The following is a 72,089-nucleotide window of genomic DNA, read 5'->3' as shown; positions in this document are numbered from 1 at the left end:
CTCTACATGGCCATAAGTATGTGGACCCCTGATTGTTGAACATCTCATTCCAATATCATGGGCATTAATACGGAGTTGGTCACCCCTTTGCTGCAATAACAGTCTCCACTCATCTAGGAAGGCTTTCCACTAGATGTTGGAACATTGCTGTGGGGACTCTCTTCCATTCAGCCACAGGAGCATTAGTGAGGTCGGGCGCTGATGTTGGACGATTAGGCCTGGCTCGCAGTCGGTGTTGCAATTCATCCCAAAGGTGTTCGAAGGGGTTGAGGTCAAGGCTCTGAGCAGGCCAGTCAAGTTCTTCCACACCGATCTCGACAAACCATTTCTGTATGGACCTTGCTTTGTGCACGGGGGCATTGTCATGCTGAAACCGTAAAGGGCCTTCCCCAAACTTTTGCCAGAAAGTTGGAAGCACAGAATCGTCTAGAATGTAATTGTATGCTGTAGCTTCTCAATTTCCCTTCATTGGAATTAAGGGGCCTAGGCCAAACCATGAAAAACAGCCCCAGACCATTATTCCTCCTCCACCAAACTTTACAGTTGGCACTAATTTGAAGGGGTATCCACATCCTTTTGGCCATGTAGTGGGCCTAAATCAATCATTTTGCAGGGCATGTCTATCCTTTTCTGACATGACTGGTTTATTCCCACTATATAACAAATGTTCGGCTGCCATTTGTCCATCGCTCATCCAATAGTCAACCATGCTCAAAAGTAAATAGACCGGTAGCCTATGTCAGTATGGTTAGGCTACAGTATTGCTGAAAGATAGGAGCGAGACATAATAGCCTGTGTAGGGAGTATTTTTTACAAGCATTTCGCTACCATTTATAGAGTGTTGAAAGTTTTCAAGAGCACACTGGTCTCCATCATTGGGAAATGTAAAAAAATATGGAACTACCCAGACTCTGCCTAGAGCTGTCAGTCATGCCAAACTGAGCAACCGGGCAAGAAGGACCTTGGTCAGGGAGGTGACCAAGAACCCAATGACTACACTGACAGTACTACAGATTTCCTTAGCTGAGATGGGAGAACCTTCCAGAAGGACAACCGTCTCTACAGCACTTCACCAATATGGGCTTTATGGGAGAGTCGCCAGATGGAAGCCACTCCTGAAAAAAAAGCCACATCACAGCACACCTGGAGTTTGCAAAATGTCACTTGTAAGACTCTGAAAGCATAGGGCAAAATATGCTGTGGTCTGATGAGACAAAAATCGTACTCTTTGGCCTGAATGCGAAGCGCAATGTCTGGAGAAAATCAGGTACAGCTCATCACCCGTCCCCACTGTGAAGCAAAGTGGTGGCAGTATCATGCTATGGGGATGCTTTTCAGTGGCAGGGACTGGAAGACTGGTAAGGGTAGAGGGGGAAAATGAATGAAGTCAAATACAGGCAAATCCTTGATGAGAACCTGCTTCAGAGTGCAAACAACCTTAGACGGTGGTATAAGTAGGAAAATGGCAGACAGATAGGGCTGCCGTGCTTCTAGCTCTTAGGAAACTTTGCGGTATTTTTGTTTTTTTCTATGTTATTTCTTACATTATTAGCCAAGAAATGTTTTTGTGTTAGTACGTACAGCCAGGAAGAAATATTGGATATCAGAGCGGCAGTAACTCACCAGCACTACCAGCATTACGACCAGGAGTATGACTTTCCCTAATCGGATCCTTTGTTCGTACCCCCCAGGGCAATTGAACTGATTCCAGAGGCCGAACCAAAATAACGCTGGCGGAAGAGAGGTACTTGGAGTGGTCTTCTAGTACGATTTAGGAGGCGCGCACACCACCCACCGCTTCCGAGTATATTACTTGCTAAATGTTCAGTCTCTGGATAATAAAGTTGACAAGCTCAGGGCAAGGATTTCTTTCCAGAAAGACACCAGGGATTGTAACATACTCTGTTTCACGGAAACATGGCTCTCTCGGGATGTACTGTCAGTGACCGTCCAGCCAGTTGGGATCTCAGTTCATCGCTCATACATGAATAAATATTTTTCCGGGAACAAGGGCCCGGGGATGTATGTTTCATGATTATTGACTCATGGTGTGATTGTGATAACATACAGGAACTCAAGTCCTTTTGTTAACCTTTTACAAGCATTTCGCTACACCCGCAATAACATCTGCTAAGCACGTGTATGTGGCAAATAACGATTTGATTTGATTTTAAGATTTACATTCCAACAGGACAATGACCTCAAGCATACAGCCAAAGCAACACTGGAATGGCTTGAAAACAAGAACGTGAAAGTCCTTGAGTGGCCCAGCCAAAGCCCAGACTTGAATCCCATTGAAAATCTGTGAAAAGACTTGAAGATTGCTGTTCACCACTGCTCCCCATCTAACTTAACAGAACTTGCGAAAATCTGCATGGAGGAATGGGAGAAAATCCCTAAATCCAGATGTGCAAAGCTGATACAGACATACCCAAGACGACTCAAAGTTGTAATCAAAGTGCTTCTACAAAGTTTTGACTCAGGGATATGGAAATGAGATATTTCTGTATTTCATTTTCAATAAATTTGCAAGTATTTCTAAAAACACATTTTCACTTTGTCATTACGGGGTATTGTGAGTAGATGGTTGAGAAAAAAATATATTTGATCCATTTTGAATTCAGGGTGTATCAACAACATGTAGAATAAGTAGGTCACTGCAAAATATTAAAACCTTGTGTCCACACCACTATGGAAATGTGCTAAAAATTTTGATTTTTTAACATATATTAACATAAAAAGTCAATGGAGGCCTTTTTCCAGGCGTTCACAAACCCACAAATATAGTATGACTCTGATTGATCAATGAACACATGTGTATATTGCGTGCGACAGTTTGAACACCAACAATTTGTTGTGCATGCAAATCCTAGAATCTCCACGTACGCCAAAATTTTGAAAGAGATATACGCACGGTTGATAAATGAGGCCCCTGGAGAGGTGGTTGACTGACATTGTTTGTTCTCAGACAGAAGCACCCCTGGGATGGACTTTGGTCCTACCTTAAAAAAAACATGCTTTGGTACTTTGGCGACTAGTAAGTATTTTTGCTTTGGGCTGGATGTGTAAATGTGTAGTACATACATGCAGAATCTATGAGCAGAATTACTGTCTTACCTAAATTAGCCACGAAATCCCTAGTTTGAAAGTGATTGTTTTCTGGAAGCTGTGCTGCGCATTTTGCCTACATTTCCCCCCACGTGGGTCAGCCCCCAAGCAATTTGAGTTCCAGCCAATGAGATTCAGCCCCTCGCCATTTAAACTACAGCTACAAAGAATCACACACAGCAGAGCGAGAGAGAAAGCAATGATGTTGTGCAACTTACAAACAGTCAAAACCATTCGATTTTGAGATGGAGTGAAACCCAAAGTTGTGGCTATGTCATAGCTCATTTGCGATACATATTGATATATTACTAGCTAAAACACTTAATCGGCAAAAATGACAAGTTAATTAGTGGGTGGTGGTGATTTCAGAACCAAAAAACGTAGGCTACATTGCCCTCCCTAATCTGATAGTGGTAGTGGGGTGGAAGATTCCAAGTCCCCTTATGGCTGAGATCAGGTGCCTACATAGTACATAGTACTGTACATACACCATAGACAAACATCATTTATACCCACCTACACATACGTCACCTCAGACAGATCAAGTGATTTTTTATTTTAGAATGGAATATGAATGTTTATGCAACAAATGTTAGAGCATCGTATCTAATTGAACAGAATAACAGAATCTTTCTCTAATCGAACTGAATCGCACCCAATCGTTTCAAACAAAAACGTATCATTCTTGTATAGTTCCGGAGCAAATGTATCTAGCTGCGTATCGAATTGTATTGAAAGGGGAAGATGCACATCCCTACTGAAAAGTATTACAAAAGGTCTAGCAAAGAAAGTTTTTGTCTCTTTCAGTTGCATTCTATTTGTATAGCATATCACTGTTCAAAAGTTATCCGTTACTACAGTGGACATTTCAGCAGATCGATCAATCACTTTATGCCTAGATTCCTTGACACTAAACAAGCCGCCTATGAAGCATTTTTTGAGCCACAAAAGGCACGATATACCTCCTCAAGGACGAAACTTGCCAGCTATCGTAAAGACAAATACCTATTAATAATGGAAAGATATGAATTATTTAGACAGAATTTGCAACTCAGAGAAAGTTGTTTGGCATGCGCCCGTCCGTGGCTTATGATGTTCTGATTCTTGTCTTACGTTGTATTGATTTGTGTTTTTGAGAGGGAGAGAGAGAGAGAGAGATTTACTTTATTCCAAAAATATTGTGTTACTGCTTGAATTTAAAATGGATTAAATTGAGATTTTGTGGCACAATATCCCATAATGTCAAAGTAGATTTTTGGGGGAAATTGATTAAAAATGAACAGCTGAAATGTCTTGAGTCAATAAGTATTCAACCCCTTTGTTATGGCAAGCCTAAATAAGTTCAGGAGTAAATATTTGCTTAACAACTCAAATAATAAGTTGCATGGACTCACTTTGTGTGCAATAATAGTGTTTAACTTCCTCATCTCTGTACCCCACACATACAATTATCTGTAAGGTCCCTCAGTCAAGCAGAGAATTTCAAACACAGATTCAACCATAAAGATCACGGCGGTTGTCCAATGCCTCGCAAAGAAGGGCACATATTGGTAGATGAGTGTGAATACAAAAAGCAGACATTGAATATCCCTTTGAGCATGGTGAAGTTATTAATTACACTTTGGATGGTGTGTGATAACTAACTCAGTTGCCGGAGAGGAAGGAAACCGCCCAGGGATTTCACCATGAGGCCAATGGTGACTTTAAAACAGTTACAGAGTTTAATGGCTGTGAAGGTGTATAAAATGTGTGTAGAATGTACATGTAACAACAAATTAAAAAGCTGTAAAAACAACATTTATTTTTGTCCTCCGAAGAGGGAGGGTGGTGGATGGGCCCCCAAAAATAAATAAATAAACAATTGGCAAATAAATTAACTTTATGTCCTGAATACACACTTTCTGTTTGGGGCAAATCCAACAACACATCATTGAGTACAACTATTTTCAAGCATGGTGGTGGCTGCATCATGTTATGTGTATGCTTGTCATTGGCAAGGACTAGGGTTTTTTTTTATATAAAAAGAAACTGAATATTGGTAAGTGCAGACACTGGGAGACAAATTCACCTTTCAGCAGAACAATAACCTAAAACACAAGGCCAAATATACACTAGAGTTGCTTACAAAGATGACGTTGAATGTTCCTGAGTGGCCTAGTTATAGTTCTGACTTAAATCGGCATGAAAATCTATGGCAAGACTTGAAAATGGCTGTCTAGCAATGATCAACAACCCCCTTAATAGAGTTTGAATATTTTTTTAAATAATAATATTGTACAATCCAGGTGTGCAAAGCTCTTAAGCCTTGCTCACACTGCAGGCCGTAATGCTCAAATCAGTTTTGTTTTTCAAATCCGTGTTGGACTACTGACTGTCCAATCAGCAAGTTACAAGTGACCCAAATTGATTTGTGTGTGAAATATCTGATTCCATATGCTTTTTGGCTGTTCAGACAGCAGGAAAAAGAAAAGATTAGAATCGGATATGCAGATAAATAGGATTTGAGTCACTTCACACTGCCAGTGTGAACACAGTTTTAGAGACTTACTCAGAAAGACTCACAGCTGTAATCGCTGCCAAAGGTGATTGTAACATGTATTAGCTCAGAGGTGTGAATACTTATGTAAATTAGATATTTCTGTGTTAAATTTTCAATACATTTGCAAACATTTCTAAAAACATGCTTTTGAATTCAGGCTGTAACCAGGGGTGAAAGTAAATGTAATTTCTTACAAGTACGGGACACCCAAGTGCGCATTTTATTTATTTATTATTCTACAAAAATTATAGGGTAGCCTGCTCTGCTAAGACTGACAAACAGATCAACAAAAACGATGTTGTCTGATCCAAATAATCTGGGAGGCGGCGACTCAAGTACAATTTGACGTCCATCTAACCTGGAGGAGGAAACTATTGTCCAAAAACAAACAAAAGTGGCACTGACCCAATAATAAAGACCGTGAATATGCACACATCCACTGTTGTCCACGGGCGCCTCGGTCTCGGCCACTCATCCTCCGCGGTCCTCAATCGTCTCCGCCACGACAAAATGTAAGTGTTCTCCTCAAACGACAATTACATTTGGAGCGTATACCACTCGGTTTCCAGTCAATTCACTATTTTGTCAAGCGGCTGATATGCAGTAATGTAAAATAGTGGTGTAAAAGCCTATGGTTTTTTGGGGGCATGTTGTATGAATTGTGATAGGCTGCCGTTTTACCGGACCGTACCGCCTTACTTTCACCCCTGGCTGAAACATAATTAAATGTGGAATAAGTCAAGGGGTATGAATACTTTCTGGAGGCTACAACTACAGAAACCGCAGTTCTCTCTAAAGTGTAAATGACCTTTACATTCCAATAGAACAACCCGCTGTACCAAAGCCACATGGTGCCACAAGGTGAGGTAGATAATGATTTCTTCCAGATTACCTTGCTGTGTCCTGTCCAGCATTGATTGGCTGTGGGTCCATTGAGGTCAGGGATGGGGAAGGGGACTACCTGGGTGCAATCCTCAGGGAGATCTATTTGGATGATTGACCTATAATCATCTGGTAGATATTGTACTATTGCCACCCTCCCCAAGGCCAGGCTGCCTTTATAACTGTTCATAAAGATTCCACGTGTTGGTCACAAATTAACTTCTGCTGTTGTGTGTTCAAGAAGTGTCTTATTGATTGTCCTTTCCTAAACATGGAGGTAGAGAACATGAGTCAGATTCAAATCTGTTTCGATTGGACGTTCTGTGTGGAAATCCACGTGGGTGTGAGTGTGTATCAAACAGATTTTTCTGAACACGATCCTGGAAGTAGCAAGTCTAATAATCATGTTGTCTGACAGGAGCTCCACAGAGGTAAAAAAAATATATATATAAAGTAGTAAAAGACTGCAACAATGACCATGATCCTTGGTGTTTGTGTTCCTGGAACTAAAGTGTTGTTCTTGTGTGTCTGATTACACATGTTCTCTCTCAGCACTCTCCCATTATGAGATAAACTCTGACCCAACCTGTTCTCTTTTTTCGATACTGTATGGCTGTTCTAACAGCCACATTATCACAGCTTTATTCACCGCCTATTTGTCCTGTCTGCGGCAAACCTGAGGAGAAAAAGTTATTTTAGGTATCAGAAAAGACATGGGAAACAGAGAGGAAGTGAAAAGAACTGTCTAAAGTGCTTAAAAGAGAAATGTATGTGACTTTCACTTCAGAGTAGTTCCCTCCCCTTGTTTGTTTGGCATTGCGGAGTGCTCCCCCCCGCAATGTCTCTGTCTACTGTAGCTTTTACAGGTAGACTTATAGGTCGTTATCAAATAAACGTCACAATAAGATGCGCATCGTTCTATTTGGCTGCTAGGGGACAAGGAGACCCCCAGCTCCGCTAAACCATTGACAACTATGTGCAGTTTTTCAAAGGATTTGGTTTTAATATAATCACCTCTTAAATAGCATAGTTAGAACTACGCATAACGATTACTCCACATTTAGCTCTATCATCAGAAATGTACATCAAGTAACTACTTGCTTTTCATGATCAGTAAACATAAATTGATCATGTCATTTCAGATATGTGAGAGTAGCCTATTCACTTGGAATGTAGCTAGCTAGCTAGCTGTGTCATTAATCATCAGAGATGAGGCTTTTGGAAAGAGCTTGAAATCGGCAAGTCCTCGTCCTAGTAAAGTTGTCAGCTGGACTACTGTCATCAACACTAAAGAGGACAAGCAAATCAAACAATATATGGATATAGTCATCTAGTTTATCCCCTGAAAGTTAGCTTGTTAACTAGCCATATTGACGTGATCTGTTGTTAGCTAGCCTGCCATATTGACATGATATGTTATTAGTTGGCTAGCCATATTGATGTGATCTGTTGTTAGCTAGCATGCCATATTGACGTGATCTGTTGTTAGCTAGCAAGCCATATTGACGTGATCTGTTGTTAGCTAGCAAGCCATATTGACGTGATCTGTTGTTAGCTAGCAAGCCATATTGACGTGATCTGTTGTTAGCTAGCAAGCCATATTGACATGATCTGTTGTTAGCTAGCAAGCCATATTGACGTGATCTGTTGTTAGCTAGCAAGCCATATCGTCGTGATCTGTTAGTAGCTAGCAAGCCATATCGACGTGATCTGTTGTTAGCTAGCAAGCCATATTGACGTGATCTGTTGTTAGCTAGCAAGCCATATTGACGTGATCTGTTGTTAGCTAGCAAGCCATATTGACGTGATCTGTTGTTAGCTAGCAAGCCATATTGTCGTGATCTGTTGTTAGCTAGCAAGCCATATTGTCGTGATCTGTTGTTAGCTAGCAAGCCATATTGTCGTGATCTGTTAGTAGCTAGCAAGCCATATCAACGTGATCTGTTGTTAGCTAGCAAGCCATATCGACGTGATCTGTTGTTAGCTAGCAAGCCATATCGATGTGATCTGTTGTTAGCTAGCCAGCCATATTGACATGATCTGTTGTTAGCTAGCAAGCCATATTGACGTGATCTGTTGTTAGCTAGCAAGCCATATTGACGTGATCTGTTGTTAGCTAGCAAGCCATATTGACATGATCTGTTGTTAGCTAGCAAGCCATATTGACGTGATCTGTTGATAGCTAGCAAGCCATATTGACGTGATCTGTTGTTAGTTAGCTAGCCATTTCGACGTGATCTGTTGTTAGCTAGCAAGCCATTTCGACGTGATCTGTTGTTAGCTAGCAAGCCATATCGACGTGATCTGTTGTTAGCTAGCAAGCCATTTCGACGTGATCTGTTGTTAGCTAGCAAGCCATATTGACGTGATCTGTTGTTTGTTAGCTAGCCATATCGACGTGATCTGTTGTTAGCTAACAAGCCATATTGACGTGTCTGTTATTAGCTAGCAAGCCGTGGTCCATCAATCAATGTCTGTCAGCAGCAATCGTGATTAAACACTCTTAAAAACAATGTTGAAACAAGTACATTAGGTCTACTTACCACTGCATGTTTAGCTGTACAAAGTTTCTACCGGTAGAAACTATTATCAGCTGACAGTACATTGGCAAATGCAACCTTCTGCTGCTTGACAGGCAGAGCCCACAAAGGATGGGAAATTAACCTAAAGCACTCATACTTGTCAGGTATAGTTCACGTTAATTTTATATCACTCAAAAATCCAATTAATGGCGGCCAATAACAATATTGAGAGATATGGTGAGGCTACCCTCATGTATCTGAAACTACATGACTGATGTTTACTGATCATGAAAAGCATGTTGCTGTATAATTCTGATGATAGAGCTGAATGTGAGCAATTGTTTTGTATGGAATAATCTGAAATGTGTAGTCTACAGAGGTGACGATATTACAACCAAACAGCTAACATTTATTTGACAATTCCTTGAAAACAGCATGCAGTTGTCATTGGTTTTAGTGGGCCAACCCTCTTCTGTTAGTTTGACCATTATCCTTTTTTATTGGTAATGTCCACGTACCACCCTGTTTACCTGTTAAAGTCTTCCCTCTGTCCCCTCTCTCTCTTGGGGGATAACTCTGGGGCTACTCCTGGATGCTCCTAAATCTTTGGGGAGACTGTGACCAGCCCTGATCCTGCTCTATTCCAGTGGATTAGGTACCATCCCCCCGGAGGGGGGATGTGTGTGTGCGTGTGTGTGCGTCAGAGATTTAGCAAGTCACTGTCTGGTGTGTTGGGTCCTGGCGGTGTCATGTTAGCCCGTGCTGTGACTGGCTCTTAGGGGCTTTATGGGGTGTCTAACTGTCTAAGGCTTTCCACAGCTCCGCTGATCTCTGAACTCTTAAATCTCCTGTGCGCTACACCTTAACCTGAAGACACCTCAGTATAAATTTGATATCTATGGTGACAGACACCAGGTGTGTGGGTGGGTCTCTCTCTCTCTCTCTCTGAAGTCCCTGGTCGGAATCACAGAGAACACTCAGCACTCTTAACAGAGAACAATCTCTGCGCTCTACCACAAACACCCACGACACTTAAATAGCTAGCACTAACACACACGCTGTTCCTCTGTTCTTCAGCCTAGCTGAACACAGGTCTACTCTCCTTTCATCTGCTAGTGTCACTACACACACACACACACATCTGTTCCTTGTGGCCCTCTCATCCGGGGCCAGCTTGGCCCACAGCCAGACACACACACATGGACCTTCTCCAAAAGGAGACCTCAGAGATCACAGGCGTGGCTGGACCACAGGGTGACACCCAGATACACACACACACTGACACACTAACAAACAAACACACTGACACACACACTGACACACTGACACACACACACACACACACACACACACACACACACACACACACACACACACACACACACACACACACATACATACATACATACATACATACATACATACATACATACATACATACACATACACACACATACATACATACATACATACATACATACATACATACATACATACATACATACATACATACATCATCCAACTCCACCTGTCCCCGTTATACTTTACCACTATTCCCAACCCAATGAACAAGCTAGTAGTTACCTGAGAGAGGGTGCCAGCTCTATGACCCCCAGACAAAGACATTGCCCTAAGCTATAGAGTTAAGTCAGCCACCAATCCTTGTTACTGACACCAAGTACTGTGCTGACTAATAGCTTCTGATTCCCAGAACTGTTATATGACTGAATGAAAAATAAAGCAGGTCACATTCTATTATACTCCCAGACATCAATCACTGAAGCAGCATGCATTGCTTACGTCAGATATGAATGGAGGAAAGAGAGAGGTTGTACGCATGGCGCTGGTACAAACTGTACAGTGTGAACTGTCACCCATCTCTTCCTGTTCATATTACACTGAACAACAACGTTTTGCTGAGAATCTGGCACCGGAACATGCTGAACTGTATACCATGAACACAACATTTTGTCGTTAGGATGTCCCCGGACCGTCACAAAATGGTCGCCTGGAGTTGTAAGGTCGTTCTGTCATGGTTCCTTCTAGTTTTTGTCTAGTTCCCGGTTTGTCCCAGGGCAGTTTCTAAGACCTTCTTCGGACGTTGTGTTATGGTCCCTGGGCGGTTTTGCCTAGACCCCGGGTTGTACCGGAGAAGTTTTTAAGACGCTCTTGGGACGTTGCATCATGGTCCCTTGGAGGTTTTATCGTCTACTACTCAGCTTGTTCCTGAGCATGAAAAGTCCCAGGGCAACCTAATTTCATTACACGTCCCCCTTGTTACTGTTGTCAAGTCCATTAAAGCTCTGATTGGTGCACCGTTGATCCATTCACAGCGCTTTGTCTTTTGGCAATGTCAGGGACACCCACACAAACAGTACTTTAAACAGTGTTTTCAACATACATATTTGACACACTGTGACATTCTGTACATGATTATATTGTGTATATTTATTCATCCAGTAATTATTATTCACTTGGGATTCCCATTTTCCTGCTATGCCACCATGTCTGTGTCAATGACTGATGTCACCTCTATTCCTTCACTTTGCATTTCCAATTAAATCTCGGCTCTGTTAATTAAAAATACACTCCCGAAAAACTATTATGACAATAAAACGTATTTTTTTATATACAGTACCAGGCAACAGTTTGGACACACCTACTCATTCAAGGGTGTTTCTTTATTTTTACTATGTTCTACATTGTAGAATAATATTGAAGACATCAAAACTATTAAATAACACATATGGAATCATGTAGTAACCAAAACAGTGTTAAGGCTGCAAGGGGCAGTATTGAGTAGCCAGTTAAATCGTGCCCATTTCAAACGGCCTCGTACTCAATTCTTGCTCGTACAATATGCATATTATTATTACTATTGGATAGAAAACACTCTCTAGTTTCTAAAACCGTTTGAATTATTTCTCTGAGTGAAACAGAACTCATTCTGCAGCACATTTCCTGACCAGGAAGTGGAATGTCAGAAATCGATGCTCTGTTCAACTTCCTGCCTATACATGGGCATGATACGTAAGAGTCTACGTACACTTCATACACCTTCCCCTGGTTGTCAAGAGGCGGTGAGAGAAGAAATTTCGTGTTTATCTTGGTCTGAGGTGGAATTAAAGGTCTTTGTATGACGTGACCGTCCATTTCCTGTTTCTGGAGCGCGCGAAAGGGGACATGGATTTGCCTTCTGTTTAGCTGCCGTTATGGACGACAACTATCTCCGGCTCGGATTTTATTTGATACATGTGACCATATCATCGTAATGTATGTTTTTTCAATATAGTTTAATCAGATTATTGAAATTTTTTCGGGAGTTTTGCCGTGTTCCGTTCTCTGACTTTGTTGACGTTGGAGTGATCCGTGCCACTTGGCAAGTGCCCATGCTAAATGAAGAGGGATATTTGCCGTTCCAGATCAAAACAACGACTGTTCTGGACAAAGGACACCTTGTCCAACATTCTGACGGAAGATCACCAAAAGTAAGAAACATTTTATGATGCTATTTCTTATATCTGTCGTGCATGTGAACTGGTCGTGGCCGCCCAAGTGTTTCTGGCTATTGTGGCTACGCTAATATAACGCTACATTTTGTTTTCGCTATAAAACATTTAATAAATCGGAAATATTGTCTGGAATCACAAGATGCCTGTCTTTCAATTGCTGTACACTATGTATTTTTCAGAAATGTTTTATGATGAGTAATTAGGTATTTGACGTTGGTGTCTGTAAATATTATGGCTGCTTTCGGTGCAATTTCTGATTGTAGCTGAAATGTAAACTATGATTTATACCTGAAATATGCAAATTTTTCGAACAAAACATATGCTATACAATAAATATGTTATCAGACTGTCATCTGATGAAGTTGTTTCTTGGTTAGTGGCTATTTATATCTTTATTTGGTCGAATTTGTGATAGCTACTGATGGAGTAAAAAACTGATGGAGTAAGAAAAGTGGTGTCTTTTGCTAACGTGGTTAGCTAATAGATTTACATATTGTGTCTTCCCTGTAAAACATTTTAAAAATCGGACATGTTGGCTTGATTCACAAGATGTGTACCTTTCATATGCTGTATTGGACTTGTTAATGTGTGAAAGTTAAATATTTAAAAAAAATATCTTTTGAATTTCGCGCCCTGCACTTGAGATGGATGTTGTCATAAGTGTACCGGTGTCGGGCTGCACCCCAAACAGGTTAAACAAATCAAAATACATGTTATATTTTAGATTCTTCAAAGTACCACCCTTTGCCTTGATGACAGCTTTGCACAGTCTTGGCATTCTCTCAACCAGCTTCACCTAGAATGCTTTTCCAACAGTCTTGAAGAGTTCCCACATATGCCGAGCACTTGTTGGCTGCTTTTCCTTCACTCTGCGGTCTAACTCATCCCAAACCATCTCAATTGGGTTGAGGTCGAATGATTGTGGAGGCCTGGTCATCTGATGCAGCACTCCATCACTCTCCTTCTTGGTCAAATAGCCCTTACACAGCCTGGAGGTGTGTTGGGTCTATTGTCCTGTTGAAAAACAAATGATAGTCCCACTAAGGGAAAACCAGTTGGGATGGCGTATCACTGCAGAATGCTGTGGTACACATGCTGGTTAAGTGTGCCTTGAATTCCAAATAAATCACAGTGTGACCAGCAAAGCACCCCCACACCATCACACTTCTTCCTCCATGCTTCACGGTGGGAACCACACATGCGGACATCATCCGTTCACCTACTCTGCGTCTCACAAAGACACGACGGTTGGAACCAAAAATCTCTAATTTGGACTCGTCAGACCGAAGGACAGATTTCCACTGGTCAAATGTTCATCGCTTGTCTTTCTTGGCCCAAGCATTATTGATGTGGTTTCTTTGCAGCAATTTGACCATGAAGGCCTGATTCATGCAGTCTCCTCTGAACAGTTGATGTTGAAAATGTGTCTGTTACTTGAACTCTGTGAAGCATTAACTCTGAGGTGCAGTTAATTCTACTGAACTTATCCTCTGCAGCAGAGGTAACTCTGGGTCTTCCTTTCCTGTGGCGGTCCTCATGAGAGCCAGTTTCATCATAGTGCTTGATGGTTTTTGAGACTGCACTTTAAGAAACTTTCAAAGTTCATGAAATGTTCCGTATTGACTAACCTTCATGTCTTAAAGTAATGATGGACTGTCGTTTCTCTTTGCTTATTCGAGCTGTTCTTGACATAATATGGACTGGCTACTTTGAAGAATCTCAAATATAATATATATTTTGATTTGTTTAACACTTTTTGGGTTACTACATGATTCATAGTGTTATTTCATACTTTTGATGTTGTCACTATTATTCTACAATCAAACTTTTGACTGGTACTGTACATATTTATCATAGAGTAACATTAAAAGAGTGCCATTCAAACAGAATAATATGCCCTACCAACATTAGACAACTATACTGAAAACCCAAACTAAAATAGATGAAATAGTAAATGAACTCAATGATAACTGATAAATAAAATAGCAGTGCACAAAATGTATTATAGGTAATGAATCTGTTGGGGACTTCTGAATTTCTACAGACTTTGTGGGGCAGCAGAAAGAATACCACAAATCCAGAGGTTGTGAGTTCAAATCCCAGGTGGGGTCATGTTGAAAAGTCAGTACTAGGTGATCATATCAAATTTTCATTGATTAAATATTTTACACCATATTAGCTGAACAGGGTAACACTTACCCTAAAATCGCCTGCATTACTTTACTTAAAATGGTTTGGGACCATCTGACAAAAACCTCCAGGGGACCATGACACAACGTCTCAAGAACATCCCAAAAAGGTCCTGACATGGTCCTCAGTGACGTCCTGGGAACGTACAGGGAACAAGACAAAGGTCCCTCAGAGAACATTCCCTTGGGGCCATCATGCCAAGTCACCTTGACCACCATGAAACGTTCCCTTGTGGGTCACTGAATGTTCCACGGATAACTTCTCACCGAAATCCTTTTAAGGGACCTAATAGGAACGTTGTGAATGTCCTTAGGACATCCCCTGTTTGGGGGGTATTACCAGCAGTAGTGGACAGTGTTGAACTCTCACCCAGCTACTCCTATCACCTTTGATCCAGGTCCGGATTCAGGGTCGGCATTAACAAAAGTCTGTACTATCTTTAAAATGTCACCTTTATCGCCCTCTCTCCACTTTCTCTTTCGCTCTCTCAATCTCTATCAGTGGAGGCTGCTGAGGGGAGGATAGCTCATAGTAATGGCCGGAATGGCTCTAATGGAATGGCATCAAACACATGGAAACCACGTGTTTGATGTATGTGATACCCTTCCACTAATTCCACACCAGCCTTTACCATGTGTGTGTCCTCCCCAATTAAGGTGACACCAACCTCCTGTGGTCTCTATCTGTATCTTACACTTCCTCTCGCTTTCTCTCCTCCCCCCCCCCGCCCCCTCTCTCTCTCTCTCTCTATTGTCTCAACTCTAAAGCAAAGTCCCTTCTCTGATCTCAGCTCCATGGCAACCAGAGTCCCTCTGGTTCTGTTAGTCACCTCGACAGACAGACAGACAGACAGACAGACAGACAGACAGAGAGACAGAGAGACAGACGAATATGAGATTCCAGGACAATACAACAGGTATTTGTGTATGCCTAAATACATGCACCCCATCCACTAACACACACATGTAGGTATGCTATAGTATGCGGTATGATAGTGTGTGTGTGTGTGTGTGTGTGTGAGGACCTGCTCTCTTTTCATGAATCTTTGAGTTTTCTCTGACCTGTGCGTGTGTTCTCCTCTCACCTCGTGTGGGATTGGATAACACAGCAGGTCCACTAAGAGGCTGCTTAGGGCTCCTCTCCTCTCGTTCCTTTCCTCTCATCCTCCAAGGAGAGTGGTTATGGCTTTTGTTGTTGTTTGCTGCTGACACCTCTCCTTGACCTGTGTTGATCTCTAGGTGGCTTGGTGTAGATCAATGTGGTGTGGTGTATAGTGGTGTGTGTTGGTGTGGTGCAGAGTGATGTGGGTTGGTCTGGTCTGGTGTGGTGTGGTTTGTTATGGTGTGGTGTGGGTTGGTGTAGTGTAGAATGGTGTGGTGTGGTATAGAGTGGTGTGGGTTGGTGTGGTATAGAGTGGTGTGGGTTGGTGTGGTGTGGAGTTGTGTGGGTTAGTGTGGTGTGGGTTGGTGTGGTGTGGGTTAGTGTGGTGTGGGTTGGTGTGGAGTGAAAGTGGTGTGGATTGGTGTGGTGTGGGTTGGTGTGGTGTAGAGTGGTGTGGGTTGGTGTGGTGTAGAGTGGTGTGGGTTGGTGTGGTGTGGGTTAGTGTGGTGTGGGTTGGTGTGGAGTGAAAGTGGTGTGGATTGGTGTGGTGTGGGTTGGTGTGGTGTAGAGTGGTGTGGATTAGTGTGGTGTAGAGTGGTGGGGGTTAGTGTGGGTTGGTGTGGTGTAGGTTGGTATAGTGTAGAATGGTATGGGTTGGTGTGGTGTGGTATAGAGTGGTGTGGGTTGGTGTGGTGTGGTATAGAGTGGTGTGGGTTAGTGTGGTGTGGGTTGGTATAGTGTAGAATGGTGTGGGTTGGTGTGGTGTGGTAAAGAGTGGTGTGGGTTGGTGTGGTGTAGAGTGGTGTGGGTTGGTGTGGTGTAGAGCGGTGTGGGTTGGTGTGGTGTGGGTTAGTGTGGTGTGGGTTGGTGTGGAGTGAAAGTGGTGTGGATTGGTGTGGTGTGGGTTGGTGTGGTGTAGAGTGGTGTGGGTTGGTGTGGTGTAGAGTGGTGTGGATTAGTGTGGTGTAGAGTGGTGGGGGTTAGTGTGGGTTGGTGTGGTGTAGGTTGGTATAGTGTAGAATGGTATGGGTTGGTGTGGTGTGGTATAGAGTGGTGTGGGTTGGTGTGGTGTGGTATAGAGTGGTGTGGGTTAGTGTGGTGTGGGTTGGTATAGTGTAGAATGGTGTGGGTTGGTGTGGTGTGGGTTGGTGTGGTGTGGTGTGGGTTGGTGTGGTAAAGAGTGGTGTGGGTTGGTGTGGTGTAGAGCGGTGTGGGTTGGTGTGGTGTAGAGCGGTGTGGGTTGGTGTGGTGTAGAGCGGTGTGGGTTGGTGTGGTGTAGAGCGGTGTGGGTTGGTGTGGTGTAGAGCGGTGTGGGTTGGTGTGGTGTAGAGCGGTGTGGGTTGGTGTGGTGTAGAGCGGTGTGGGTTGGTGTGGTGTAGAGCGGTGTGGGTTGGTGTGGTGTAGAGCGGTGTGGGTTGGTGTGGTATAGAGCGGTGTGGGTTGGTGTGGTGTAGAGCGGTGTGGGTTGGTGTGGTGTAGAGCGGTGTGGGTTGGTGTGGTGTAGAGCGGTGTGGGTTGGTGTGGTGTAGAGCGGTGTGGGTTGGTGTGGTGTAGAGCGGTGTGGGTTGGTGTGGTGTAGAGCGGTGTGGGTTGGTGTGGTGTAGAGCGGTGTGGGTTGGTGTGGTGTAGAGCGGTGTGGGTTGGTGTGGTGTAGAGCGGTGTGGGTTGGTGTGGTGTAGAGCGGTGTGGGTTGGTGTGGTGTAGAGCGGTGTGGGTTGGTGTTGTGTGGTGTAGAGCGGTGTGGGTTGGTGTGGTGTAGAGCGGTGTGGGTTGGTGTGGTGTAGAGCGGTGTGGGTTGGTGTTGTGTGGTGTAGAGCAGACTGGGATGAATTCACAGGAGAGCACTGGGAAGTGGGGCTAACATCAGAAGAAAGAATGAAGTGGGGCTCACATCAGAAGAAAGAATGAAGAGGGGCTCACATCAGAAGAAAGAATGAAGAGGGGCTCACATCAGAAGAAAGGATGAAGAGGGGCTCACATCACAAGAAAGGATGGAGAAACATGCACATTCTTAGTTTATAATTTTTTGTACTGTATTGAGAGAAAAATAGATTGTTTCAGTGTAACACCAGGGTAAAATAATGAGGCAAAGCCTGATTCCTATCTCATTTAATCAGCAACTGGAAGGTGTGAATTTAACTACGCTCTATAAACAGCAGCACATACAGAGCGTTTCATTACAGTTTTGAAGCCTGAGTATATGGGCAAAAGGAGTATTTGTTCTAATATATAATCCTGTTTCACTGAAGAAGGTTTTAGAACGTAGAAATTTTGGAAATAATTGAGATTCTGAAGCAAGAGAGTAAAAGAGGGAAAGAGGGAGAAAGGTGGAGAGAGAGATAATTACAGAGCCAAATTGATCATCTGTATTACGGTGCCACTGAGTTGTGTAGCAGGCAGTCAGGCGGAGAGACAGGCAGGCAAATAGGCGGGCAGGCAGGCAGGCAGGCAGACAGGCTAGTGGGCTGGGAGATGAGTTTGGAGTGACACTGGTCCAACTGATTTGCTGCTTGCCTTCAGTGCCCAATGCCCTATCTATCTTTCTTTCTCTCCCACTCTATATATCTCTCTCTCCCACTCTCTATATATATCCCATTATCTATATCTCTCTATGTATATATATCTCTCTCTATATATATATCTCTCTCTCTATATCTCTCTTTAAATATCTCTCTCCCTCTATATATATACAGTATATATCTCCCTATATCCCACTCTCTCTCTCTCTCCCTCTATATCTCTTCTCCCTCGCTCTCTCTATATCCCACTCTCTATATCAATTCAATTTAAGGGGCTTTATTGGCATGGGAAACATATCTTAATATTGCCAAAGCAAGTGAGGTAGATAATATACAAAAGTGAAATAAACAGTAAAATTAACAGTAAACATTACACTCACAGCAGTTCCAAAAGAATAAAGACATTACAAATGTCAAATTGTGTATATATACAGTGTTGTAACAATGTACAAATATATCTGTCTAATACCTTGACTTTGTTGTCCTTAAGCCATTTTGCCACAACTTTGGAAGTATGCTTGGGGTCATTGTCCATTTCGAAGACCCATTTGTGACCAAGCTTTAACTTCCTGACTGATGTGATGAGATGCTGATTCAATATATCCACATAATTTTGCTTCCTCATGTAGCCATCAATTTTGAGAAGTGCACCAGTCCCTCCTGCAACAAAGCACCCCCACAACATGATGCTGCCACCCCCATGCTTCCCGGTTGGGATGGTGTTCTTCAGCTTGTAAGCCTCCCCCTTTTTCCTCCAAACATAACGATGGTCATTATGGCCAAACAGTTCTATTTTTGTTTCATCAGACCAGAGGACATTTCTCCAAAAAGTATGATCTTTGCCCCCATGTGCTGTTGCAAACCGTAGTCTGGCTTTTTTATGTCGGTATTGGAGCAGTGGCTTCTTCCTTGCTGAGCGCCCTTTCAGGTTATGTCGATATAGGACTTGTTTTACTGTGGATATAGATACTTTTGTACCTATTTCCTCCAGCATCTTCACAAGGTCCTTTGCTGTTGTTCTGGGATTGATTTGCACTTTTCGCATCAATGTACGTTCATCTCTAGGAGACAGAACGTTTCCTTCCTGAGCGGTATGACGGCTTTGTGGTCCCATGGTGGTTATACTTTCGTACTATTGTTTGTACAGATGATCGTGGTACCTTCAGGCATTTGGAAATTGCTCCCATGGATGAACCAGACTTGTGGAGGTCTACAATTATTTTTTGGAGGTCTTGGCTGATTTCTTTTGATTTTCCCATAATGTCAACCAAAGAGGTACTGAGTTTGAAGGTAGGCCTTGAAATACATCCACAGCCTATCAGAAGCTTCTAAAGCCATGACATAATTTTCTGGAATTTTCCAAGCTATTTAAAGGCACTGTCAACTTAGTGTATGTAAACTTCTGACCCACTGGAAATGTGATACAGTGAATTATAAGTGAAATAATCTGTCTGTAAACTATTGTTGAAAAAATGACTTGTGTCATGCACAAAGTAGATCAGTCCTAACTGACTATAGTTTGTTTACAAGAAATTTGTGGAGTGGTTGAAAAATGAGTTTTAATGACTCCAACCTAAGTGTATGTAAACTTCTGACTTCGACTGTACTAATTGAGTGTATGTAAACTTCTGACCCACTGGGAATGTGATGAAAGAAATAAAAGCTGAAATAAATCATTCTCTCTATTATTGTGAAAAACGTTAAATGTATTTGGATAGTTTAAACGTATTTGGATAAGGTGTATGTAAACTTCCGACTTCAACTGTATATATCTCTATATCTCTCTCTCTATATCCCACTCTCTCTATATATCGCACTCTGTATCTCTCTCGCTCACTCTATATCCCTCTCTCTATATATCCCACTCTCTATATCCCATTATCTACGTCCCACTCTCTCCCTCTCTCTATATCTCTATATATATTCCACTTTCTTCCTTTCCCTCGCTCCCTCTTTCCGCCTCCTTCTTTAGAAATGGATTCTACTGAATGGACACAATTCTGAGAATGTTGTGGCAATTTGCATAGTATTCCTGAAATGCCAGTGCTTTTGGAACGATCCTTGTTTGATACTAAACCTACAGAAGACTGAGTAGGGCAGTAATAATGTACATAACAACCCACTGAAAACAGAGAGAGAAAACCTAAAAAGACAGACGAACAGGGAGGGGCACAGAGAATGATAGGCAGTGACAGAATAGGAGAGAGTGATAGAGAGACAGGGAGAGAGACAGAGAGAGAAAGAGTGCCTTGTATTTAGCTCCCTGACTGATCAGTGAGGTGGACCCTGTACCCATGGTGCCTCAGTCCTGCTACAGGTCCATTACCCATCATCCTTATCTCCCAGGGATCATCTGCACCCCTCACACCTGCCCCTTCCCTCTTCCACAGGTTCAAATTAATTTCCTATGATGGAGCGGCTGATAAGGCCATATTGTGATAGGGACGAAACTGAAGTGGGCACCACATCTCCCACAGACATGCCTACTGCCACCCATAGCTACAAGCGGTTAACACTAAAAGAACAGTTCAGAGCCTCGCTACTAGGGACACGAGAACATTCAGATAAAGAGAGACAGAGAGACAGAGACAGACAGAGACAGTTCCCCTAACATGTTAAGGCGGGCAGTATTCCATTAATTCAGGCTGTGGCTCTGGAAACATAAGGTGGACCGTTGATCCGTGGAACACATATTGTTGATGCTCTCACACACTGGGGTGGCTACTGACCGTGCAGATGGGTGAGCGTTCATAGTCGCCGAGTGTGGTGACCGTGGAGATGAATGTTCACGGTCTGTGAACGCGTTCCCTCTTTAAGGGTCTCGTTTCCCTCCCCGGCTGCCAAGCTGTGATCAGTGTCACTAAGATCAGTGACTACAGTAACAAAGTGTTCCGCCCCACATCATCACACAAAACGCTGCAGGACACACAACCACCACACAACCACCACACAACCACCACACAACCATCGACCATTGCTTCCTAAGATTTGACCAAACAGAAAGAAGAGAAGCAATGAGATTTTTCCCGCTCGAGGCCTTTTCAGATCTCATTTAACATGCAGTGCCATAATCAATGTGCTCCGTCACCTCAATAACAGAATGGGAGCAGAAAGGCATTCATTCCTGCACTTAGGTTTTGCTGTTTGAGGCAAATGTGTTTCATAATGCACTGCCCATTACGATGCATACGTTTCATCCAACCATCCCGTTCTCCATCACGCAGACATAGTGGTTTCCCCGAGTGAAGGATATGAGACGGCGTGAGGTCACATCCTGTTAGCGATGCATCTTCCGGGAAACGGCACCGTGTGTAGATTGTGCTGTTAGCGCGTGTTTAAAGGGACTCATGAACACACCGACTACAGTAATCAGACTATGTTGAGAAGTAACATTGGATCACATTAATTGGACTATGACAAAGGCATGTTGTCCAAGGGCATGTAAGCAGTGCACTTCAGCTTGGACTCTGTCCAACGAGATGTGAAGACATTTCACTCACAACCGATTCAACATCCAGACAAAATCACTGAGAATTATACTGTACATGATTAGCTTCAATGGTCTAGTGTCCACATAAGGCTGAAGAGTCCTAATCAGATCAGTTAGACAGGACTAAGTAGGTGTTAGATTCATGCTACTAGTGTGTTCTGTGCTATGTGTGTGGAGGGTCTTGCCTTTAACTTGATTTGTTGCTGTGTGCTGACGATTTGCTACAGACTGAGATGGCTTTGACTAAATTCAACTCCTAGAGAGTGGAGGGCTGACGCATTTGGCAGGGACATTTAATTTAGCAGCTCCGACGGTTAACGGAGGACACACATATGCATGCATGCCAACACAGACACATAAATAAATGGCAGTGGTCCCTCTCTCCTTTCCTCGGTCCTCGTCCCTTGCTTTCTTCATTCCTCTTCTCCCCCTCTTCCTCTTATGTTTTCGTCAGATTGTGTCTTCTCTCCTCCCCTTGTTTGTCCAATGCTCCTTGAGAGAAAGATAGTTAGAGAAAGAAAGAGCATAGAACCATGAAGGAAGGAAAATCACAATATTCTATCCCACCCTGGGGTTCCTGCTTCAGCCCCTTTGCCCCCCCCCCCCCCTCCCTAAATGCCCCTCACTGTCCCCCAGCCCCTGCGTTTCCTGCTTCGGCCCCCTAGCCCCCCAACTGCCTGGTTAAGTCTATCTTCCCTAAGCCCTCTTCATTAGTGAGTGTCCAGGGGGGAGGTAGTGTAAGAGTAACAACAGGACATGTAAATAACAGATTTTAACACTGCAATTTCTTCTCCTCTGATGGATGAACAGGCACAAAGGGAGGAGTCTCTCCCTCTGTCGTTCTTCATCTCCTCCTTTCATCTTTCCTTCTCATCTCTCCACATTTAAGCAAAAGGGCTTTGATTTGCTTTAAGGAGGGATTTTTTCTGTCTGTTTTGTGTTTTTGGCACCACAGTTGTGCTGGCACTGTGTGGATAGGGGCTCATTAGTTGCATGAAGTATACATATGTGGTAGTCTAGGTCTAGAGTACACCTATGGCACTGTTGATGGTTAAAACGACAAATACACTGAGTCAGCATGATTTAAAGTGATGAAAGTAAGAGTTTTTAATATGCTAATTTCCGCCATTCAGAACACACTCACACAAAGGCTTCATGCCCATAAGGGGTACAGGGCACATGCCGCCTCAGATTTGTCCAGTTTACAAAAATAAATAAAATACAAAATTGTTGTTGTTTCTCTGTAGTACTATTAGCCATCTAGAAATTGAATGAAGTTGGCTTTAGCTAGCCCAGATGGGTTCCCAATCTCCCAACATCACAACTAGCAACCAAGGATCCATTCTCCTTCTTGGTCAAATAGCCCTTTAATCAAATAAAATCGTATTGGTCGCATACACATATTTAGCAGATGTTATTGCGGGTGTAGCGAAATGCTTGTGTTCCTAACTCCAACAGTGCAGTAAAATCTAACAATCCGCAACAATAGACACAAATCTAAAAGTAAAAGAATGTAACTGATTGCCTCAATTGCATTAAGGAAGGAAAGAAATTCCACAAATTAACATTTAACACCTGTTAATTGAAATGCATTTGAGGTGACTACCTCATGAAGCTGGTTGAGAGAATGCCAATATTGTGCAAAGCTGTCATCAAGGCAAAGGGAGGCTACTTTGAATAATCACAAATATAAAATATATTTTGATTTGTTTATCACTGTTTTGGATACTACATGATTCTATGTGTTATTTCATAGTGTTGATGTCTTCAACAATGTACAAAATAGTAAAAAATAAATGAGTAGGTGTGTCCAAACTTTTAACTGGTACTGTATGTACATATGTATGTGTGATAAGATGTATAGACATTATGGACAGTACGTGGGTAGTATTTACAGTGCATTTGGAAAGAATTAAGACCCCTTGACATTTTCCACATTTTGTTACGTTACAGCCTTATTCTAAAGGGATTGAATCAAATGTTTCCTCATCAATCTACACACAATAATGACAAAGCGTAAACAGTTTTTTTGACATTTTTGCAAAAGTATAAAATAAAAAAAGAGAAATATTACATTTACATAAGTATTCAGACCCTTTACTATGAGACGCACATATCTGGGGAAGGGTACCAAAACATTTCTGCAGCATTGAAGGTCTGCCAGAACACAGTGGCCTCCATCATTCTTAAATGGAAGTAGTTTGGAACCACCAAGACTCTTCTTAGAGCTGGCCGCCCGGCCAAACTCAACAATTGAGGAAGAAGGGCCTTGGTCAGGGAGGTGACCAAGAATCTGATGGTCACTCTGAAAGAGCTACAGAGTTCCTCTGTGGGGATGGGAGAACCTTCCAGAAGGACAACCACCTCTGCAGCACTCCACCAATCAGGCCTTTATGGTAGAGTGGCCAGACGGAAGCCACTCCTCGGTAAAAGGAACATGACAAACTGCTTGGAGTTTGCCAAAAGGCCCCTAAAGGACTCTCAGACCATGATAAACACGATTCTCTGGTCTGATGAAACCAAGATTGAACTCTTTGGCCTGAATGCCAAGCGTCACATCTAGAGGAAACCTGGCACCATCCCTACGGTGAAGCATGGTGGTGGCAGCATTACGCGGTAGGGATGTTTTTCAAAGACTGGGAGACTAGTCAGGACTGAGGGAAAGATGAACGGTGGAAAGTACAGAGAGATCCTTGATGAAAACCTGCTCCAGAGCTCTCAGGACCTCACACTGGGGTGAAGGTTCACCTTCCATCAGGACAACAACCCTAAGCACACAGCCAAGACAACTCAGGAGTGGCTTCGGAACAAGTCTCTGAATCTGAATGTCCTTGAGTGGCCAAGCCAAAGCCTAGAGTTCGAACATCTATAGAGAGATCTGCTAATAGCTGTGCAGAGACGCTCTCCATCCAACCTGACAGAGCTTGAGAGGATCTGCAGAGAAGAATGTGAGAAAGTCCCCAAATAGGTGTGCCAAGCTTGTAGTATCATACCCCAAAAAAGACTTGAGGCTGTATTCGCTGCCAAAGGTGCTTCAACAAAGTACTGAGTAAAGGGTCTGAATACTTATGAAAATGTGATATTTCCATTTTTAAGACATTTGCTAAATAAAAAAATAAAAACTGTTTTTGCTTTGTCATTATGGGGTATTGTGTATTGATTGATGACGGGGGGAAAACATTTAATACATTTTAGAATAAGGTTGTAATGTAACAAAATGTGGAAAAAGTCAAGGGGTCTGAATAGTTTCCGAATGTACTGTATCTGAAAACGACATAGGATAGAATAGTATATGTACAGCAATAGTTGAATGGGATCGCCTTGACTAGAATAAAGTTCAGATTTGAGTTTCGATTTTGATTTGGTCGAGTTGCCAACTAACGTGAATTCAATGTGAAATCAACAAAACATTTCACCGTGTCATTGGATTTAGGTTAAAAGTTGGGTGGAAAAAAGGCTAAATTCCCTGACGTTAATAATCTTTTTAAAAAATCCAATTAGTTTTCCACGTTGATTCATTGTCATCACATTCAACTTGTTGGTTGAAGTGACATGGAAACAACGCTGATTCAACCGGTTTTTACCCAGTGGGGAGTCAGAGTAGCTAGCTTGTCTAACTAGCTTAGCTGGCATTCCTGCTGGCAAAGTTGGTAGACTTTAAAAAAGAAAGCACTAAGTAAATGTACTGAATAAGATTTACATTCCTTTCAATCTTTTATCCAGATTTTTGCATAGATACAGAGAAGTATATTTAGCTTCTTTAAAAAAATAACCACGTGTCAGGAGGGGGGGTCCAACTCAAGGTGTCATTCAAAACAAATACACCCCCCAAGGGCTTGGTTTGACAATCTGCTAATGTCATTAAACGTTTTTGGTGTTTTGTTACAGATCTCTCTTTCCTCTTTCATCAAATGGCCCCGGCACAATTTGGATTGATTGATTGATTGAATTTGTCAGCTAAAAAAAAATACAGACAGTACAAAGATTTTTAAAAGTCAGGGACTAATTTCCATTGTGGTCCCTATTTTTTCTTTACATAAATACATATACACTTTCAGAGATAAAGACACATTGCAGAGATACAGACAAAAAAAAGGTTGTACTGTTCACACGTTAGCCAGCTTTTGACATTCTTTTAAAAGTGGATATGGTTGGTACAGCTTTGAGTTGCTGTGGTACTTTGTTCCACTCAACAGCACCGGTAGACTATAGAAAAATTTGTTATTTTCAGATAGAATATACAGAGATTGGAGTCTCAGGCTCTGGTACTATGCTGGTGGACATCTCTAACAAATGACAAATATCTGCATAGGTACCTGAGGTTTGAGTGTGATAATTCTATGGACCAGACCAAGTTGAATTAATAGTAGTCTTTTTTTCCACAGATGCTCAACCTCCAGATGAGTATGAGGGGGGAGTTTAAGTACAAGCTTGTTTTGCCTTTTTTTTAGCTCATTCTTTAGATGCTTGGGTCTGCTGGTGAACCATGATGTAAAGGCATGATCAAAGTGACACTGGACTAGCGCACTTGCCAGTCTTTAGGGCGTCTATAGCTAGCTTTTCATCCAATTGGCGAAAGATTTATTCTAAAAATCGGCCTACTGATGGTTTTGTCACAAAAAATGTTGAGAAGGTATAGCGAATGTGCCCACTCTGGTTTTGGCACATGTACTCTAGCCAACAGCTTGCAGTTACAGTGCAGTATGGCCTACATGATGAGATTATTATGCACAAAAGTGCAAGATTATCTTAATCTGTCAAACGGCAGCCAAGCATCGATCATCACGTCACCAGAATCAGACCTCAGTGTATATTGAAAGGCGCATCAAGCTTACCAACGTGCAGTTTCACCACTCTGTAAAGTTCCTCGTAACTTATTTCATCTGTCGCCTACTAAACTGCATGCTTTCCCATGATGCCGCCATTCTTTTATCCAACATGTACTCTACCCGCATCAAAAGGTTTGATGGAAAACCTGGTTAATGTCAAGCCATTTTGAGGAAGCTAGAATTATATTTCAAACAAACGTGCACATGCCTACAGGAGACTTTTGAAGTAGCCTAATCAGATTCAAACACTGTGACTGGTTGTTTTTATGCCGCATATAAAAGGCAACACATTTTAATATTTCAATGACAAATAATGAAGCTATATTGAAGCTACTGCTACCGTGCCTTTCTAGACCTTATAAACCGTCGAGAGGAGACCCACAACTGATCCAAATGAAATTAAACATTCAAATCACAGGGCTTTTGCTCCGTTATTCAAATGACATTTTAATTGCAGCCTAGAGTAGAATTCTGTCCTCACTTGATAACAACAATACAATTATTCATTGCATCGTGGTGTTGTAGTCCGGGTAGGATAATTGTATCGTCCCTAAACAAGATCAACAGGGGAGCTTTCTTAGATGTGTGTCTCATGTCTTCACTGTTCTTTCATGTGTAATGATGCACCTGGCCTCTCCGCTGTCTATCAGCTCTTCCTATGTGTTCTTGTGGATTCATATTTAACATCGACGCAGCTTTGAATGCTTTTATATGTGGTATAATTGCTAGTTAGCCTGTTGCAGATCTGAACAAACGATCCACCTACCACTAATGTCACTATAAATGGTGGATAGAGGGCAGGATAGACCGTTAGACTATATTGACCTGTGGAACAGTAAAAGTTAGCACATGGAAAAGCGTAGTCCATAAAGGAAGTAACATAACACCTTGATATAGGGGTGCATGCAAGCGGATGAGGACATTTGGCTAGAATGGAAGACAGTAAAACCTGTAAAAGAGCAAAAGTTAACCAGGAGAAAAATTCACTACCTTCCCCTGTGCCGGGTTGGCAGGTAGTCTAGCTGTTAAGAACGTTAGGTTTGAATCCCTGAGCCAGCAAGGTGGGAAAATCTGCTGTTCTGCCCTTGAGCAAGGCAGTTAACCCCCAAGAACAACTGCTCCTCGGGCGCCGTGGATGTTGATTAAGGCAGCCTGCACCTCTCTCATTCAGAGGGGTTGGGTTAAATGTGGAAGACACATTTCGGTTGAATGCATTCAGTTGTGCAACTAACTAGCTTTTCCCTTCCAAATAAAAACAACACACAACCCTCCCCAAAATAAAACATTTTGATCTGTCCCTTAGAGAAAAACAGACATATTATTGACATAGAATTAAGCTTAATGATTATGGCTCTAGGTTGCAGGTAAAAGCAACTTCCGGACAGGGGTTATGCCCCCAGCCACCCTCACGTACTTTGTGCCCCCTCAGATGTTTATGGGTGAATGACGCCCCTGCACGCACGTACACACAAACCAGATCACAAGCACTCCTCACCAGAATGAAGTGGACCATAACACGACGGTGCTGAAGGCTGATTAGACTGTATCGTATCGGGAAGCCAGAAATATCTCTCTTTCTTTTTTCTCTTTCATTTCTGTTTGATGACAGCGGGGAGAGAGCATAGAACACTTGTAACGACTGGAGTATCATCTAAAACTTTTATCAAAACGCCCACACTTCAATTACCATGAAGCCTTCTCTCACTGTGTGCATGTGCTCATGTGTGTATCATCCACTATTTTAGAAATATTTTCAGTGACCTGGTCAATGAGTGTTTCCATGGCGACTCTATCAGTGATGTCATCGGTGGTGTATCACAGCAGCTCGTCACCTCGTTGACACATTTGGCCTTGGAGCTCCCAGCATTCATCTTGTCAAACAAAAGCAGTTCTCTCTCAAGCACCGGTCACGGCCCAATACAACAGAGGCCATCACTCTCTGTGGGTGTAGCAACTTCAGGGTAAAGGACCTGAGGTCAAAACACTATTTGAATAATGTTTTTTAAACCTCCATCTCTCCCTCTCTGCAACAAAATAATGAGTGGTGCACCTGGAAGGTTGAGTGTTCTTTGGAAAATGAAAGCTCCCACTCAGAGATTTGTCACACTCTCCAGCGTTATGCGTTTTATGGAAATTTGTGATTTTAACTGGAGTCTTTTTGTGATTTATGCTCTTTGAAGCGGGTCTGTGGGAATGTCAGAAAATATTGTACACCCCACTACAGCCTTCAAACCACCAGGGAGAGATTTTGCAATTACAACTGTATCACAAAACTCCTTTCGACCCAACATGCAGTGCAGTGCGTACGTTTAACAAGAAAGAGAGACATTTTCGTTCAAGTCCAATTCTTCTCGAGTCTTCCAGAAAGTAGAACAAATTGTTACATTCTTGGTAGTTGAGTTCTTAGCTTGGCCTTTGTTTCGTGCACCTTGGAAGAACTGAGAGGTACAGAAAGATGACTCTCTTTTCTCGTTCAGTCTATCATTCACAAAAGTACATGTACAAACTTACATCCAAGACCCTCATCCTAGACCTTGATTATTTCAGATCTCTACATAAGCAATCCCTCCAAAAAAAATGGGCTATATTTGACTTCTCCATACTTTGTGAAAACGTCAGTCTAACACTCTGTTTTGCACCTCCTCACAAAGATTGCAGCGTAATTGTTGAGTTTATTGTTAACAACTCTGTGGCTCTAGACACATTTACATTTGACATTCCAACAACACATGGCATTTATTGGGATGACTCATGTACTGGAGGCAGCACTGCAGAGTGATCACTAGCTGGCAGAGCCACAAAGAATTCAAATCGGATTTTAAACGTAACCCTAACCACACTGCTAAACCTAATGTCTAACCTTAAATTAAGTCCAAAATCTATTCTTTGTTTTCATGAATGTTCACGATATAGCCAACTATGACTTTGCAGCTAGCCCATCTAGCAGAAACTGCTCAGTTTTGTCTCCAGGGCAAGACTCATGACAATAAATGTCAACCTGCTGATATTTCAGTAAAACACCAGACCAAACTCTCCAGTGGACGTATGAAGGTCCTGACTCTGGACATAAAGCTAATCTTTTCACAGGCTCAACCATCAAGCTCTCCTCCTCCCCAACTCTCCTCTGCCCACTCTCAAATTAATCACTTTTTAAATAGATCACTGGAGAAAAGATAAGAGTGCAAATGCTATTCCGCGTAACAGGTAAGTTATGACTTTCTGTCACGATTTTAGGAGAAAATTATTAAAACCCAAGACAGATGGCTACTTTCATGTAAAAATATGCAGATAAATGTATTTTTATGTTACCATATATTAAGGTGCCAGAGATTACGTCAGAGAGAGCGTTTCTCAGAGGCTAGCCTAGCTCGGGCTCCGGCTCTGACGCTGGCTGGGTTTGTCGGCATGCCTTAATAAAATAATTACCAGTCCTGTAGCCAACAAATAATTAGGTGGCTACTGCCACTCTGACAGAGGGAGGGAGAGAGAGAAGGGGGGAGAGGGAAAGAGGTAGAGAGAAGATGCCAGGGTAAAGGACTCAATCCACACCTATGAGTCAGACCATCTCCAGTCTCTCTCTTTCTTTCTCCATGTCTGTCTGCAAAAGGGGAAGGGTCAATATAGTCGCTGTAATCAGATCATCTTAATTTACTGAAATGTAATCGTTAGCCTGGAGCCCGATGGCAGAATTAAGTCATTTCCCCTCTTAAAGTGTCCTGTAATTAGGTACCGATGAATTACGGATGGCACCGGGGTGGTATTACCTTTTTTTCAGAGATTGTTCTGTGTATGTGTGGGAGTGTGTGTGTGGGCATTTCAAAATCCCCAAGCCGACTACGTGAAAAAAGTCTGTCATGTTGCCCTTGAGCAAGGCACTTCACCCCAATTGCTCTGGATAAGTGCATCTGCTAAATTACTTAAATGTAAATGTGTGTGTGTGTGTGTGTGTGTGTGTTCGCTCACTTGTGTCCGTCCTCAAGGCAGTCTATCACAAACATCGCGTAGACACTCACAAACATGCACCCGTTTCCTTTCACTAATTAACTAAAACAACACTGTTGAAAGAGTCAGACTTTCCACTAATTCATTCATCAGTTCATATTTTACTATCTACAGTGTCTAGCTATCAAGACAATTTTCTTCATCTATTCATAGCAATAATTTTGTGTTCTTTTTTGTTACTATTATTTGAGAACACACACACACACACACACACACACAGAGCCCAGGTGGGAGTAAGATCACTAGTGAGGGAGCAGCATTCCTCACTCTGTTTTCGTTAAGCTGTTCAACTCAAACACTCCAAAGACTGAGAGAGAAAACGTCAGATACAACTCAAGGATCCCAATTAAGACGTACACCCATGCACGTCCTCACACTCGCACATGCACACTGACGGAATGGCAGAGTCATAAACTCAGAGTTTTTGCAATGGGGACATGTTCAAAGTGGGACTGTGCAGCCTGATTTTTTTTTTAAAGAGGCAGTGCTCGGCGGAGCTGAACACCAAGCAGGCTCTTTCAGGGAGTTGTGTCATCCTACTCCTTCACATTCAGCCACACAGCCCATGAGTCAGGAGAAGAAAGAGGTAGAGACAGAGGGAGAAATGGAAAGAAGAGTGGGATTTAAAGGAAGACAGACAGATAGTGTGTTGGGAAGGACAGGGTGTGCGTGTGCGTGTGTGTGTGACTGTGTGTCTGTGCATGTGTGTCTGATAGAAAATAGATAATGACAGTTGCATTAATTAGGCGCTACTTTAGGGAGAGGGACAGAAATTAACCGAATAAAAAGAGGAGAGAAATAAAAGTATTTTTAAACGAGGGCACCTCATGCTTGTGAGAGGAGCGTCGCAACAAGGGCACACTAAAATTACCCCACACAAAAACTGACTTCAAGGAGAACATTTCAAACAACCTTTCAACTAGCTCTCACAGTCTCACGTCAGAATTAGACATTCATCCATATTTCTTGAAGTGTTTAAGTTTAGGCATTAACTCTGAATTCTTAAGGTTATGGTTAAGTTTAGGCATTAACTCCCAAAATCTTAAGGTTTGGGATAGGCTTAAAACAAAAACAAGATTATTTATTATTACCTCAATTTCGTGATATTCAATTGCGATCCAATTGTAATCTTTGTTTGGCACTATATTAGGAAGGTGTTCATAATGTTTGGTATACTCAGTGTATAGCTTCAAGGTTGCACATTCAGATGTATGGTATCTATCAGAAACCCATTCAAATAAGATCCCTTGTTCTACTGGAGAGAAAAGAGAAAGAACTGATTACAGCTGCATCTCTCTCTCTGTCTCATTCACTCTCTTTCATCCCCCTGTATTTCTCCCTCTCTTTTCTTCCTTCACCCTCTCTCTCTCTCATTCTACTATCAGCCATTTCATGCATGAGACCAGATAATGATATTAATTGCTATCCGTGAGCTTTGGCAGAGTGCACAGTTTAACGCTTAAATGTAATAATTTTTCCAACAGACCCGGGGATGACAGCGAGCAACCCGTTTGCATATTTCTGCTTCTTCATTTCCCGGGGGGAACAAAAGAACAGACAAAGGGTCAAAGGTGGGTCAAGGGTTAAAGGTGAGGCTGCATAAAAGGAAGAAAAAGGAACCACCTGACTCTCAATGTTCTAAACGACACGCCAGGGCTTCCCTACGTGACACGTACACAGCCGTATGTATGGAACGTTTAAAAGAGCTATTTGTACTGCGTTAGGTCGAACAACCTTAAGAGGTTGTCACTCACGTTGCGCTTGAATCATAGCAGTTAGCTAGCCTTCGACCTCAAGAAGAACCCCCTACTATCGAACTTGATGTTCGGAATGTGTAAATCAAAATCAAATTCAAATCAAAATCAATGTGTAATGTGTTAACTGCTGATTGACATCCCGTGAGGTCAAGCACATACAGTAGGCAGAGCATTTATCTGTGTACTGTGCTGTGCTGTTTACTGTGTTGCAATTAAATTGGTGTGTGCCGCACTGTGTGCTAACTGCTCCGCCGCTATCCTGGAAAATAACTTGTTTTATTTGGATGAGAGCTCTTTCTCTAACGTACAGGTTCATTTGTGTCTTCTGATAGTTCACCTCTGTAAACAAGTCCGTTTTGTTTCTCTGTCATCTATGAAAGCTCCTGTAGTTTGATGTTTTATTCTCAGAGAGAATGAGAAATCAATGGCCCCCTTAGGCAGACCCGCACATGCATACTGGTAAATATACAAACACACTCCTGTGTAGTTAAAGGTAGATTCGTGTAGATCATGGGATTAATCCCATAATCTGAACACCATGTCTCCTGGATTTAGCTAGAGGATTATCAATTAACTATCTGTGTGTACTCGTGTGTGTGTGCGTGATCCTGTGTTACTGTGTGTATGTGGGTTTGTGTTTGTCCGTGCATGTTTGTGTTTGCGCTTGTACTTATGTGTCTGTGTGTGTGTGTGTGTTCGTTTACCCCGTTCTTGCTCGCCTCATTACAGCCCTACATTAGCCAGGTCTCAGGCGATCCTATCAGTATCCCACGCCCCCAGACACACCACCATCAAATTAGCCAGTGTGTGTTAGCTAATGGGCTGGAGATGGCTGGTTGGGTAGGGAGGGAAGGTGTGCCGCTGATCATCGCTTCTAGGGGGTGAAACACTTTGTACACCTTGCCTGTTGGCACCCTCCCAGTACTCTATGAAAACGTGCCCTCCTCAACTCAGCCATCCATTATACTTTACCTCCAAACGAGAGGTCCAGGGGGTCCGGTCATAAAACACTCTGATCCATATCTGGGATGAGCCTGCTGTAAAGTTAGCTTGTTGTCTGATATCAGTACATGTGCTGGGTGCTTTAAAAGCGTTTTCTATTTTGTGCGTGCGTGTGTGGAGGGTCATTTTGGGTCACTCTCCTCAGGCAAGATAATACGTTTGGCAGAGAACCAGAGAAAGACTCAGCCTATATGTAATCACTGAGACGGTTCTGTATTGTTTCCCTGTGTTCTTCCTCAGAGAAGGAACTGTTTTGAGGCTTTGAAAAGTCATGAAGGGAATGGAAAAGATCATCCTTCTGTCATCCACATCTGTAAATATCGTCTGAGCGTTAGATGTCCTGAAGATGTTTATGATCCATAAAGCAGTGTGACTGGCTCACTGTGAGTCTTGTGCACGCGTAAACAAACACACACACACATATAGCTCGCCCACTCCCACCCCCCATTTCCCTGTACAGCAAATCAAATTATATTTTGTCACATGCGCTGAATACAACACCTTACAGGGAAATACTTTCAAGCCCTTAACCAACAATGCAGTTTTAAGAAAATACCAAAAAATTAAAATAAGAGATAAGAATAACAAATAATTAAAGAGCAGCAGTAAATAACAATAGCGGGGCTATATACAGGGGGTACCGGTACAGAGTCAATGTCAATCTGCAGGGGCACTGGTGTCGAGGTAATTGAGGTAATATGTACATGTATCTAGAGTTATTAAAGTGACTATGCATAGATAATAACAGATAGTAGCAGCAGCGTTTCCAGAGGGGGGGTAGAAGCTATTTAGGAGCCTCTTGGAACTAGATTTGGCGCTCCGGTACTGCTTGCCATGAGGACTTGTGAGACTTGTGAGGCATCTTGCCGTGCTACCGCAAGACCCCTCACAAGTCCTCAACTGGCAGCTTCATTAAATAGTACCCGCAAAACACCAGTCTCAACGTCAACAACGAAGAGGCGACTCCGGGATGCTGGCCTTCTAGGCAGAGTTCCTCTGTCCAGTGTCTGTATTCTTTTGCCCATCTTAATCTTTTCTTTTTATTGGCCAGTCTGAGATATGGCCAGCATCCCGGAGTCACCTCTTCACTGTTGACGTTGAGACTGATGTTTGAGGGTACTATTTAATGATGCTGCCAGTTGAGGACTTGTGAGGCGTCTTTCTCAAACTAGACACTCTAATGTACTTGTCCTCTTGCTCAGCTGTGCACAGGGGCCTCCCACTCCTCTTTCTATTCTGGTTAGAGACAGTTTGCGCTGTTCTGTGAAGGCAGAAGTACACAGCGTTGTACGAGATCTTCAGTTTCTTGGCAATTTCTCACATGGAATAGCCTACATTTCTCAGAACAAGAATAGACTGACAAGTTTCAGAAGAAAGTTATTTGTTTCTGGCCATTTTGACCCCGTAATCGAACCCACAAACGCTAATGCTCCAGATACTCAACTAGTCTAAAGAAGGTCAGGACAACAGTTTTCAGCTGTGCTAACATAATTGCAAAGGGTTTTCTAATGATCAATTAGCCGTTTTAAAATGATAAACTTGGATTAGCTAACACAACGTGCCATTGGAGCACAGGAGTGATGGTTGCTGATAATGTGCCTCTGTACGCCTATGTAGATATTCCATAAAAAATCATCCGTTTTCAGCTACAATAGTCATTTACATTTATCATTTTTTTTATTTGATGTTATTTTAATGGACCAAATGTTTTATTTTCTTTCAAAAACAAGGACATTTCTAAGTGACCAGAAACTGTTGAACGGTAGTGTATTCCAGTCTTTGCTAGCAAAGCAGTCCTGTAGTTAAGCATCTACTTCATCTGACCACTTTTTTATAGACCGCATCACTGGTGCTTCCTGCTTTAATTCTTGCTTGTTAGCAGGAATCAGGAGGATAGAATTATGGTCAGATTTACCAAATGAAGGGTGAGGGAGAGCTTTGTACGTGTCTCTGTGTGTGGAGTAAAGGTGGTCTAGATCTTTTTTTTCTGGTTTTGGTGCCAGCATGTCTGTGGTGGATGTAGACAGCTACGAAAAATACAGAGGAAAACTCTCTAGGTAGATAGTGTGGTCTACAGCTTATCATGAGATACTCTACCTCAGGTGAGCAAAACCTTGAGACTTCCTTAGACATCATGCACCAGCTGTTGTTCATATATATACGCCCCGTGTCTTACCAGAGGCTGCTGTTCTGTCTTGCCGATAGAGTGTATAACCCGCCAGCTGTATGTTCTTTATGTCGTCGTTCAACCACGACTCAGTGAAACATAAGATTTTACAGTTTTTAATGTCACGTTGGTAGGATATATGTGCTTTCAGCTCGTCCCATTTATTTTCCAGCGATTGAACATTAGCTAGCAGGACGGAAGGCAAGGGCAGATTAGCCACTCTCCACCTGATCCTCGCAAGGCACCCTGATCTTTTTCCACAATTTCAGTTTCCTTCTCCAGCGAATCACGGGCATCTGGGCCTGGTCGGGTGTTCTGTAGTATATCCCTCTCTTCCGACTCATTGAAGAACTCTTCGTCCAATTTAAGGTGAGCAATCGCAGTTCTGATGTCCAGAAGCTCTTTTCGGTCATAAGAGACGGTAGCAGCAACATTATGTACTAAACAAGTTACGAACAATGCAAAAAAACTAACAAAATAGCATGATTGGTTAAGAGCTGATAAAACAGCAGCCCTCCCCTCCGGCGCCATCGAGAGCATCCTGAGCACCCCCGTTGGTGCGTCTGACTGACTGTTTTATCTCTGTGTCGTCTGGTTGGGCGGTTTCTGTTGATGTTTTAATTTGTCTTGTTTGTTAATCTGTCTGATTTCAACTTCTTATGTTGAAAAGTGAAAAAAAAGTGCTCAGTTCAGATGGGAGTTACTTTCTGTACTCACCAGTCATGTGCATGAAGAGTTGCTGTGTTGTTCATCGATGTTTGTGGGTCTTTGGCTATGGGGACCATGGTTGGGCCGTGGACACAAAGCTGTAAAACTACTAGACTACACCATCTTGGGAGAACATACTCTCTTCCTGTCTTACACTCCATTATGTTCAACACTATCTGACTGAGAATGCCATTATTAGCAAACACAGCCAATTCAGAATTCCATCATGCTTTGCATGGTGGTAATAAGCCTGATTAGGAATGTCACATAATCTGCCTGTGTTAGCTTAATAACGACTAAGTGACTTCTATTTCCTCCCGGTCCATACCCCAACCTCAGCCCTATACCCTCGTCCCCATCCCCAGCCTCAGCTCCCCTCAGTCCCATCAGAGAGAAATCAACACTTAACTAAATGAACTTCCATTCCCCGCCAGCACTATTACACAGAGCAGAGCAGGATGGGTTAAGCTAATTGGTTTTACTAGCGAACATTCTTTAAATTGCTTCAGCTGATGTCCGACGAAATCAGCAAGGCCAATTTGGAGGAGATACACTCACTTTCTCAATTCAATTCAAAGGGCTTTTTTGGCATGGGAAACATGCACTTACTGGTCTATTGAACTATAGAATGGGCAAAGTGAGTGACCTAAGCGACGTGGAGCGTGGTATGACCGTCAGTTCCAGTATCTCAGAAACGTCCTGCCTCCTGGGATTTTCACGCATGACAGTGTCTAGGGTTTACCGAGAATGGTGCGACAAACAAAAAACATCCAGTCAATGCCATTCCTGTGGGCGAAAACCACTCGTTGATGAGAGGTCAAAGGAGAGTGGCAAGAATCGTGCAAACTGACATGCAAATAACGGCGCAGTACAACAGCGGTGTGCAGAGCGGCATCTCAGAATGCACAACTCGCCGGTCCTGGTCACAGACGGGTTATTGCAGCAGATGACCACACCGGGTTCCACTCCTATCAGCTAAAAACAAGAAGAAGCGGCTCCAGTGGGCACGTGATCACCAACACTGGACAATTGAGGAGTGGAAAAACATTTCCTGGTCCGACGAACCCAGGTTCCCTGTTACGTCATGCTGATGAAAGAGTCAGGATTGGCGTAAGCAGCATGGCTCCATCCTGCCTGGTGTCAACGGTACAGCCTGGTGGCTGTGGTATAATGGTGTGGGGAATGTTTTCCTGGCACACATTAGGTCCCTTGATATCAATTGATCAATGTTTCCGTGCCCCGAAGAAGTCAGTCTGTTCTGGAGGCAAACGGGGGGGTACTAGATGGTACCTAATAAACTGGCCACTGAGTGTATATTTACATTGACAAAGCAAGTAAACATCTCTCTCTCATTCATACCAGCTGTATTTCTACCTGCTTGAATGGCAATAGCTTAGATACACATGGAACATGAAATGACCCCAGGAATCGATAGAACATCGCTAAGGGATACACAATATAACATTTAAAATGGGTTCATCTTTCCTTTAAGGTCAACCCTGTTATGTGAACTGAACTGTGGTTTTAATATGGTGAAACCAGTTATTTTTTAAATATTTTTTTCTAAAGAAACATTTAACGTCTAACAGTCAAATCATTGTGTAAAGGCAGTGAGCTGGTTCTACTCTTTTTGGCCATTTTCTGCTGTTTTGTGCTGGGAAAAAAGGTGGGTTCGAGCATAACACGTCAACCTTGTTGCCCATAGATATACAGGCTAGAATTTATTTTACAATATATGTTGTTTTTGTGAACCTTGCATCCAATTGCCCCTCTCTGTTGCACACAATAAGCTTCCAGTTCCCCTGCCACAAGGGGATTTATGGCTGATTTAGGATGAAATCGTCAATCCTGTTACGGTCAACCCTGTAACGGTCAACCCTGTAACGGTCAACCCTGTAACTTTATTTGTCACTTAACAAAGTCTTTATTTTTATTTTTTACCTCGAGATGGGAAAACATGTTTATTTATTATGTTGAACATGTGCTCTTTTTGTTTTTATTTTGTTTTATTTCACCTTTATTTAACCAGGTAGGCTAGTTGAGAACAAATTCTCATTTACAACTGCGACCTGGCCAAGATAAAGCAAAGCAGTGCGACAAACAGCAACACAGAGGTACACATGGAATAAACAAAAATACAGTCAATAACACAATAGAGAAAAAGTCTATATACAGTGTGTGCAAATGAGGTAACATAAGGGAGGTAGGCAATAAATAGGCCATAGTGGCGAAATAATTACAATTTAGCAATTAAACACTGGAGTGATAGATGTGCAAAAGATGAATGTGCAAGTAGAGATACTGGGGTGCAAAGGAGAAAAAATATATATAATAAATAACAGTATGGGGATGAGGTAGTTGGATGGGCTATTTACAGATGGGCTATGTACAGGTGCAGTGATCTGTGAGCTGCTCTGACAGCTGGTGCTTAAAGTTAGTGAGGTAGATATGGGTCTCCAGCTTCAGTGATTTTTGCAATTAGTTCCAGTCATTGGCAGCAGAGAACTGGTAGGAAAGGCAGCCAAAGGAGGAATTGGCTTTGGGGCGACCAGTGAAATATATACCTGCTGGAGCGCGTGCTATGGGTGGGTGCTGCTATGGTGACCAGTGAGCTGAGATAAGGCGGGGCTTTACCTAGCAAAGACTTATAGATGACCTGGAGCCAGTGGGTTTGGCGATGAATATGAAGCGAGGGCCAGCCAACGAGAGCATACAGGTCGCAGTGGTGGGTAGTATATGGGGTTTTGGTGACAAAACGGATGGCACTGTGATAGACTGCATCCAATTTGCTGAGTAGAGTATTGGAGGCTATTTTGTAAATGACATCGCCGAAGTCAAGGATCGGCAGGATAGTCAGTTTTACGAGGGTATGTTTGGCAGCATCAGTGAAGGATGTTTTGTTGGGAAATAGGAAGCCGATTCTAGATTTAATTTTGGATTGGAGATGCTTAATGTGAGTCTGGAAGGAGAGTTTACTGTCTAACCAGACACCTAGGTATTTGTAGATGTCCACATATTCTAAGTCAGAACCGTCCAGAGTAGTGATGCTGGACGGGCGGGCAGGTGCGGGCAGCGATTGGTTGAAGAGCATGCATTTAGTTTTACTTGCATTTAAGAGCAGTTGGAGGCCATGAGTTGTATGAGAGTTGTATGGCATTGAAGGTCGCCTGGAGGTTAGTTAACAGAGTGTCCAAAGAAGGGCCAGAAGTATACAGAATGGTGTCGTCTGCGTAGAGGTGGATCAGCGAATCACCAGCAGCAAGAGCGACACCATTGATGTATACAGAGAAAAGAGTAGGACCGAGAATTTAACCCTGTGGCACCCCCAAAGAGACTGCCAGAGGTCCGGACAACAGGCCCTCCGATTTGACACACTGAACTCTGTCTGAGAAGTAGTTGGTGAACCAGGCGAGGCAGTCATTTGAGAAACCAAGGCTGTTGAGTCTGCCGATAAGAATGTGGTGATTGACAGAGTTGAAAGCCTTGGCCAAGTTGAGGAATACAGCTGCACAGTATTGTCTCTTATCGATGGCGGTTATGATATCGTTTAGGACCTTGAGCGTGGCTGAGGTGCACCCATGACCAGCTCTGAAACCAGATTGCATAGCGGAGAAGGTACGGTGGGATTCGAAATGGTCAGTGATCTGTTTGTTAACTTGGCTTTCGAAGACCTTAGAAAGGCAGGGCAGAATAGATATAGGTCTGTAGCAGTTTGGGTCTAGAGTGTCTCCCCTTTCAAGAGCGGGATGACCGCGGCAGCTTTCCAATCTTTGGGGATCTCAGACGATACGAAAGAGAGGTTGAACAGGCTAGTAATAGGGGCTGAAACAATTTAGGCTGATAATTTTAGAAAGAGAGGGTCCAGATTGTCTAGCCATGCTGATTTGTAGGGGTCCAGATTTTGCAGCTCTTTCAGAACATCAGCTATCTGGATTTGGGTGAAGGAGAAATGGGGGAGGCTTGGGCAAGTTACTGTGGGGGGTGCAGAGCTGTTGACCAGGGTAGGGGTGGCCATGTGAAAAGCATGGCCAGCCGTAGACAAATGCTTTTTGAAATTCTCAATTATCGTAGATTTATTGGTGGTGACAGTGTTTCCTAGCCTCAGTGCAGTGGGCAGCTGGGAGGAGGTGCTCTTATTCTCCATGGACTTTACAGTGTCCCAGAACTTTTTGGAGTTTGTGCTGCAGGATGCAAATTTCAGCTTGAAAAAGCTTGCCTTTGCTTTCCTAACTGCCTGTGTATATTGGTTCCTAACTTCCCTGAAAAGTTGCATATCGGGGGGGCTATTTGATGCTAATGCCGTATACCACAGGATGTGTTTGTGCTGGTCAAGGGCAGTCAGGTCTGGAGTGAACCATGGGCTATATCTGTTCCTGGTTCTAAATTTTTTGAATGGGGCATGCTTATTTAAGATTGTGAGGAAAGCAATTTTAAAGAATAACCAGGCATCTTCTACTGACAGAATGAGGTCAATATCCTTCCAGGATACCCGGGCCAGGTCGATTAGAAAGGCCTGCTCGCTGAAGTGTTTTAGGGAGCGTTTGACAGTGATGAGGGGTGGTTGTTTGACTGCAGACCCATTACGGACGCAAGCAATGAGGCAGTGATCGCTGAGATCCTGGTTGAAGACAGCAGAGGTGTATTTGGAAGGCAGGTTGGTTAGGATGATATCTATTAGGGTGCCTGTGTTTACGGATTTGGGGTTGTACCTGGTAGGTTCATTGATCATTTGTGTGAGATTGAGGGCATCAAGCTTAGATTGTAGGATGGCCGGGGTGTTAAGCATGTCCCAGTTTAGGTCACCTAACATTTCGAACTCTGAAGATAGATGGGGGGCAATCAATTCACATGTGGTGTTCAGGGCACAGCTGGGGGCAGAAAGTGGTCTATAGCAAGCAGCAACGGTGAGAGACTTGTTTCTGGAAAGGTGGATTTTTAAAAGTAGAAGCTCAAACTGTTTGGGCACAGACCTGGAAATTAAGACATAGCCTGCAGAGTTCTCTCTGCAGTAGATTGCAACTCCGCCCCCTTTTGCAGTTCTATCTTGTCGGGAAATGTTATAGTTAGGGATGGAAATTTCAGGGTTTTTGGTGGCCTTCCTAAGCCAGGATTCAGACACAGCTAGGACATCCGGGTTGGCAGAGTGTGCTAAATCAGTGTCTTTGTGTCCCTCCCAGCATTTTTATATTCAAATGTCTGTTTCTGTCCGTTGCTATAGAAGTTGCGTTCAAAAGCGCCGCTAATATAGAAGTTTCCAGACCGTTTGAAGATTTGCCCTTGTCATTACTGAAGGACCTCTATCTCCGTGAAGATTCCCTCCAGAAGCCTTTCTCTGATGTGATAGGAAGGCTCCTCTCTCGTTTAAGGTCGACTCCTTTGCCACACACCAAAGACTGAGGCTGTCTCCCAAATGGCACCGTATTCCCTTTGTAGCGCACTACTTTTGACCAGAGCCCAGCGTGCACTCGTCAAATCTAGTGTGCTATCAAGGGAATGCGGTTCCATTTGGGACCTGACTCTCAAGCTTTGTTCCCAGCTATCAGCCTCTCAACTACTGTGCCCAATCTCACCTAGATTGTTTTAATGTGGTTTCCTCCACAATCTATGAGAGAGAGAACGTATTTATGTGTCAAGTGTTTTTTGAGATGGTGGGCAGGGAGGGGTGTACATACTATAAAACACTTTTAATTAGATCCGTTTTTTAAGCCAAAAGAGGTGGGTGAGATTGTCACCTCCCTTGTTGCTTTTTGAAAGCAGTTGTTTGTGTTGCAATAAAACGTAGTGTAATAATGTAACGACCTCATAAAGAGGCTGCCTCTGTCTGCCGGAGCTGTTTATAGTGCAAGATTTCCCACTGCTCCTCTCGCTCTCGCTCTCTCGCTCATTGTGGTGCCCCCTCTTTCTCTCTCCCTCCTTCCCTGCATTTTAATATTATCATTATTATCCCCCCCTCACCCCCTCCTCCCAGGGGAGTTGGCAGTTTAATGGTAAGCACCAATTATACTCTCCAAGATTACAGGGCCAAAATGGTGCCCTTATAGCACCCTTAACGTGGTTAACATACACACACGCATGCGCGCACACACACACGCGCGCACACACACACTTACTTACACAAACACACACGGCTGCACTGCCCATTGAAGGCCAAAGCTTTCTCCAGAGAAACTGGATTGTGTTTTACTTATGTGCTTACAGCGCTCATTTAGTATATTCAGGCCATGGGTTGACTGTCTGTTGGTGTGAAGCCGAATTCCATTGTTCACTCTGTATTCTGTTTATATGACAAAACAACCTCCAGTTCAAGTCCAGTTTTAAAGCTTGAGGTGGACAGAGAGGTTCTCTACAGTGTGAAAGGAGATCATTGGTTTTAGTTGTTGTGAATCTCAGAAAAGCGGCTCCCTTGTCCACCCCCTGGTTGAGAAACACACTTGTTGTGGCCCTCACAGCTACAGAGCAAGGCCAACTGATACAGCCAGTGAACCAAGCCTTGCTTTGAGGAACTGCAGTTAGCAAGCATTAAAATGGGTAATATTGTCCCCTTCACAGTGTCATGTTTACACGCTGAATGGTTGGCCAAATGGTCACTGCAGCAGATTGCTGTGTTGAGAACATCACAACAACACGCTGCCTGAGGGGAAGGAGATACAGAAGCAATGTACCATCCATCCTTCTATTCCGCAGACTATCCATCTACCCATCCATCCCACTCCTCCGCAGTCTATCCATCCAGTCATCTATTCTTGAATTCCTAAATCCATCCATACAGTCGCCCATTCTTTTCCTCCTACATCATTCCTTGAACACCCATCCATATATATCCATGAATACATCCATCCATTAATTTATCCATTTATCCATTAAGCTCTCTAAAATCTCTCCAGGCCCAATATTATGATGTTCATATCATTAACAAGACATCATTAACAAGATGCTGAAAGAATAGAATATTAGGTATCACTTATCCACACACAGGCACACACATTCATCTGTAATTCCCTCTCATCCCTGCACCCCAGTTCCTTTTAAAAATACATAGAATATTTTGAACTTCTCTTATCTCCTTTTATTCTCAAATGAGGCCTTTTCTTTTTGGGTTATCATTGGATTTCATCACCACCACAGTTTCAGTGGAGCAGCCTTATTGAGGTGCTACACTGCCCTCCTTTGGTCTGACTGAGAACTACACTTGTTTGTATGCGTAGGTGCAGGCCCATAGTAAGTGGGTCCGTATGTGCAGGGCGATATGTGCAGAGATGTTCACTAATCTTCGAGGTAGAGTCCAAGTCAAGTCTCAAGTCTTTTAGGGCAAAGTCTAAATCAAGTCTCAAGTCCCTTTTGGCAATGGCTTTCTGCCTGCTGTGGGTTAAGGTCTATAGACCTTGTACATTATTTGAAGAGACTCCCTTGTTCATTAGTCCGTACTTGTATTCAAGAAAGCACATCAGGCGCTATTTAAATCAAAATACATTTCCTTTTAAAATGTAGAGCGTTTACATTAATAAAAGTAATTGTACCAGATATGAAAAAAAAGCAAACATAACATTTTAAAGTGCATGGTGTTTTGTGGAAGACATTGTCTATATTTCACATCATTCTGTCACACAAACAGAAAATCTGTAGGTGAGGGAAGATAAATGACAAGTATGAATGTAAGCCCCTAAATAAGATCTTGTGCAACCAATTACCTTCAGAAGTCACATAATTAGTTAAATTAAGTCCACCTGTGTGCCATATAAGTGTCAAATGATCTGTCACATGATATCAGTATATATACACCTGTTCTGAATGGCCCCAGAGTCTGCAACACCACTAAGCAAGGGGTACCACCAAGCAAGCGGCACTATGAAGACCAAGGAGCTCTCTCCAAACAGGTCAGGGACAAAGTTGTGGAGAAGTACAGATCAGGGTTGGGTTATAAAAAAATATTCTACACTTTGAACATCCCACAGAGTACCATTAAAACCATTATTAAAAAATGGGAAGAATATGGCACCACAACAAACCTGCCAAGAGAGGGACGCCCACCAAAACTCACAGACCAGGCAAGGATGGCATTAATCAGAGAGGCAACAAAGAGACCAAAGAAATCTTTGGAGTATCTGTCCATGGACCACTTTAAGCCATACACTCCACAGAGCTGGGCTTTATGGAAGAGTGGCCAGGAAAAAGCCATTGCTTAAAGAAAAAAATAAGCAAACACGTTTGGTGTTTGCCAAAAGGCATGTGGGAGACTCCCCAAACATATGAAGGTACTCTGGTCAGATGAAACTTAAATGTAGCTTTTTGGCCATCAAGGAAAACTCTATCTCTGGCGCAAATCAAACACCTCTCATCACCCCGAGAACACGATGCTGATACTGCTACCACCATGCTTCACTGTGGGGATGTTTTTCATCGGCAGGGACTGGGAAACTGGTCAGAATTGAAGGAATGATGGATGGCGCTAAATACAGGTAAATTCTTGAGGGAAACCTGTTTGTCTTCCAGAGATTTGAGACTGGGACGGAGGTTCACCTTCCAGCACGACAATGACCTTAAGCATACTGCTAAAGCAACACTTGAGTGGTTTAAGGGGAAACATTTAAATGTATTGGAATGGCCTAGTCAAAGCCCAGACCTCAATCCAATTGAGAACCTGTGGTGTGACTTAAAGATTGCTGTACACCAGCAGAACCCATCCAACTTGAAAGAGTTGGAGCAGTTTCGCCTTGAATGGGCCAAAATCCCAGTGGTTAGATGTGCCAAGCTTTTAGACACACCCCAAGAGACTTGCAGCTGTATTTGCTGCAAAAGCTGGCTCTACAAAGTATTGGCTTTGGGGGGTGAATAGTTATGCAGGCTCAAGTTTTCAGTTTGTCTTATTTCTTGTTTCACAATAAAAAATATTTTGCATCTTCAAAGTGGTAGGCATGTTGTGTAAATCAAATGATACATTAATTCCAGGTTGTAAGGCAACAAAATAGGACAAAAGCCAAGGGGGGCGAATACTTTCGCAAACCACTATAGCACTGTACTCCCTCACAGGCAATTTCACAATATACACGCCTCACCTCATAACGTTAGTTTTCGCACCCCTGGTCGAAGCGACCTTTCAGACGATGGACAAGAGTGCAGACACGGCACCCCTATCTAGAGCTAGCACTGATCCTTGGTCCTGAATCCTATGATGTACTCAATCATGTCACTTGCCAGTCTTCATTCAGAAACATTTAAGAAATAGTTTTTCCTCCCCTTTTTTAATAATGCCACCTAGACCAGTCCAATAACCTATTTTTTAAATAAGTAAAAACTTAATAGTTGCTGTTTAAGTTTACTAAGAAAGTTCACCAGGTCAACAGTCAATGTGAAACCATGTCCTCTTAAAAAACAAACAAAAAATAAACTTTAATTTCCTACATTTCTTTGGAACAATTTCATGAATTTAAAGTTAGTTGCCAAACACGGTCATAATTATATAATTTACAGCATATTATTTAAATATGACATGATTTCACATACTATGATAAACGATAGCTAACTTGTGCTCGTCTTAACAAGTTTAATTTAAGATAAACTTAAGATAAACGATAGCTTAACTTTTGCTTGCGTTTTAATGTTCCAATTGATATAGAAATAGAATACACAATGTCCACTTAATAATAAGGACAAAGTGCAAATATGAGTAACCATGATCCTCCTATTGAAATAGATACGTCCTCGTCTGCATATTTGTCTCTAAAACGTTTCTCAGCCCTCTGTACTAAGCTATTTTCTCTGTGTTACAATGCCGCCTGTTCCATGGTCTGACAGAATGCACAACAAAAACTTAGCCCAGTAGTGACGTGCATTGTTCACGAGTATCTCATCTAGAATCCAAGTCAAGTCTCAAGTCAATTGATCACAAGTCTAAGTCAAGTTGCAAGTCATTTTCTTTGCGACTTAAGTGCGACTCGAGTCCGAGTCTCAGACTCGAGTTTCCATCTCTGGATATGTGTCTGTTGATGTATCTGTGTTTGTCTCCAATCCCAAGATGTTGGAGTTCTGCGATTTCTGCACCAGCACTGAAGCACTTTGAAAAAGTAATGGCCGGACTACATTCTGTACATGCATGAGCTTTTTTCCCCATAATCCTCTGGGGTTAAAAGTCCTATGCATCCATTTCTATCTCAATATCAAATAATTTCTGGGTAACAATTAAGTACTTTACTGTGATTGTTTTCAATTAAAATATAAGTAAATATATATCTTCCTAGCAAAGGGCAATTTCTCACCAGTCATTTTGCTAGCACTCTCTGGGAGTGGTCAGAGTTGGGAAGGGAAAACTGAAAGTTAGCTGTTATTGGCAGAGGTTTGGAACTCTCTTATTGGTCTATTAACTAATTTACCACATGGTGATGTCACCATGGAAGGGCAAAACAGGTTGAAACGCAGGCAGTCTTTTCAAACAGCTTACACTAAAAGGGCATTTTTCCAATTTTCACAGTATTATTCTAACCTCATAGCGTGGAAAAATATATAACACACAGGAAAATTACATTTTTGACTGCACTGGGCCGTTAACTGGGCCCCCTGTGTTTATGTGATGACATTAGCAGCCGGTCATAAGGGAACTTGGCTGTCCTCTCTGTCCCCGTTTGATTTTCTTTCTCCCTCCCGGTCCCATAGCTGCGTCTCTCTTTCCCTCTCCTCCACTCTCTCCCTCTTAATCTCTCTCTACCTCTACCTTCCTCCCATTCCTTCATGGATACGGTTGGCTCAGGTGACCTTGACGATGGGAAATTGCGCTGAAACCAGAGAATGGAAAAGTCACTTTTTTCCACCCAGAATTCTGCTGACAGTTCATCTGTGAATGGGCTGTGGAGTCTGAAGCAAGGAAAATACAGTGTCACAGTTAAGCAGACAGATCTGGAGAGAGAGGAGGGTAAAAGAGAGAGGGGGGGGGTGAAAGCGAGAGGGGGTGAAAGAGAGCAAGAGCAAGAGAGAGGTCTTTGATGTTGCTGTGCCTCTGAAAGGGTCTACCTCCAGGTGCCTTCAGCAGCATCCAAATGGGAATCCAACTGGCAATATGACACTCTCTCTCTCACACACACACTAGATGCACATAGACGCATGCATACACCCCTACACATGCATGTATAAAGCCTTGTGTCACTGTAATTGGTGGCACACATGCCTCTCTCTCTGTGTGTGTGTGTGTGTGTGTGTGTGTGTGTGTGTGTGTGTGTGTGTGTGTGTGTGTGTGTGTGTGTGTGTGTGTGTGTGTTTATGTAAAGTATGTCATTAGAGTGGCCGGTATGAGTGGTAGAATGACAGAGCCATATGTTCCTGACATCCACAGTCTTGTTCTGACTGGGCCACCTGCGGTGTGGAACACAGATATATGAAATAGGCTTATTAGACATATCACACTTTTTTCAGCTCAAATCTGGGTTTTAGCCCCCACGCTGACAGGACTGCTCATTACACACAAATGCATACTGGTACAGACAGACTGACAGAGGAGCCAACCAACACTACAGAAAGAGACATTGATGTAAATAAGAGGAGTGATGGATTTGCATACGGTGGCTCTCACACGTCACCCCTGTATGGGTCAAACACCCAGTCACACACAACCAGGCTGTGGTGTTGCACTCCAGTGCACACACACACACACACGGCGGGTAGTGACAGTTTTGCATGGCGGCGGTTGGCGGATAAGGCCTTCACGGGGTCACGCTTCCAGAATGTTCTAGTGGGCAGCGGAGCTCAAAGATCAACCACAACAGCGCTTGTTTCCCCCAACAACCTTAGAGCCAACTTGACCGACCTCCGACACCAAACGCAAACACACACACACACATAGAAACACACACATTATGAACACAGGAACACACTAACACTAAGAAAAGACCACATACAAACATTTTACACATTGACACAGTCTCTCTCTTTTTCTCCATCTCTCATCAGCTCCATTAAACTCTTCAGTCACACTTTCAAAGGCTTTCGCTTTACATTCTGTCGTCTTGGTGGGTAAGTGTTCCAGGCACCATGCATTTTCTATCTCTATCTCTGTCGTGAGTATGTGTGTGTGTTTGCTTGTGTGTGCGCATGCATGCGTAACAGTTAATTGCTCCAGGGTTTTTCTGCCACGCAAATTGAATTCAGTGACATCTCTCCATTGCCCCTGCACTCCTCCGAGCCCACTGCACTCACCACCCTTCTAACCCTTGGCCTCCGGTTGGCATGGCAACCTGAAGCCTTAATCATTAATGCCCTTCGGTTAATGAGGAATCCGACACACACACACACACACACACACACCTACGTCAGAGAAGTTTGACTCATTGAGCTGCAAATCTACCGGTTAAGCAGCGCTCTGATGGAAATAAATGGAGAAATAAACTTGGCAAAAAAAGAAACGTCCCTTTTTAAGGACCCTGTCTTTCAAAGATAATTCGTAAAAATCCAAATAACTTCAGAGATCTTCCTTGTAAAGTGTTTAAACACTGTTTCCCATGATTGTTCAATGAACCATAAACAATTAATGAACATGCATCTGTGGAACGGTTGTTAAGAAACTAACAGCTTACAGACGGTAGACAATTAAGGTCACAGTTAGGAAAACTTAGGACACTAAAGAGGCCTTTCTACTGACTCTGGAAAAACACCAAATGAAAGATGCCCAGGGTCCCTGCTTATCTGCGTGAACGTGCATTCGGCATGCTGCAAGGAGGCATGAGGATTGCAGATGTAGCCAGGGCAAAAAATTGCAATGTCCATACTGTGAGATGCCTAAGACAGCGCTACAGGGAGACAGGACGGACAGCTGATTGTCCTTGCAGTGGCAGACCATGTGTAACAACACCTGCACAGGATCGGTACATCTGAACATCACATCTGTGGGACAGGTACAGGATGGCAACAACAACTGCCCGAGGTACTCCAGGAACGCACAATCCCTCCATCAATGCTCAGACTGTCCGCAATAGGCTGAGAGAGGCTGGACTGAGGGCTTGTAGGCCTGTTGTCTGGTGAGGACCTGCCTTACATCACCGGCAACAACGTCGCCTATGGGCACAAACCCACCGTCGCTGGACCAGACAGGACTGGCAAAAAGTGCTCTTCACTGACGAGTCGCGGTTTTGTCTCACCAGGGGTGATGGTCGGATTCACGTTTATCATCAAAGGAATGAGCGTTACACCGAGGCCTGTACTCTGGAGCGGGATCGATTTGGAGGTGGAGGGTCCGTCATGGCCTGTGGCAGAGTGTCACAGTATCATTGGACTGAGCTTGTTGTCAATGCAGGCAATCTCAACAATGTGCGTTACAGGGAAGACATCCTTCTCCCTCATGTGGTACCCTTCCTGCAGGCTCATCCTGACATGACCATCCAGCATGACAATGCCACCAGCCATAGTGCTCATTCTGTGCGTGATTTCCTGCAAGACAGGAATGTCAGTGTTCTGCCATGGCCAGCAAAGAGACCGGATCTCAATCCCATTGAGCACGTCTGGGACCTGTTGGATCGGAGGGTGAGGGCTATTCCCCCCAGAAATGTCCGGGAACTTGCAGATGCCTTGATGGAAGAGTGGGGTAACATCTCACAGCAAGAACTGGCAAATCTGGTGCAGTCCATGAGGAGGAGATGCACTGCAGTACTTAATGCAGCTGGTGGCCACACCAATCTGTTACTTCAGATTTTGACCCCCCCCCCTTTATTCATGGACACACTATTCCATTTCTGTTAGTCACATGTCTGTGGAACTTGTTCAGTTTATGTCTCAGTTGTTGAATGTTGTTATGGTCATGCAAATATTTACACATGTTAAGTTTGCTGAAAATAAAACGCAGTACACAGAGAGGACGTTTCTTTTTTTGCTGAGTTTACAATGCAACACAGCATGGTTTGGAGGCCAATCATGAATAAGAATGCTTAGAGACCGAGACCCACTCCCCGAGGACACAATCAACGCTACGCATCACAATAGTAAACACATCTGCTTTTAAACAACTGATAGGTATTCTCTTGCTGTCAATCAGACAGATAATACAGTAAAGATTTTCAAAACCTACAAATGTGTGGCTTTACCGTACAGTCGCAGCATGTTATCCAATGGATGTGCGCTTCCTTGCATTGATACAACGTCTGAAATGTGAGACCCGTGTCTCAGTGCGTGTGTTGAATCAGGAGTGCTGCCGCTACAGTGTTTGTGAAAGGCCTGCTGCTCTGTGCTGTTATGTTGTAATGTAATTAACTGAGCAGTGTGGGCACCCTCTGAAGAGTCACAGTGACCCCTACAGGGACCTAGTGGAATAGCATGGACAGAGCACCAATCACTGCAAAGCAATGGAACCTCCCACATTAATTATTAGTATTATTTATATACTATAGCAGGGATCAACAACTACATTCAAACTGCAGGCCGATTTTTTACTTGAGTGGATGGTCAGGGGCCGGAACATAATTACAAATCATTTGTAGACAAAAAATTGACTGTAAGAAGGCCAAACAGGCATATTTGACTAAAACATAATAATTTCCTAAATTAAAATCACTTGGAGCTGATTGGCTGTTGTTTTTACAGTCTTTTATGTACAACAATATGCTCAGAAAACTTGGAGGAAAATCACCCGCAGGCAGTGGTGGAAAGAGTATCCAATCATGATACTTGAGTAAGAGTATAGATACCTTAATAGAAAGTTTCTCAAGTAAAAGTTAGTCACCCAGTAAAATACTACTTGAGTAAAAGTCTATAAGTATTTGGTTCTAAATATACTTAAGTATCAAATGTAAATGTATGCTAAAATATATTTAAGTATGAAAAGTAAAAAGTACAAATCATTTAAAATTCCTTATATTAAGCAAAGCAGATTCCATCATTTCTTGCTTTTTACATTTTCAGATAGACAGGGGCACACTCCAACACTCAGACATAATTTACAAAGTATGTATTTGTGTTTACTGAGTCTGCCAGATCAGAGGCAGTAGGGATGACCACGTGTTCTCTTGATAAGTGCGTGAATTTGACAATTTTCCTGTCCTGCTAAGCATTCAAAATGTAATGAGTACGTTTGTGTCTCATGGAAAATGTATGGAATAAAAAGTACATTATCTTCTTTAGGAATGTAGTGAAGTAAAAGTAAAAGTTTCCAAAAACATAAATGGTAAAGTACAGATACCCCCAAAAACTACTTAAGGAGTACTTTGAAGTACTTTACACCAACGCCTGCAGGCCGCCAAAAACACTACGGTGAATAGGCCTACTACATAAAGTCTGCAAAAACATTACAGTGAATACTATATAGTATTTACTGTAGGGTTTTACAGACACAAGTGTTTTTGTGGACATTACTGTGGTATTTAACCTACTACAGTGTTTTTTTTTAGCAGATTACTGTAGTATTCTATAGTAGGCTATTTAAAGTTTACTATTAGTCATGGGCAGTTCGTGAATTATTCGTTATTATTGAAAGAGAAATTTTACTGACTCGAGAGTCATGATTAGTTTTCCCTGAATGACTCGTTATTTGTTGTCGTTCGTTTGACCTGCGTGTCGCAATGAATCCTATAGCAGGGTTATGCGCTCCACCGGATCAGCGGCTCCCGAGACATCCTCCGACCACCAACTGGAAAATAGATCATGCGGAAGAGAAGAAAAATACATGTTTAGAAAACTGATAATTGATCGCATGGTGCAATAATTAATGCAATGCATTGATTATTTAATGTTGTTGATGGCCACAGCTTTGTAGAACCAAAACGTACACAGCTTGCCTCTGCTAAACACTAGAGAACGAATCGTTTGTGTGACTGCTGCAGTTCGAGAACGATATTGTGCTCATCTCTCTCGCAGCAGTCAAGCAATTGGATTCCGCCAAGATTCGTTCACAATCTAGTCCGGTAGCGCCCGCAACTGAACCTCGTTTCAAAGATATCAATAAATAATGTTATTTGTATGCCTAGCAATCACAAATGTACATTGTTTGAATCACACTTTCATAAGTTTCAGTCAGAAACGACAGTTCCAATAAGCCTCCTATGATGAACAAGAGGCTTGTAGAATCATGACTCTTTCGAGTTTTCAGTACATCGCTTGCCATCATTCGATAGCTCTGGAAATTACTGTATCAAATTAACGAAATGAGTCGAAAGATTAGTTCCTTTAACTGAACGAGTTGAACAGATCTGAGTCAGTAAAAAGAGCCAAACTTCCCATCACTATTTATATATAGTATATACTATAGTAATTACTGTAGTATTGTTTATGTTTTATTATCTTTGACATAGAAATTGAGGCTTTCTTCGTCAGGAAACCTACTGGACAAATACTAAAAGAGCAAATGTTCCATAACCTGTAGGTAGGTAGAACTGTGGTTTGAACAGATAGAAAAGAGCAGAAGCTCTGAACTATAACCTGTAGGGAACACAATATATGGTCTATCCTTGGCATGTAGGTTTCTCATTCATGGGTGGCACACACTGGTATATGTGGGAGAGGAATTGTTTGGGTATATGCAAGTGAATTACTGTAGTATTACTATAGTTTTAAAAAACTTAAGTGTTTTTTGCAGACATTACTGTTGTATTTACTAGAGTTTTTTTATAATACTATAGTATTTACTATAGTATTCTACAACATTCTATAGTAAGTACTACACATGATCGAGGAATACTACAGTGTGTAGTATAGTATTCTATAGTATACTACAGTTTACGACATAATTATAAAGTAAAGTACTGTAGTATTTTTTCCTGTGGACTGGCTGGAATGGTATTAATGACAGACGACTAGCGACAACAATGACACAGACAACACTGTGTTCCCAGTTTGGTTTGATGTCCAAACCTGTACACGGTGTGTCTTCCTCCTCCCCAGCCATCATTAAGAACTGAGAGAAGACAAGAGTGATGCTATCATCCCAGGGAATTGGGTTTGGTGGTTAGGGGGGGGGGGGGGGGGGCTTTTTTAATTGAGTGTGGGGTGCAATAGCGGCTTGTGGAGTGTTGTGTGACAGGAGGTTAGCAGCGTTATCTCCACTGATCCAATGATCTAGGAAGTGATATGGAGCTGTGGGGATATTAAACCTCTATGTCTTATCAAGAGAGACGCACACACACCTAGGTTAAACGTGATATCCTGTTGTAGCCCCCTACACAACAGGTACAGCTAATACTCTGTCCAGCTTTGTATCATTGAAATTAGATAACCTCTCTCCCGGGCAATGTTTTTAGCTTTTGAATCACATCCCCTACCAGAAAGGAAGGAATTGTTCATTGAGAAGTTAATCTTTCTTTTTCCTTGCTCAGTTTTTGTTATGTGGATTGGTGATTTAACCCGCTGCGTATGGACAGACTGCCCACTGGGCACGGGCGTCAATTCAACGCCTGTTCCACGTTGGTTCAGCGTAATTTCATTGAAATGCCTCGCTCCAACCCCAATTCAGTTCAGTGCAATTCAATTCAATACAACTTTATTATTCTATTGACGGGCAATCAAACAGAACGGGCATAGCACTGCTTCTGAATTTCCCCATGAAAACAGTGCAGTTTAATGGAGGTGAGGCAGAGTGTTAATGCCATAAAAGTCCATAAAAGCCTAAAAGTGGTGTCTCCATTTGGGCTTGGGAAGCCAATTGCCGCCAGCGACGTCTTGGCTCCATCTAGCCAACCTGTTACCGTGGACTCCACTTTGAAACGATTAAGCCTGTGATGCCTTTGTTCAGTTTGGCTTTGATAAGCCTATGAGAACAGGGGCAATTTTGGCTTTGTAAAGCCTATGTGGAGTGGGTCCATGTTGGCTCTGCAGAAACTAAAAGCAGGGCTCCACGTTTCCCCTGATAAAGTGATCCTCATGGTGGCTGTGAACCATCCTTGGGGAGAGGAGAGGTAGTTACAGAATCATAATGGTCCCCTTTTGTCTCAAATTACCTCCTCCACTCTGGGCATCGTCCCCCTTTATCACATGTAATTGAATCACGGCGGAGCCAGAGGGATTCTCCAAAAAACAGTGACAAAAAACAGAGCCACGGTAGGAAGAAAGAGAACAGAGGAATTGTCTTTATATATACGAATCATTACCACTAGAAAATATAAAAAGGGCCAAGTTTTAATCCCTGGTATAGAAAAACTGAAGCATAGTGATATGAGATCTTTTCAGTTACATTCCTTAAGCTTCAGGTTGAGTCGGAAATGGCACACTTTTACCTTTAGAGTGCAATACTTTTGACCAGGGCCCATAGGTTAGTTGTGTACTATACAGTTCACTATAATTCATGTGTGCGTCCTATATTGAACTATGCTGCTGGAATCTGGGGTTGTGAAGAAGACAAAACGGATAACTCTATTCCAAACAGAGACATAAGATGTTCCCTTGGAGTGAATAAGCTTGCTCCAGGCCTTGATATTCAAGGAGACATGGGATGGGAAATAAGACAGAGGGGGGAAATTATTTGATTATGGAACCATCTTATCAATATGCCAGAGGGCAGGATAACAACCCCAAAAAAATCTACTGGGATAAAACATAACTACCCTTGGACAAAGGAACTCAATGACAAGTATGTGGACACCTGCTCGTCGAACATCTCATTCCGAAATCATGGGCATTAATATGGAATGTAACTAAGGGGCCTAGCCCAAACCATGTAAAACAGCCCCAAACCATTATTCCTCATCCACCAAACTTTACAGTTAGCACTATGCATTCGGGTAGGTAGTGTTCTCCTGGCATCCGCCAATCCCAGATCCGTCCGTCAGACTGCCAGATGGTGAAGCGTGATTCATCACTCCAGAGAAGGTGTTTCCACTGCTCCAGAGTCCAATGGCGGCGAGCTTTACACCACTCCAGCCGACGCTTGGCATTGTGATCGTAGGCATGTGTGCGGCTGCTCGGCCATGGAAATTCAATTCATGACGCTCCGACAAACAGTTATTGTGCTGACGTTGATTCCAGAGGCAGTTTGGAACTCGGTAGTGAGTGTTGCAGACGATTTTAACACGCTACCCGCTTCAGCACTTGGCTGTCCCGTTCCGTGAGCTTGTGTGGCCTATCACTTTGCAGCTGAGCCGTTGTTGCTCCAAGACGTTTCCATTTCACAATAACAGCACTTACAGTTGACCGGGGCAGCTCTAGCAGGGCAGAAATTTGACTAACTGACTTGTTGGAAAGGTGGCATCCTATGACGGTGCAAAGTTGAAATCCACTGAGCTCTTCAGCACCAGCCATTCTACAGCCAATGTTTCCCTATGGAAATTGCATGGCTGTGTGCTCGATTTTACACACCTGTCAGCAACGGGTGTGGCTGAAATAGCCAAATCCACTCATTTGAAGGAGTGTCCACATACTTTTGGCCATATAGTGTATTTAAGGAAGTTGATCTTCAACATATATTAAGAAACAAGTTATGATGCAATGTCAACCTGATCAAACACAAGTTAACCATTAGCTACAAAGAAAAATGGTCGACTGATACATGGCTAAAACCAAAACTCAGAACTTACAACCAGATCTAAAATAGCTATGATCCAGAACCCTATGTCACCTCTCACCTAACAAGAAGTCAAAGGTCCTTGTGTGCCCAGTTGAGAACAAGTATTGAAGTAGGTAGGTTCAATGCCATAGATGAAGAAGAATGGCTATGTACAGTCTGCAATTTTACGGGAGATCGAGAATGAACTGCACTTTAAAAACATTTTATTGTACTTCATATGATGATGTAAGAGTAACATGTTTGAAAGAATGCAGCGACAGACACCAGAACTATTCTGGAGTAGTGATGAAGAAAAACTTGAATGGCAATTCAGAAAAGAAGTGTTCCTGGTTGCAGATTTTGTTTCCAAAGCGTGCAAGACGAGACAAGATAAGTTGTACAACTGAAAGGTTTTTGTTTTTTGTATTTCAATTGTCTTCATTTCAGCAAGAATGCAAATGTGTATGTACAGTGCGTAATACATGTACAGTGCGAGTCAAAAGTTTGGACACACCTACTCAAGGGTTTTTCTTTATTTTTACAATTTTTTACATTGTAGAATAATAGTGAATACATCAAACTATGAAATAACACATATGGACTCATGTAGTAACCAAAAAAATTGTTAAACAAATCAAAATACATTTTAAATTCTTCAAAGTAGCCACCCTTTGCCTTGATGACAGCATTGAACACTTTGGCATTCTCTCAACCAGCTTCACCTGGAATGCTTTTGCAACAGTCTTGAAGAAGTTCCCACATATGCTGAGCACTAGTTGTCTGCTAATCCTTCACTCTGCGGTCCAACTCATCCCAAACCATCTCAATTGGGTTGAAGTCAGGTGATTGTGGAGGCCAGGTCATCTGATTCAGCACTCCATCACTCGCCTTGGTCAAATAGCCCTTACAGAGTCTGCAAGTGTGTTTTGAGTCATTGTCCTGTTTTTTAAAAATCCCACTAAGCGCAAACCAGATGGGATGGCGTATCACAGTAGAATGCTGTGGTAACCATGCTGGTTAAGTGTGTCTTAAATTCTAAATAAATCACTGACAGTGTCACCATCACAGCAAAGCACCCCCTCACCATCACACCTCCTCCTCCATGCTTCACGTGGGAAACACACATGCAGAGATCATCCATTCACCTACTCTGTGTCTCACAAAGACACAGTGGTTGGAACCAAAAATCTCAAATTTGGACTCATCAGACCAAAGGACAGATTTCCACCTGTTTAATGTCCATTGCTCCTGTTTCTTGGCCCAAGCAAGTCTCTTCTTATTATTGGTGTCCTTTAGCAGTGGTTTCTTTGCAGCAATTCGACCATGAAGGCCTGATTCACACAGTCTCCTCTGAAAAGTTGATGTTGAGATGTGTCTGTTACTTGAACTCTGAAGCATTTATTTGGGCTAAACTCTGAGGCTGGTAACTCTAATGAACTTATCCTCTGCAGCAGAGGTAACTCTGGGTCTTCCTTTCCTGTGGCTGTCCTTATGAGTCCCAGTTTCATCATAGTGCTTGATTGTAAGTTTCTTCAAGTGCATTCACAAAAACAAAGTTCTTGAAATGTTCCAGATTGACTGACCTTCAGGTCTTAAAGCTGTTCTTGCCATAATATGGACTTGGTCTTTTACCAAATAGGGCTATCTTCTGTATACCACCCCTACCTTGTCACAACACAACTGATTGGCTCAAACACATTAAGAAGGAAAGAAATTCTACAAATGAACTTTTAACAAGGCACACCTGTTATTGAAATGCATTCCAAGTGGCTACCTCATGAAGCTTGTTGAGAGAATGCCACGAGTGTGCAAAGCTGTCATCAAGGCAAAGGGTGGCTACTTTGAAGAATCTCAAATCTATTTAGATTTTTTTATAGCTTTTTTGGTTACTACATGATTCCATATGTGTTATTTCATAGTTGTGACGTCTTCACTGTTATTCTACAATGTAGAAAATATTAAAAATAAAGAAAACTCCAGGAATTAGTAGGTGTGTCCAAACTTTTGACTGGTACTGTATGTATGTAGGTATGTGCATATATAAATATGATCATTTGATTTGTATACACCAAATGCATTGTTTTATAAGCCCACGTGGGCTGGGCATCATGAAGATGCCTGACACTAATATTTTTTTCAGTTGGGATACAGCCTGAATTCAAACCAGGGTGTCTGTGGTGATGCCTCTAGCGCTGAGATGCAGTGCCTTAGACCGCTGCGCCACTCAGAAGCCCAAGAAAATAAATACATCTTATAAATGAAATAAGGCTTAGGTGCCATTTCAGACACAGCGTGGATTGATGATCCTCACCTCTCAGGTTATAATGAGACCGTTAAAGCCCTATCCCTCCGCCACCAGGACGATTACAGAGATTAAATAGGACCTAAGGGATTACACAGTCGGGGGATGTGTTACCGTGACGATGGGGAGGTGTATCATGTCATCGCAGAAAAGGTCACGAGGAAACAGGCTCAACTGGCTAATGGGACGACGCGATCTATGGCTCTGGGTGGATTTATCTTGTCTTGTCAATGCACTATGGCTCCTCTATCTAGTGACTAAGGCTGTTTTTGGTCATCCACTGATGAGGATAATGGAGGGAGAGGTGGAACTGTTACTGACACAAAAGAGTGAGCAGCAGTGAATGGATGAATGAAGTAGATCACAACGGCTGTCTTTACACAGCCACCCTATCCTTTCTGACTGTCCACACTCAGTCGTGTGACCCACATCAGATTTGCGCATTCATACTGCTGTATCCTCTGGAGTAGCACCATAGAGAATGATAGAGGCCTCTAGTGGCCAAAAGGCCATTTTAGCATGGGCAGTGCAATTGAGGGCTTCTTTTTTTAGTTTATTAATTTAATTAAACCATTTTTTTTTTTAAACAAGCACACATAAAACTTGAAAAAGCCATACTTGCACATGAGTAATATGATTTTAATACAGTCAACTGGGTGGGACTTGTAACTTCATCGGTTGATCCCTTCTGATGACCCTGTTGGAGTCATGTCCAACCAGGTCATCAGGAGGGATCAGCCAATCGTGACTACTTCAAAATGGAGATTGCCTCAATGGCACTGCCCGTGCACTCATAGACACCATAATGGGTAGTATGTAAGGATACACTCTCTATCATTCTCTATAGCTGTGTTCGAATACTCATACTAACCATACTATTTGTGAATTGAGTAGATTGAGTATATAGTATGCTTATTGGTCATAGTATGGATATAGTTAGTATGCCAAAAGTTCCCAGAATGCTCCGAGTTCACAAACGGACAATCTGACAATGCTCTGAATTTACAAACACCCAGAGTGCACTCTGAGCGCTTCTGGCACTCCAGATTGAATGTAAGAACACACCCTAAGTCATAAAATGTCTAGCTAGTAATTTATTATGCTAACAAGCTAGCAAGAGGTTGCATAGCAACAGCATCAACTTCCAGTAGACAGACGAAACGCTAGTATGCTAACCTGAAAGGTTACCGTTCGTTTACAGTATACTAAAATTAAATAATAGTATATAGTATATACTCATTAAGTATGTAGTATACAGTATATTAGTATGGGTATTCAAACACAGCTTATGAGTAGCACACAGATGCAATCGATCTCCCGAGTGGCGCTGCGGTCTAAGGCACTGCATCGTAGTGCTAGAGGTGTCACTACAGACCCTGGTTTGATCCCGGGCTGTATCACAACCGGACGTGATCGGGAGTTCATTAGGGCGGAGCACAATTGGCCCAGCGTCATCCGGGTTAGGGGAGGGTTTGACCAAGGTAGGCCGTCATTGTAAATAATAATTTGTTCTTAACTGACTTGCCTAGCTAAATAAAGGTTAAAATGCTAATTTCCTGTCACTGTTCCTTTAAATTTTGGGGTGGTTGTCGTGGTAACGCCAGGTCATGTGTAACCCCCCCCCCAAAAAAAAAATCTCTTCAGAGCATAAAAATCTGATCTGAGCATCCAGACAGATGTCGCATATGGAGGATGGGGTTTGTATCAGGATTCTGATCCACATATGGAAGTGGTATAAATCGGAAGTCAAAAGATCAGATTCAATGTGGTTTTCGGGCTGTTTACACATCAGGGAAAAGATCAGACATGCAAATAATGGCACTCAGGTTGCTGAAACATGCTGTGGGCATAACCATAACATTGAACACGCTCTTATAGCACATCATAGGATAATACCCTATTCAGCTATGGAAGAAAAGAACACCCATCAGAATAACTCACCTCAATTCAATAAAGCTAATTGATAGACCATCCATAGAGCATAATAACCATAACATGTACCACCCATCATATGATGCACACTACCCATAAAACACCAAGCTCCTTCCTGTCGCAGCCCGCGGCTGACGAGGCTGTGTGATTGGCTTGTCTGCTTTCTCTGGCTAATGAAGAGAGGAGCGGAGAAGACGAACGGTTAATGTCCAGTTAATATGGGAGACATTTTAAGGGGCTCAAGTTAAGGCTTGTTATATTACACGATAAATCACCTTACAGTAATAAAGAAGAGAAAGGAGAGATTGTCCCCGCTGTGTTGAAGAGTGGGGCCCCGTTCTAAGAGATATCCTCTGTCCAAGTCCACTCCAGATCACACGTGTGGGTGCCTGTGGTGTGTAAACGGGCGTGTGCATATGCATGCACAAGGCATAAGTGTTTGCATATTACTCCTAGTGTTGCATAGAAAAAGCTAGAAGATGATGATCTTAATTCATGACAAACATTTCTCAGAACTAGTACATTGCAAAAGTCCTGGGAAACTAGGAACATAATGTATTTAATACATGTCCCTGGGAGAGAGATTGTCTTGAAAGTCCCTTTCAGTTTGAAGAGGGAAAATAAAGAAAGTAATTTTCTCTGAACTGGCTCTCAGATGTAGAGGGTAGAGAGAGTGATCGCCCTAGGCTCTGGCCCACTTCCTGCCTTCAAAACAAACCAGAACCACCCATCTGTATTGTATTGTGGGAGAGAATGTTTCAAACTAATACAGCCAAAACACCCAGAATTTTTGGTCAGCTGCATTTGTTCCTGACTTTTTCTTATATAAAAACTAAATTACGAAGCTGTTTACTTTTCTCGTATTTTTCAAGGCGGCTGCTGTGGAGGTGGAATAAGAATGCGAGCTCGGGTATAATATGCTGATGTCCTGCAATACCATGATAACCATCACCATAAAGACTGTGTCGGGTGAGATTAAAATAGGCCAAAGCGTGCTGTCTATTTCTCTTTAATCATAACATCTCCACATATATGAAATTTTTATAAAGGAAGTGGATGAGAGGGGAGGATGAAGCAAGAGCAAGGTGAGAGAGAAAGAGAGCAAAATATTGAAGTCTAACTATTCTCCCACTTGCTGTATGATGCAGAGAGAGGGGGTGAAACAGAGAATTCATTGAGATGAACTAGAATCCCTCGAAGGGCTCTTTGGCTAACAGAAACAGATAGCATATTTCATTAGCCGCTCCAGGTGATGTATAACCACGGTGGCTCTTCACTTTTTCCACTGTGAGATTACATTCATTTATCAGCTGGGTTTCCTCTCCCTCTCGGTCCCTTCTTCTCATCCCCAACCCTCTCTATCCCTTAATTCCTCTCCTTTTCTCCTCTTTCTCTCACTCACTTTCTCTTTCTCCCCCCCTCTCCTCTCTCAACCCTCTCCTCTCTCTGTTTCAGACTGGTGTTTATTAATAGCTTTCTGCATGGTTGGAGACAGTTCATTGCTGGGAGATTGAGTCGCTGTGTTATCCCAAACCCAGTGATAAACTATTTTTAATTAAACCTTATGAAACAATATTGAAAACTACCGAGCTGTGCCTAATTTTTCCACCACCTAGCTAGCCACAAACGCCCAGTATGTGCGCACACACACACACACATATAGATACGTTGACATGCATGCACACACACACCGTCATTCTAGGTGACATGCTACCCTCCAAGTGTATTGACATGCAGGTAAACCACTCTCTCTTTTCTATCACTCTATCATACTTTGCTGAATGTCAAGGATACAACCCTACCCGCTTTCCTTCAGAGAAGAAACAAGAAGTGAATTTAATACGGTGACGTTTTAAAGAGCGGTGTGGATGGAACACCTTGGTCCTGGTATCGTTAGTCCACTCCTCTACTCTCCTTCTCTTGAACTCTTTCATTCTCAGAATGAAGTGAAGATTCTGAGTGGTTCATTTAGACCTCTCCCACTAACGACCTCATTAGTCCATTTGGTAATTAAGCAATTAACTCCAGATTAGCTATTGATTAATGTTTGCTGTGAATAATTTTTCTCAATGGGATAGTACTGGTTAAATATTAAACCTCTGGTAATGAGAAACTGATTGATTACATCAGCAGATTAATTAGAAAAGCACATGTACAATGGCTCATTATCTCGTTAACACACTTGTTCACATGATATAATCTTTTTTTGGTACTAGCCTAATACTATAGGCTAGGTGGCATTTGAGGTTTGTACCTTACGGCTCATGATAATACAGCAGATGACTCATGGGCATGGATTATCTCTCTGTTGATAACGGTGAGGCGGGGACATGGATTTAATAACTGCAAGACCATACTCCCATATTTGCCCAATGACTGTCAACTCACTTATTCTCATTTAAAATGGACACCAATGTTGATATAAATACACTATATATACAAAAGTACGTGGACACCCCTTGAAATGAGTGGATTCGGATATTTCAGCCACACCTGCTGCCGACCGGTGTATAAAATATGCACAGATATTCAATCTCCATAGACAAATATTGGCAGTAGAATGGCCTTACTGAAGAGCTCAGTGACTTTCAACGTGGCACCGACGTTGGATGCCACCTTTCCAACAAGTACATTCGTGGCCTGCTAGAGCTGCCCCGGTCAACTGTAAGTGCTGTTATTGTGAAGTGGAAACATCTAGGAGCAAGAACGGCTCAGCCACGAAGTGGTAGGCCACACAAGCTGACAGAACGGGACTGCCGAGTGCAGAAGCACGTAGCGCATAAAAATTGCCTGTCCTCGGTTGCAACACTCACTACCAAGTTCCAAACTGCCTCTGGAAGCAACATCAGCACAATAACTGTTCGTCGGGATTCATGAAATGGGTTTCCATGGCTGAGCAGCCTCACACAAGCCTAAGATCACCATACGCAATGCCAAGCGTCTGCTGGAGTGGTGTAAAGCTCGCCGCCATTGGACTCTGGAGCAGTGGAAACACCTTCTCTGGAGTGATGAATCACGCTTCACCATCTGGCAGGCCGACAGATGAATCTGGGTTTGGCGGATGCCAGGAGAATGCTACCTGTCCGAATGCAGTGTCAACTGTAAAGTTTGGTGGAGGACGAATAATGGTCTGGGCTGTTTTTATTGATTCGGGCTAAGCCCCTTAGTTTCGGTGGGAAATCTTAGCGCTACAGCATACAATGACATTCTAGATGATTCTGTGCTTCCAACTTTGTGGCAACAGTTTGGGGAAGGCCATTTCCTGTTTCAGCATGACAATGCCCCCATACACAAAGCGAGGTCCATACAGAAAAGGCTTGTCGAGAACACTTTTTGGATGAATCGGAATGCCGAATGCGGGCCTAATTGCCCAACATCAGTGGCCGACCTCACTAATGCTCTTGTGGCTGAATAAAAGCAAGTCCCCGCAGCATAGTTCCAACATGTAGTGAAACACCTTCCCAGAAGAGTGGAGGCTGTTGTAGCAGCAAAGGGGGGGGGGGGGGGGGCAACTCCATATTAATGGCGATGATTTTGTAATGAGCAGGTGTCCACATTCTCTTGGTCATGCAAGTGTATATAAATATAGATTACATCTGAATTTCAATGAAGTTGGGGATATTACCAATTTCTAACCATTTACTTTATCTGTGCTGCTTGTATTTCACTAATAAGTCCACAGGTTTTTAATTACAGTGGGACAATAGTAGAGTATCCTGAAGTAGTCTCTGCTCAGAGTTACAGCAACAACAAAGGGGTATGCACACGACAAAACTGAATAAGCAAAGATTCAATGCACACACACACAGCCCTATTTAGAATAGGTAAGGATCTGGCCCTGCGCTCCAGTCGTTGATGTATTGATGCGTTTAATCAGTGTGCCATTTCGCCGCCGCGAGGAGTAATCATTTTTCCATTACACTACCTCCGAAGGACGTCCACACACATTTGTTTGGCCTCTTTTGTGTTGTGTTTCTGGGCCACAGCTTTCCTCTGACTCATGTTTTATTTATTTATTTGATGGATTAGAGGCCCAGCTTTTCTGCTAGGCCCCTGATGCAAAATGTCACCTTCCTCAATCACTGCCTCCCAAACACCTACCCCATCTTTCTCTACAAAACACACACACACCCCAGAGCTAACTTTCTGCTCTGAGAATTGTGCTATTAAATGAATTATTACAAAAGAAGTGGAGTGAGGAGAGAGTGAAATCAAGAAAAACTTTTAAATTCCTTGGTCCTTCATTGGTCCCTTGTTTTTTTTTATTATTTTGAACCAGAGTAATAGCAATTCATTTCCTTTTTAGAAAAAGCAATTGGATTGGGTAAAAGTCAACTTTGACCCTCTCAACACTTTCCCAGCAGTAATGCCATAATAAGGAATCTATAGGAGGATCAGAAACTGGGAAATGAAACAGTTCTTGACAACCAAACATGTATATAGATATGCTAAATGAAATGGTTATTGTTGTAATATACTTTTTTTTTTTACAAGTTTAAGACTTATTTGAATTGTCACTGTACAGGATGTACCGTGAACACTGGATGTAGGTTCTCCTAAAACCACTATGGGGCGACAAATCCACACATAATCCAATAAGGCATTGAATAAAATACAAAAATTACTCATAAAATACATAAAAAAGGCAAAAGAAATGCAAAAACAACAACAAAACACATATGTTGTAGGGGGAACATCCAGTAATTCTTCATATCCAAATCCATTATAGTCCTTGTTTCAAATCGTACAGCAACAATTGTGCAAACACAAACGATTTGACGACAGTCTTAAATCACAGAAACCTTTCTTGACCCTCGACTTCCTCCTCCTTGGTACCCATGCCCTCTTCAGGAGTGTAGTAATGATCAGACTTACCAAAGCCAAAGAGGCTTAGGGATGGAGAGACAGGGTGGAGCGGGCAGGCATGATGATGGGCCACGCTACCTTGTTGTAGTCTCATTCCATAGAGAGCTGAACACTCTCACTCTGGCCTTGGTGTTGATGCTGGTCAAACTTCCTCGCTGTTAAGAAGGCATAAAGAAGTCAGAATTATACCAATTTAAACAGTGGGATTGATTTATTTTAGAAGTGATGTGTGAGCTAAGAGTTTATTAGTGAATGACACAGCTATTTGATAAACCAGAAATATATTTGACTTGAGTGATTAACAGATTTGAGGTCAGTTCCTAATCTTGGACAGAACAATTCTTCTAGATACATTTTTAGATGTTAAATATGCATTTGACCCCAAGCTCTATCATAAGTGAGCACAAGTCTAACATTGATTGACGCATTATTCTGCAACAGCACTGAGACCAGGGCCGTTCCAGGCATAAGCGGTGGCTTGGTTGTACATCTGCCATCTTTCTCTTGATACGTCAGGCACTGACAGTCACTTAATTAGCCATGTCAGCTAACAATGTTTGGATTGGTAGTTAGTCTAGCCAGGTATCTAAATGTGTAGTAATTATGGTCAAATACCATGCCCGGAGGCCCTGACCTCCAGGAGGTCCACATTGATTTTGTTAGTGATTCTCACTTAAATATCATATTAACATGGCTTAAGTCATTACAAAATGTGTACAATTGCAGAAAATGTGTTATAAAATGGCAAAAATGTCTCTCCACCTCTTGGCAAAATAGGAAGAATTGCAGGAAATGTGCTGTAAAACCACAAAAGAAGTATCACTGCCCGATAGCAAAATGAGTAGAATTGCATGAAATTTGTAATAAATTTGCAAATCTTTCTCTTCGCCCCATGGCAAAATGTGTAGAATTCCCTCCACCGTCAAGGGGGGCAACTAAAATGTTTTGCGTCTAGCTTAGGGCCCCCAAAAGGCTAAAACCGGCACTCACTGTGACTGACAAACTCACCAAGAGAGTACATCTCCAGCTGCTGGCGGAGTCTCACTTTCTGCAGACTGTCATAGAAGTTCGGTTCGGTCGTGGCTCCAGCTGTGGGGGGCAGAGCGAATATCCTCATAATCTTCCTCTTATTTCTGATGGGGAGAAGAGGAGGAAAGCGAGTGAGACCCAACAGCAAACTGTCAGTCATGTGCATTAGCTGGTTGGAAGCAGTGTAACAGCAAAGTGTATCAAAAACATGTTATTAAGCACACATTTAGTTCAAAAGACTCATATATGTATTAACAGTCGGCCGCAAAAAACAAAGGAGCCTCTTACTTTCTAGCATACATTAGCAGTCCGAAGCTAACCAGAATGACGAGCAAATAGACATTGGTGGCCTCATTCCACGCCTCGTGCACGGAGTAATCCAACGATTCCTCGTTCGTCATCACACCATGACCGCCCATTGCGATCAAACAAATTGTGAGGTATGTTTCTATTTGTATAAACGTGTCTAAAAAATAAAATTCAATACATCGAGATTTATCTGAATACGACTCATACGACGTAAACAGAAGGCTGACGTCGTTTCCGGAGTCGAATACTAGACAGTGATTGGGTTTTCATCCTCACAAAGACCACCCCCGATTACTTTTTTCAAAACAGGAAGTAAGTGCATTGCTTATTTATTTATTTTTATTTTTCACTTCTCTTAATTATTTTATTATTATTATTTATATATATTTTTAATTATGAACACAACAAATACAAAAAAAAATGAAATATACAAACAAGAGTATATAAACCTAACAGACAGGGGTATTACATATCAAGATTCGTTTTCAATTTGTTAAATACTTTTATGGTGCGTGTTGCTTTTACATTTACTGATCATTTCAAAATACAATTTAAATTCTATCTTAAATCATTTGAAAAGGAGTTTGTTCTCTGCCCACTTCATTTTATGGATAAAGAATCTTTCATGAAAGATAAACAAATTAACAATGAAAGTTAAGTCAGGGTCCATATCATTTGGATCAAAATACAACATAATATCAGTCTCTTAGATTAACATTATTAGTCGTTTCTTTTAAAATAAAATCTTCTAACTCACTCCAAAATCTTCTGACATAAGAACAGTCCCAAAATAAATGTGATTATTGGTGTCGTAAAAATGTTGGCTAGCTGGTTAGCAATTAGCATGTTGACATTTGAGTGGAAATACTTCTACTATCACATTTTTGATAAGCATTTTAGTAGAAACAAATACTTCCCATATTATCGACATACCCAGTTATTAGCCATCTTACTATTTTGTTCAATTACAAGATATATCCGTTTAATTTTGGGAAAAAAATAAAAAAAATACATAACCCACCCTCAAATCCGAAATGTTTATGATAGTTGACTAGCCTTCCTGTTAATTTTTTTTAATCATTACTTGCCTGAAATCCATTAGCCACATTTCAGAGGTAAAAAGTGGTCTGTCGTGCAGTCAAATTTTACAATATACAGCATATCCCACAAAGTGTGTGTGTGTGTGTGTGTGTGTGTGTGTGTGTGTGTGTGTGTATATATATATATATATATACAGTTGAAGTCGGAAGTTTACATACATTTAGGTTGGAGTCATTAAAACACGTTTTTTAACTACTCCACAAATGTCTTGTTAACAAACTATAGTTTTGGCAAGTCAGTTAGGACATCTACTTCGTGCATGACACAAGTAATTTTTACAACAATTGTTTACAGACAGATTATTTCGCTTATAATTCACGGTATCACATTCCCAGTGGGTCAGAAGTTTAGATACACTAAGTTGACTGTGCCTTTAAAAAGCTTGGAAAAGTCCAGAAGATTATGTCATGGCTTTAGAAGCTTCTAATAGGCTAATTGACATCATTTGAGTCAATTGGAGGTGTACCTATGGATGTATTTCAAAGCCTACCTTCAAACTCAGTGCCTCTTTGCTTGACATCATGGAAAAATCAAAAGAAATCAGCTAAGACCTCAGAAAAATAATTGTAGACATCCACAAGTCTGGTTCATCCTTGGGAGGAATTTCCAAATGCCTGAAGGTACCACGTTCATCTGTACAAACAATAGCATGCAAGTATAAACACCATGGGACCACGCAGCCGTCATACCACTCACGAAGGAGACACGTTCTGTCTCCTAGAGATAAACGTACTTTGGTGCAAAAAGTGCAAATCAATCCCAGAACAACAGCAAATGACCTTGTGAAGTTGCTGGAGGAAATAGGTACAAAAGTATCTATATCCACAGTAAAACAAGTCCTATATTGACATAACCTGAAAGGCCGCTCAGCAAGGAAGAAGCCACTGCTCCAAAACCACTATTGAAAAGCCATATTACGGTTTGGAACTGCACAAGGGGACAAAGATCATACTTTTTGGAGAAATGTGCTCTGGTCTGATGAAACAAAAATATAACTTTTTGGCCATAATGACCATCGTTTTGTTTGGAGGAAAAAGGGGGAGGCTTGCAAGCCGAAGACCACCATCCCAACCGTGAAGCACGGGGGTGGCAGCATCATGTTGTGGTGGTGCTTTGCTGCAGGAGGGACTGGTGCACTTCACAAAATGGATGGAATCATGAGGAAGAACAATTATGTGGATATATTGAAGCAACATCTCAAGACATCAGTCAGGAAGTTAAAGCTTGGTCGCAAATGGGTCTTCCAAATGGACAATGACCCCAAGCATACTTCCAAAGTTGTGGCAAAATGGCTTAAGGACAACAAAGTCAAGGTATTGGAGTGGCCATCACAAAGCCCTGACCTCAATACTAAAGAAAATGTGTGGGCAGAACTGAAAGGAGTGTGCAAGCAAGGAGGCCTACAAACCTGACTCAGTTACACCAGCTCTGTCAGGAGGAATGGGCCAAAATTCACCCAACTTATTGTGGGAAGCTTGTGGAAGGCTACCCAAACGTTTGACCCAAGTTAAACAATTTAAAGGCAAAGCTACCAAATTCTAATTGAGTGTATGTAAACATATGACCCACTGGGGATGTGATGAATGAAATAAAAGCTGAAGTAAATCATTCTCTCTACTATTGTTCTGACATTTCACATTCTTTAAATAAAGTGGTGATCCTAACTTACCTAAAACAGGGACTTTTTACTAGGATTAAATGTCAAGAATTGTGAAAAACTGAGTTTAAATGTATTAGGCAAAAGTGTATGTAAACTTCCGTCTTCAACTGTGTATATATTTAAACAACATTATTTGGGTTAAACAATTATTGAATAATGATGGACAACTATATGATTATCCAGAATTTATGAGCACACAATGCTACATTCACTCCTGAGTACCAAATTGTTGTTAGAGCTGTACCTAAAGGTGCTATTCTTCTTTCAGGAGAATATAACAATACTCCAAGTGCAACTGTGGAGGATTTTGTAGCCTCAATACAACTAGAAGGAATTTACATTTTAAACTATAAATGTAATAACATGTATATAAGTAAACTATGTCAATATGTTACTATTCCCTCTGCTAAAATGTACTGGAATGCAGCCCTAGGACAAGTGAACTGGAACAAAGTATTGTTGTTGTCTGGTAAATATTGTATATCTAATAAGGTGAAAGAAGTATCATACAAACTCATTCATAGAATCTACCCTGTAAAGACCTTTATTATACACAGATTTAAAATAGCTATTGATAACAAATGTGCATTTTGTGGTTGTAACCCAGAAACTCTTGACCATATATTTTGGGACTGTTCTGATGTCAGAAGATTTTGGAGTGAGTTGGACGATAATATTTTAAAAGACACGATAGTTAATGTTATTCTGAGAGACTGACATTATGTTTTATTTTGATCCAAAAGATATGGACCCTGACTTAACTTTCATTGTTCATTTGTTTATCTTTCATGGAAGATTCTTTGTCCATAAAATGAAGAGAACAAACCCCATTTCACATGATTTAAGATAGAATTGAAATATTATTTTGAAATGATCAGTAAATGTAAAAGCAATACGCACCATAAAAGTATTTAACAAATTGAAAATGAATCTTGATATGTATTACCCCTGTCTGTTAGGTTTATGTACTCTTGTTTGTATATTAATTTTTGTATTTGTTATGTTCATAATAATAATACAAATAAAATAAATTGTTGTGCATGCGTACTGTAGTATGTAATTAAACCACTAGGGGGAGGTGTACCTCTATATTTGATCAACAGGACACACCAATACATCAAGGCTTTGAACGGAGACTATTCCAGGTCTGTTAGATGGTCAGAACTATTTCACGACTGAAAGAGCAGAACAGTGAGGAAGTGTAACCATTGCTGCATTCTCCCAGGGAAAGGAGAACCAGAGGTAGACGAGTAGTACTGTTGTAAGGTGAGGTCTAGCTCTGGTATACTCTATGGCCTGGTCAGAACCGTAGGTCTACAGGAGAAGCCAGTCCCCTCCCATCAGGCCCATCAGACAGTGAGGTATGGCGTGGGAGCAGAGCACCGTACCAATCGCTGTATTTGTTTAATCTCATCACACGCCCGTTGGGTAATGTTCCTCCAGCCCACTGACATCAGACAGGACACAGGTGTGTGTGTGAGCACACAGTACACCCATGAGTACCCAGCCCAGCCCAGCCAAGGGTGTTTAGACGCCTGCTAGCAGGAAAATGACAGGGAGGGGAAAATAGTACGTAGGGAGGGAGTGATTTTTTTTTTTAAAGAAGCCTCGAGTTAGGCCTATGTCTTGAATGGGTAATTGTGATTTTTAGCCATACCTTGACAGATGAATTCCTTCCGGGGACGATGTGAGTCAAGTCCCTATGCATGTCTATGGTTTTGTTGCGTGTGCTTGATGCCTTGTTTATTTTCAGAGACACTATTTTAAATGTCTCATTTGCACCTGCTGCCACATCGTTACCTAATGTGAGGCAAGACCAAAGAGGTGTGTGTGTGTGTGTGTGTGTGTGTGTGTGTGTGTCTGTCTTCCAGCTCTAATCACCTCAGTGTTTGTACTGAAATGTTCTCCTCAGTAAATGCAACTCACTACCACAAGTGTTCAATGCATCATACTATTATTAGCAACTCTATCCTATGTGCCCTATCACCAAGATCAAACGACTGGAGAGTAGGGAGATGTATTATACCAGTTATATAGTAACAAAATAAAAATCCCTCTGGTTCACAGCTAGACTTTAAAAACTGCTTGAAAGGGGACTGTTCAGAGTTCACTCTCAGACACCTTCCAGTTATGTCTCCACACAGGAGATCGCCAGGCCCAGATGTAGGATCATCATTTGAGCCAGTTTGTTACAGCAGGAAAATAATCCTGCAGCAACAGTAAATGTGGATTATGGTTAATGGCCATTTTTGTAGGGGTTGCTACATTTTTCGTGAAGGCAAATGAAGTCAGAAATGTCCAATGGGAAATGATAGAAGTCCTTAGGGAAGCCAGGCCCCTCACTACTACACATTACTGATAGTCTTTAAACCCCACCTCTTCACCCCCATCTTTCCTTTACAGCACAAGGCTACTGTACCCACATCTCACTAACAGGGATTAATGACTATATGCATCTCCAGTATTTCCCATTTTTCCAACTCACCCATTCCCTATTCAATTTAGTTTATTACAAGCAGTATCTGACTCATGACTAGGGACATGTGTGGATGCTGATTGATGTCATACTGTAAGCAGACACTATTGTCCCTCAGGGCAGAGGTTAGGCCCCAGCCTACAGTGAAACCCTCAATTTAATGTGTTTCTCCATCCACTGACAGCCAGTATAAAACAATGCAGCCATCATGGCGACACGCGGTCGATTCAACAATCAATAGCCTTTATCCACGGGCCCGGAGTCAGGGTGAGAGGGGCGACAGACAGGGGAGCCAAGGCGTTGACTGTCTTCATTCTCGTCATTCTCCTGAGGAAGATAAAACCACATATGTCGATGGGGCCACTGTTTACGAGGCAGAGAGAAGGAAAGAGGAGATCATACTATCAGCAGTCCAGTGTAGACTGAGATCACCTCTCCTCAATGAGTCTGTCTGACAGACAGGGCCACGCTACGGTAAGGGACAGTGGCAGATCAGTACTGCCTCCGTTGCAGGAGCGACTGAAAATGTTCCCTTGAGAACGGGTGAGCTTGTGGGTCATGTCATGGTAGATTTGTTTGGTTGATTGTGATGTTGCCTTCTGGCCTGGGCTCCTTGTAACATCGATCTCAATGAGTCTTACCTGGATA

The 72,089-nt window shown here is 42.3% G+C and overlaps 1 protein-coding gene and 1 non-coding gene across 3 annotated transcripts; both read right to left on the bottom strand.

The window, feature by feature from the left end:
• Positions 1–51,427: 51,427 nt before the first annotated feature.
• Positions 51,428–66,430, bottom strand: LOC120062012 (small integral membrane protein 19-like). Of its 2 annotated transcripts, XR_005478376.1 has the most exons (4): positions 66,184–66,430; positions 65,875–65,999; positions 64,876–65,021; positions 51,428–51,923 (listed from the first exon to the last, which is right to left on the bottom strand). XR_005478376.1 is itself a non-coding variant. In XM_039011811.1 (3 exons), the coding sequence occupies exons 1-3, from the start codon at positions 66,312–66,314 to the stop codon at positions 64,957–64,959; spliced, it is 321 nt and encodes a 106-aa protein (XP_038867739.1). In that variant the 5' UTR covers positions 66,315–66,430; the 3' UTR covers positions 64,223–64,956. The 2 variants fall into 2 exon arrangements, 1 of the variants encoding a protein (XP_038867739.1); XM_039011811.1 differs by lacking the exon at positions 51,428–51,923 and having other exon boundaries at positions 64,223–65,021.
• LOC120062600 lies at positions 52,589–52,643 on the bottom strand. The gene has a single exon (XR_005478420.1). It is a non-coding gene; the product is annotated as a U7 small nuclear RNA (small nuclear RNA).
• Positions 66,431–72,089: the final 5,659 nt, after the last annotated feature.

This window comes from Salvelinus namaycush, chromosome 17 (genome assembly GCF_016432855.1).
Source record: "Salvelinus namaycush isolate Seneca chromosome 17, SaNama_1.0, whole genome shotgun sequence".
NCBI classification, from domain to species: domain Eukaryota; kingdom Metazoa; phylum Chordata; class Actinopteri; order Salmoniformes; family Salmonidae; genus Salvelinus; species Salvelinus namaycush.
Note: the sequence above shows the minus strand (reverse complement) of the source record. Positions and strands in the feature narration are given on the sequence as shown.

What these genes read in the sequence shown, in the direction of transcription:
- LOC120062012 (XM_039011811.1), bottom strand. Translation starts at nt 66,314, where the DNA reads ATGGGCGGTCATGGTGTGATGACGAACGAGGAATCGTTGGATTACTCC. An exon ending in CTGCTAATGTATGCTAGAAA is followed by an intron (nt 66,000 to 66,183) that starts GTAAGAGGCTCC and finishes TCTCCCCATCAG; the next exon opens with AAATAAGAGGAAGATTATGA. An exon ending in GCTGGAGATGTACTCTCTTG is followed by an intron (nt 65,022 to 65,874) that starts GTGAGTTTGTCA and finishes CCTTCTTAACAG; the next exon opens with CGAGGAAGTTTGACCAGCAT.